Here is a 72,089-nt window from a genome sequence, read left to right on the forward strand (position 1 = left end):
AATTCGGTTAACTTTATGATGATATCAAGAAACGGCTGAGCGCACTGGATACAGTAATGGCTATGGGCCCTGACAACATCACAGCTGTAGTGCTGAAGATTTTGGCTCCAGAACTAGCTCTAGCCAAGCTGTTCCAGTACAGCTAGAACACTGGCATCTATCCGACAATGTGGAAAACTGCCCAGATATGTCCTGTCCACAAAACGCATGACAAATCCAATCCGGCCAATTACCACCCCATCAGACTGTTCGTAATCAGCAAAGTGATGGAAGGTGCCATCAACAGTGCTATTAAGCAGCACTTACTCACCAATAACCTGCTCACCGATGCTCAGCTTGGGTTCCGTAAGGATCACACGGCTCCAGACCTAATTACAGTCTTAGTCCAAACATGGACAAAAGAGCTGGAGGTAAGAGTGACTGCCCTTGGCATTTGATCAAGGAGCCCTAGTAAAATTGAAGTCAATGGGAGTCAGGATGAAAAGTGTCCACTGGCTGGAGTCATACGTAACACAAAGGAAGATGGTTGTGGTTGCTGGAGGCTAATCATCTCAGCCCCAGGACATCACTGCAGGAGTTCCTCAGGGCAGTGTGCTAGGCCCAACCATCTTCAGTTGCTTCATCAATAACGTCCCTCCATCATAAGGTCAGAAGTAGGGATGTTCAGTGATGAACAGGGTTCAGTTCCATTCACAACTCCTCATATAATGAAGCAGTCCATGTCTGCATGCAGCAAGACCTGGACAATATTCAGGCTTGTGCTGAATAGTGGCACATAAACATTCGCACCACACAAGTGTCAGGCAATGACCATCTTCAATAAGAGAATGTCTAATCATCTCCCCTTCATATTCAATGCCATTACCATTGTTGAATCCCCCACCATCAACATCCTGGGGGCTCACAGTTGACCAGAAACTTAACTGGACCAACCACATAAATATTGTGGCTACAAGAGCAGGTCAGATGCTGGGTATTCTGTGGTGAGTGTCTCACCTCCCGACTCCCCAAAGCCTTTTCACCATCTACAAGGCATAAGTCAGGAGTGTGATGGAATACTCTCCAGTTGCCTGGATGAGTGCAGCTCCAGCGACACTCAAGAAGCACGGCTTCATCCAGAACAAAGCAGCCTGCTGGATTGGTAAACCATTCTCCACCTTAAACATCCCACCACTACTGGCGCACCGTGGCTGCAGTATGTACGATCTACAAGATGCACTGCAGCAACTCGCCAAGGCTTCTTCGACAGTACCTCCAAAACCCGCAACCTTTACCACCTCGAAGGACAAGGGCAGCAGGCGCATGGGAACACCATCACCTCCAAGTTCCCCTCCAAGTCACACACCATCCTGACTTGGAAATATATCGTTGTTCCTTCATCGTCGCTAGCTCAAAATCCTGGAACTCCCTCCCTAACAGCACTGTTGGAATATCTTCACCACAAGGACTGCAGCGGTTCAAGAAGGTGGCTCACATCCTGTGAATGAGTAAAATAAAATCTTATGTGTTGCTTAGAGAATTAGAGATTACCTGTTAATAAGCTAGACATGCTAATTAATGATTGTGTTGTTATTGCCCAATATTTTAACACGATACATTATACTTCACAGTAATTTGTTATTGTGTTCTATCAATTACTTTAAAATTAAATCGAGGATAGTAATAATAGCAGAAAACAACTTAAATGTAACATTATGCAACAGAAAAGTACAACTGGGAAACAGTGGCAGAGGAATGTTGTGGAAACACTGGACAATTACTTAAATGCTAATTTATATAAATGTTCTGTTATATAGCAATTATTAGTAAATTATTTGAGAATCTATTATAACTTGCAAACAAGGTAAATGTAACTTTATATAGCAGTATGTCCAGGAAACAGTATAAAGGAGAGAGATGAAAAGGGAATCATATGAAATTGTTGCTGGGTGTTGTGTTAAAGGTGGATAGAAGTTGCACTATATTGTTTCTATGAGTGAAATGAGTTGCACTCAGAGATGGAAAAACTATTCTGATGCATCACGGTCTTCTGAACGAAAACACTGAGGTCTAAAAGTACTTTCATTTAACCATGATAATGTAGAAATGAGGATTCGGAATTTGTGACCTCTTGGCGGGGCCACCAAATTTGGAGCAGAACCCATTTTTTGGAATCCAGGTTTCTGGCATTCCTAGCCACAAGAGAAATTCTAACTGAGTGGATGTGTTTCTTCCATCCTGCCCACCCCCAGTCGTGATGTCACTTTTGGGCTCCCCTAGAATTCCGTCAGTTCCAGCCAGCGTTGAGTACGCCTGTATTAAGAAAGCATAATTGCACTACAAATTGGCAAAAGGAGCAAAGATCGTTGCCTTTGGATGTGAAGTCAAAAAAACAATTAGGAAGGTAAACAGAATCTACAAAATTAAATTATCAAGGAATATAAAAGAATGTAAAGTATTCTACAGATACATAAATAACAAAAGAAAAATCAGGACAGGGATAGGGCCAGTAAGGGATACACAATGATAAACTCACAGGTAATGACAAAAAAATGGCAGAACTATTAAATAATACATAGCCTTGGCATTAACCAGGAAGATTAACATGGTGGACACGAAATTAGAAAAGATCATAAAGATATTTAAGATAGAATGGGGAGAGGTAATTATAAACTAATCAAACTTAGAGAGGATAAAACCTCCTGGTCCGGATGGATTGCATCCGCGCATACTAAAAGTTAGGAAAGAAATAGCAAAGGCACTATTACATATATATAAAAATTCATTAGAAAACGGAATAGTGCCAAAAAATGGCAAACAGCTAATATGATTTCTATATAAAAACAGGAGATAGAACAAGTCCAGGGAACTATAGATCAATTAGCTTAACGTTGGCAGAAGAAAAGATAATGGAATCCTTACACATAGTTGTAATAGAAAAACACTTTGGGCTCAATTTTCCGCTTTGCCGATTTTTGGTGCCCAGGAGGATTAACGGCCAATTTTTTTGTGCCCGAATGTGCCGAAAAAAAAGGTGGAACTTTCGCCAAAATAAAATTTCATTTTGGTGCTTCGATACCCGAAGTTAAATCTGGGGGTGGAGCTTCAAGTCTTTAAAAGCTGAGATTGCCAGGGTAACGAGAGACACACTGAGGGCTGAAGCTCCAACTACCTGCGAGTTGAAGTTTCACAGCCAGGGTTTGTAGCGGCAGGAGGGGGGGGCATGGAGAGGATGGGGGGATGGGGGGAATTGCCTGGATTGCAGCAGGACTGAGAGGGGGGAAGGTGGGCATTTGGCCCGGGATTGAAGTGGGGCCAGGAGCGGGGGGCCATTGGCCCGGGTTTGAAGCGGGGCCAGGAGTGGAGGCCTTTTGGCTTGGGATTGAACTGGGGGGAGGGGGTGGGGCTATTTGGCCCGGGATTGAAGCGGGGTGAGGCCATTTGGCCCAGGATTGAAGCGGGGCCGGGAACGGGGGGCCATTCGGCCCGGGATTGAAGTGGGGCCAGGAGCGGAGGCCTTTTGGCCTGGGATTGAATTGGGGGGAGGGGGTGGGGTTATTTGGCCTGGGATTGAAGCGGGGGGGAGGCATTTGGCCAGGGATTGAAGTGGGGCCGAGAGCGGGGAGCCATTTGGTCCTGGATTGAAGTGGGGGGGAAGGGCATTCAGCCTGGATCGAAGTGGGGTCGGGAGCGGGGTCCATTCAGCCCTGGATTGAAGTGGGGTTGGGAGCAGGGGGTGCCATTTGGCCTGGGATTGCAATGGGACCGGGAGCGGGTGCCAAACATCAGAACAAGTAAGTAATCTTAAATATAAAGAGATGCAAGGAACGTACCAAACATGAATTATAAACTATCTTTATGAACAAGACTAAACTGCAAAGAAACATCTCCAATACTGACCTGAGCGCCGATTTCCTTAAGTTAACGTTTCTGATTGATACTTAAGACCACACTGCGCCGTCCTTAAAAAAATCGGTGTTGGGGAAAATCGCTTAAATGGCCAAAAATGGCCAAAAACGGCACGGAAATCAGTTTTCAACCTGCACCAAAAAATCCGCCATACAAAAAATCCGGTGCTGACAGTTGCAGGCGGCATACAAACATTGAGGAAAGTTGCAAAATCAAGATTGCTCAAAAAGAATCAGCAGACACCAAAAAAACAGCGCCCACTGGTGGTGAAAACTGAGCCCGATAAACTGAAAATAGAATAAAGATCAGTCAGCACCGATTCCCAAAGGGAAGGTCATACTTGACCGATCTTATTGAATTCTTTGAAGAAGCAACAGAAAGGGCAGATAAGGGTAATGCAGTAGCTATAATGGCCCATAATTTGCGGTCAGCAGCGAAGCAAAGGCGTTCGCCGCTGGTCCTGAAGAAAGCTGCCACAGAGTTCTGGCAAACACTGTGACAAGAAGTTTGGCTTTTTCGACGTGCAATTAAGATCAGCGCAGTGTAGTGGGTATTCCATAGCAGGCAATCACAATGCAGAATTCTCACAGACAGAGAACCAGGAAGTGATTTTATTCTGATGTTTTAAAAAATGTTACAGAGAACAAAACAAAGATTGGGGCTCTCACATGGGGAAAAGGTAAAGCTGAAATAAATATGAACCAACTTAAAAAAAAAAAAATTTTTTTGAGTTTCTTCAAAATTGTTATTTTTATTGTAATGGAGAAATTTGACACTGCACAACATTAAAACTAGTTTTTCAGGGCCATAACATTTAGCAGTCAATATGCTGTTAAAGTCCCAGTTAAACCTAATCCAACAAGCCCAGGGGGGAGAAATTTGGTTGAATTGCGCCCCTCGCGAGTCGCAAAGGCACTAAAGGGTTTATAGCCATTAGCGCCGCTCGGCAAAATCAATATGCCAGTACTGGCGGCGCTGAGGAGTATTGCCTGGGAGCATAGTGCCGGTGTGCAACGTCCCCGGTATTGACACAGATGTAAAATTTGGTTTGTGCTGCGGCCATAGCGCCTCGTAGTGTCATCGCCAGAGAAAGCTGGCATGTAGAGCTGTCCCGGGGCGTTAAGGTAAAATATGACTGCATGAGGTAAGTGTGAGTATTACATGTTTTCGCAATTTATCTTTATTTGGAATGAGCAATGTATCAGGAATGATTTATGTGCTTTTTGTTCCGATTCTTTTTTTTTGCAGGAAGGCCTCTCTTAGGGTGTTATGAAGCTGGCTCTTTAGCATGAGATTTTCAGTTGTTTACCCGGCCTAGTGCCCTAAGAGAAGTGTGGACTGCTTCTCTTATTGCGCCGGTCCACTGTCAGGGCGCAACAACTGAATTTTGTGGCTCCCGTCACTAACCATTTTCCAGTGCTCAATTTAGTAACTGTCCGAAATTATCACCTTAAAAACCCTCCAACCAAAATTCTAGCCCCTAATATTTAATGGAGTATTTAACAGTGATATTACCGCGGAAAAGCACATGTTTTCATCAGTTTCACTTATTACACTGATTGCCAGCTATGGGGCGAGGGGTCCACAGTGCTGCCTGTGTCGGACCAGTGATTGACTGACCGCAACAACTTTGGAATTTCCACTTTTAGATACACATGCACTAATTCCTGAAACATAGAAACATAGAAACATAGAAAATAGGTGCAGGAGTAGGCCATTTGGCCCTTCGAGCCTGCACCGCCATTCAATGAGTTCATGGCTGAACATGCAACTCCAGTACCCCATTCCTGCTTTCTCACCATATCCCTCGATCCCCCTAGTAGTAAGGACTACATCGAATTCCTTTTTAAATATATTTAGTGAATTAGCCTCAACAACTTTCTGTGCTAGAGAATTCCACAGGTTCACCACTCTCTGGGTGAAGAAGTTTCTGCTCATCTCGGTCCTAAATGGCTTACCCCTTATCCTTCGACTGTGACTCCTGGTTCTGGACTTCCCCAACTCTGGGAACACTCTTCCTGCATCTAACCTGTCTAAACCCGTCAGAATTTTAAACGTTTCTATGAGATCCCCTCTCATTCTTCTAAACTCCAGTGAATACAAGCCCAGTTGATCCAGTCTTTCTTGATATGTCAGTCCCGCCATCCCGGGAATCAGTCTGGTGAACCTTTGCTGCACTCCCTCAATAGCAAGAATGTCCTTCCTCAAGTTAGGAGACCAAAACTGTACACAATACTCCAGGTGTGGCCTGACCAAGGCCCTGTACAACTGTAGTAACACCTCCCTGCCCCTGTACTCAAATCCCCTCACTATGAAGGCCAACATGCCATTTGCTTTCTTAACCGCCTGCTGTACCTGCATGCCAACCTTCAATGACTGATGTACCATGACACCCAGGTCTCGTTGCACCTCCCCTTTTCCTAATCTGTCACCATTCAAATAATAGTCTGTCTCTCTTTTTACCACCAAAGTGGATAACCTCACATTTATCCACATTATACTTCATCTGCCATGCATTTGCCCACTCTCCTAACCTATCCAAGTCAATCTGCACCTCATAGCATCCTCCTCGCAGCTCACACTGCCACCCAATTTAGTGTCATCCGCAAATTTGGAGATATTACATTTAATCGTCTAAATCATTAATGTACAATGTAAACAGCTGGGGCCCCAGCACAGAACCTTGCGGTACCCCACTAGTCACTGCCTGCCATTCTGAAAAGTACCCATTTACTCCTACTCTTTGCTTCCTGTCTGCCAACCAGTTCTCAATCCACATCAGCACACTATCCTCAATCCCATGTGCTTTAACTTTGCACATTAATCTCTTTTGTGGGACCTTTTCAAAAGCCTTTTGAAAGTCCAAATACACCACATCAACTGCTTCCCCCTTGTCCACTCTACTGGAAACATCCTCAAAAAATTCCAGAAGATTTGTCAAGCATGATTTCCCTTTCACAAATCCATGCTGACTTGGACCTATCATGTCACCTCTTTCCAAATGTGCTGCTATGACATCCTTAATAATTGATTCCATCATTTTACCCACTACCGATGTCAGGTTGACCGGTCTATAATTCCCTGTTTTCTCTCTCCCTCCTTTTTTAAAAAGTAGGGTTACATTGGCTACCCTCCACTCCATAGGAACTGATCCAGAGTCTATGGAATGTTGGAAAATAACCGTCAATGCATCCGCTATTTCCAAGGCCACCTCCTTAAGTACTCTGGGATGCAGTCCATCAGGCCCTGGGGGTTTATCGGCCTTCAATCCCATCAATTTCCCCAACACAATTTCCTGACTAATAAGGATTTCCCTCAGTTCCTCCTTCTTACTAGACCCTCTGACCCCTTTTATATCCGGAAGGTTGTTTGTGTCCTCCTTAGTGAATACTGAACCAAAGTACTTGTTCAATTGGTCTGCCATTTCTTTGTTCCCAGTTATGACTTCCCCTGATTCTGACTGCAGGGAACCTATGTTTGTCTTTACTAACCTTTTTCTCTTTGCATATCTATAGAAGCTTTTGCAGTCCATTTTAATGTTCCCTGCAAGCTTCCTCTCGTACTCTATTTTCCCTGCCCTAATCAAACCCTTTGTCCTCCTCTGCTGAGTTCTAAATTTCTCCCAGTCCCCAGCTTAGCTACTATTTCTGGCCAATTTGTATGCCACTTCCTTGGCTTTAATACTATCCCTGATTCCCTTGATAGCCACGGTTGAGCCACCTTCCCTTTTTTATTTTTACGCCAGACAAGGATGTACAATTGTTGTAGTTCATCCATGCAGTCTCTAAATGTCTGCCATTGCCCATCCACTGTCAACCCCTTAAGTATCATTTGCCAATCTATCCGAGCCAATTCACGCCTCATACCTTCAAAGTTACCCTTCTTTAAGTTCTGGACCATGGTCTCTGAATTCACTGTTTCATTCTCCATCCTAATGCAGAATTCCACCATATTATGGTCACTCTTCCCCAAGGGGCCTCGCACAACGAGATTGCTAATTAATCCTCTCTCATTACACAACACCCAGTCTAAGATGGCCTCCCCCCTAGTTGGTTCCTCGACATCTTGGTCTCGAAAACCATCTCTTATGCGCTCCAGGAAATCCTCCTCCACCGTATTGTTTCCAGTTTGGTTAGCCCAATCTATGTGCATATTAAAGTCACCCATGATAACTGCTGCACCTTTATTGCATGCACCCCTAATTTCCTGTTTAATGCCCTCCCAACATCACTACTACTGTTTGGAGGTCTGTACACAACGTCCACTAGTGTTTTCTGCTCTTTGGTATTCCGTAGCTCCACCCATACCAATTCCACATCATCCAAGCTAATGTCTTTCCTTACAATTGCATTCATTTCCTCTTTAACCTGCAACGCCACTCCTTTTCCTTTCTGTCTATCTTTCCTAAATGTTGAATACCCTTGGATGTTGAGTTCCCAGCCTTGGTCACCCTGGAGCCATGTATCCGTGATGCCAACCACATCGTATCCGTTAACTGCTATCTACACAGTTAATTCGTCCACCTTATTCCGAATACTCCTCGCATTGAGGCACAGAGCATTTAGGCTTGTCTTTTTAACACACTTTGACCCTTTAGAATTTTGCTGCAAAGTGGCCCTTTTTGTTTTTTGCCTTGGGTTTCTCTGCCCTCCACTTTTACTCATCTCCTTTCTGTCTTTTGCTTCTGTCTCCATTTTGTTTCACTTTGTCTCCCTACATTGGTTCCCATTCCCCTGCCATATTAGTTTAACTCCTCCCCAACAACACTAGCAACCACTCCTCCTAGGACATTGGTTCCGGTCCTGCCTAGGTGCAGACCGTCCGGTTTGTACTGGTCCCACCTCCCCCAGAACCGGTTCCAATGCCCCAGGAATTTGAATCCCTCCCTTCTGCACCACTCCTTAAGCCACATATTCATGTGAGCTATCCTGCGATTCCTACTCTGATTAGCACGTGGTACTGGCCGACCAAGAGCTATCCAGTCTAATCTCACTTTCCAGCTCTTGGTCTGTAGCCCTGTAGGTTACGGCACTTTAAGTGCACATCCAAGTATTTATAAAATGTGGTGAGGGTTTCTGCCTCTACCACCCTTTCAGGCAGTGAGTTCCAGACCCCCACCACCCTCTGATGAAGAAATTTCCCCTCATATCTCCTCTCAACCTCCCCCAATTACTTTAAATCTATACCCCCCTGGTTGTTGACCCTTCTGCCAAGGGAAACAGGTCATAAGAACATAAGAAATATGAACAGGAGTAGGCCATATGGCCCCTCGAGACTGCTCCACCATTCAATAAGATCATGGCTGATCTGATTATGGATTCAGCTCCACTTCCCCACCCGCTCCTTCCTATCCACTCTATCCAGGCCCCTCATAATGTTATACACCTCAATAAAGTCTTCACTCGGCATCCTCTGTTCCAAAGAAAACAGACCCAGCATCTCCAATCTTTCCTCATAGTCAAAATTCTCCAGTCCAGGCAACATTCTTGTAAATCTCCTCTGCATCCTTTCCAGTGCAATCACACCTTTCCTGTAATGTGGTGACCAGAACTGCACACAGTACTCCAGCTGCGGCCTAACCAGTGTTTTATACAAGTTCAAGCATAACCTCCTTGCTCTTGTATTCCATGCCTCGACTAATAAAGGCAAGTATTCTATATGCCTTCTTAACCACCTTATCTACCTGGCCTGCTACCTTCAAGGATCTGTGGACCTGCACTCCAAGGTCCCTTTGTTCCTTTACACTTTTCAGTGTCGTAACACTTAATGTGTATCCCTTGCCTTGTTAGACTTCCCCAAATGCATTACCTCACATTTATCCGGATTGAATTCTATTTGCCACTGTTCTGCCCACCTGTCAAGTACAGTGATAGCTTCCTGCAGTCCGCAGCTTTCTTCTTCATTATCAACCACATAGCCTATTTTAGTGTCATGTGCAAACTTCTTAATCATATTCCCAATATCTAGCGCCTATTAGGTAGAAAAATGCCCCAATTAGATATTCGGACAGGTGTCCAAAAGCTTGGTCAAAGATGTAGGTTTTAAGGAGTGTTTTAAAGGAGGAGAGGGAAATTCAGGTGCATAGGGGTTTAAAGATGGAATTATTTCTCCAATTGAATATTGTTAAGACCAAAGCCATTGTTTTCGGTCCACGCCACAAACTCCGTTCCCTAGCCATTGACTCCATCCCTCTCCCCAACTTCTGTCTGAGACTGGACCAATCGGTTTGCAACCTTGGTGTCATATTTGACCCTGAAATTAGCTTTCGACCACATATCGGGAGCATAAATACTGTGGCAACAAGAACAGGTCAGAGGCTGGGTATTCTGCGGCGAGTGTCTCACCTCCTGACTCTCCAAAGCTTCTCCACCATCTACAAGGCACAAATCAGGAGTGTGATGGAATACTCTTCACTTGCCTGGATGAGTGCAGCTCCAACAACACTCAAGAAGCTCAACACCATCCAGGACAAAGCAGCCCACTTGATTGGCACCCCATCCACCACCTTAAACATCCATTCCCTCCACCATCAGCGTACCGTGGCTGCAGGGTGTACCATCTCCAAGTTGCACTGCAACAACTCGCCAAGGCTTCTTCGGCAGCACCTCCCAAATCCGCGACCTCTACAACGTAGAAGGACAAGGGCAGCAAGCACATGGGAACAGCACTACCTTGACTTTCACCTCCAAGTCACACATCATCCTGACTTCGAAATATATCACCGTTCCTTCAGCATCGCTGAGTCAAAATCCTGGAACTCCCTCCCTAACAGCACTGTGGGAGTACCATCATCACATGGCCTGCAGCGTTTCAAAAAGATAGCTCACCACCATCTCTCGAGGGCAATTAGGTATGGGCAATAAATGCTGACCTTGCCAGCAGCGCCCACATCCTGTGAACGAATAAAAAAAAAATATTTAGCTTAATAAATAGGGACATGGGGCTAGATTTTACACTTTTGTGCAGATCGCCCATAAATGGGCGTTATTTCCGGCATGGGCGGTAAATATGGGTTTTCAGATCGCCGGCTTGTCGCCCACTTTCAAACCCTCTAGTTTCCATTTTATAAAATGCGCGTTACCGCGAGCGATCTGAAATGGGCGTTAGCGTTAAATCTGACTTTCTGCCGTAAAGTATCGCTGTCCTTATCAACAGCATGGCAACGCTCGATTCCCGCGATTCAGGGTTGAGGGTCATCATTACATGCGCATAAGAGGAGACAGAGAGAGAGGGAGCTGAGAGGGAGTGAAGGCATGTGTGGGTGTGGTGTGGTTGCTTTGGGAAGAAGGAGGGAAAGTTTCGAGCTTTATAGCAAATTGTGCCAAAAAACATAGCTGTTACCAGCCAGATATTTTCCTGAATTTGATGTCTAGAATGGAAGGAGTGGAGGAGGCGACACAGCGCACTGTGGAATCTGATGCTGGAGAGAGCAATAAGGTGGGAGAGGAGCACATTGGAGGATGCAAAAGAGCCAGGAGGTTCTCGGACTGCTAATGCCTTCCTCCTGCAGGAGGTTGAGTCACGCTGGTGGGATTTGACACAGTGAGGGTGTGGGAAGCCCACCCTAATGGCCTACCAGAGGATATGGGTCTAGATAGCAGAGGTGGTCTTGTCGGCGACCAACGAGGTGCCTGAGGGCAACGAATGCCGAAAACGTTGGAACGACCTTGTTGGATCCGCAAGAGCAAGTATTACATTTATTTACATGTACTTATGTATTTATATAATTTGATTTGTAAGAGTCATGAGTGACTATCATCAGATGTGAGGTCTTGCACTTTTACCGGGAATGTTGTACTCAAAGACTGCGGTCATGGTGTACGTCTTTAGGTAACGAATGATAATTACCATAATAATCATGATTACATCTGTCGGTTATGTGTTGTATCAGTCTCTGTGACAGTACCTAGCAATGATATCACGCAATTATCTCATGCCTTGTCATCCTGTTACCTTTTACAGAAGAAGCTATCGAGGAATAGTTCTGAGCAGAGGCAAACGGGTGGGGGGCCACCAGTCATCAGTGACATCACTGAGATGGAAGAGCGTATGCTCGTACTAGTGGGTAGCAACCCCCGGACGGCCACGCAGGCAGCTGCAGACCCTGAAATGATGCCACGTGAGTAAAGTATACATCATTACATGATGTAAAGCCAATAGATGCCACACCCACTCATATCCAAACAATAATATATGATAGATGATTTCTAAAAGTGTACTATAAATAATGCTGGCCTCATGAGAATCATTGCAGTGCAGAATGTGTTGCTGGTCATGAAATGTGATGTCTGTGATGATTTTGATAGCAGTGGTGCATTTGTTGTGCATATGCTGTGTGTAGCGCTGGACTCACCTTGTGACCCTAGCACCCCTTTCTTCTCTAATAACCTCATTTGTGTCTTGCAGCTCAGCCAGCAGCGCGGCCCCAGGCAAGACCACAGAGGCCAGAAGGTGGGGGCGCGGGGCCGGACTCGGCGGACGATCCTACATCTGGTGCTGAGGAGCTGCATTCTCGCCCGTCAATCAGCTGTGTCCGTTCTCCACGGATGAGAGTGCTGTCTTTGAGGAGCCTGCAAGGCCATCTAGTGCTACTCCAGTCATTCCCACCTCCCCCCTGGAGGTACCGCACCCAAGCACATCGCCACAGGGCTCCCTAGGTGTCCCCAGGACGGTGCCGACCCCGCGGAGGTTTCGTGGACATGGCAGGTCTGCTCCACGAGAGATGGTACATTTGTACACAAGGACTGTAGACATTGGTGACCAGCTCCTCGATGCATTGGGGGGCATATCCTGACAGCTGGCCGCCATGACTGAGTACGTACCGAAGATGGCGGAGGCTCTGGAGGCAATATTCAGGAACACTGGTGGCACAGGCCTCCCAGTGTCGCAGAGGGTGGCACTCCACCCCTAGGCTCTGTACCCCCAATGCCAATGACATATGAGAGGCAGGAGCAAGATCCTGCTTCTACATCTGATAATGTTGCCACCTCGTTAACCCCCGATCCCGTATCCGTGCGACCACCGGATCTTCCTTCATCCCCCCCCAATGAGGCACCGCCTGAGGAGCTTCTTGGCTAGGCGGCGTGGAGCGAGGAGGGGAAGGGGTAGAGGTGGGGAGAAGAAGGGGAGGGGAGAAGGAAAGTGAGGTGCATGTCTGCAGGTGATGGCTGTGTTATATCTCCATTTCGGTGTATGCAATTTGTTGTAATGTATGGGGGGTGGGGGCCACTCTGTTGGTTTGCATTTGTATTCTGTGTTGCTGAACATGTTGACCATTTGATTGATGTCAATGTTCGAAAAAGTAGGGTGGTGGTGGGGTGTTTTTGCCCATGATACTTATGATTTTAGATCAATGGTCGTATTAAATGTTTTTTATTCAATATAACCTTGTTGCGCATTGTCTCAGATAGCTGGACCGTTACACACTGGTGATTCCTTAACATGAAATGGTATAATTACACTTAACTTGAATCAAATTAAACTTTAAGTGGCACCAAGGTGATGCCCACCATTGATGTCTGAGCTGCACAAACAGCAGTGTGTCAGCATTGTCAATAACAGCAACGTTCTTTCAGGCAAATCGCTCATTTATGAGCTGCTGACGTAAGAGTCTTGCAGCTATGTAGCCACCACCAGCCCTTTCCTGCGGTCTGGATTGTGGGTGTGGGCATGGTTGCATAGTCAGCCTGATTGTCTGGCCCTAGGTCAGCGTCCAGTCCCTCGTCCTCCTCTTCCTCTCTCTTCTGAGGTGGAGAATCAGTCCCTTTTGGCAATTCTTGTCCCCTCCTGATAGCCAAGTTGTGCAGCATGGAGCACACAACCACGAATTGAGCTACCTGATCAGGGATGTATTGTAGCGCCCCTCCTGAGTGCTCCAGGCATCTAAAGTGCTGCTTAAGCACACTAATAGTTTTCCGGACCACATTGCGTGTGGCTCTGTGGCTCGTATCTCTTCTCGGCCTCGGTGTGGGTGTCACACAGGGGGTTCATCAGCCAGATAGCTAGGCCATATCCTTTGTCACCAAGCATCCAGCATTGACCTTGTGGCTGACTGGTAAACATATCAGATACAGCGCTCTCACGCAGGATGTGAGCCTCATCGAAGCTGCCCGGATATTTGGCATTCACTGCCATTATTATCTGGTTGTGGTCGACAACTAGTTGGACCTTTAGGGAGTGAAATCCTTCTCTGGGTCCTGAGAAGGAGGCTGCATGGTGATGTGCGTACAGTGTATTGCTCCCTACACCTTGGGGAACTTAGCAATTCAGTAGAATGCTCCACCCCTGTCAGTCTGAGCCTCCGTAGTCATAGGGAAGCTGATAAAATCCATCCTACGCGCGTACAGGGCCTCCGTGACCTGTCTAATGCAGCAATGTGTGGCAAGCTGAGACAAAGGGGAAATGTCGACCGTGGAGGCCTGAAAGGAACTGGATGTGTAGAATGAAAGTGCCATGGTGACCTTGACCTCGACGGACAGTGATGTCCTGAATGTGCTGGCATGCTGCAGATCTGTCCTGATGAGCTGGCATATCTCACTGATAGCCACTTTGTGGAAGTGCAGTCTCCGAAGGCAGGTGTTCTTGGATAAGTCGTGGTAGGTCCGCTTCTCCCTGTAAGTGTGGGGGGTGTATGGTCTGGATCTCCTCATCAGTCTGGCACGTCTTAGATTGGGCATGTAATGCTGTGGATTAGACGTTGTGCCATTTGCATTCTGCAGCATCTGCGTTGTAATTGATGCAGGCTGAGAAATGGCTGGCCCTATTCCAATAAAAGTATAATGCTGATTGTTCACAAGCAATAAATTTCCACACTAAGAGATCTACAGTAAAACCCAATCATCCACAGTATGAAAATATGCCTGTTCAGATGGTCATATCACCTGAGAAGAACTCCAGAGTAAATCCAAACTCCCTCGAAGTTGAAGCAGCCTTTTCAATGAAGCAACCTGCTATTTACAAAATGACGTCCACACCACTGTGATTAGTTCAGAACAGTTCAACTTTTTCAGAGCTGTGTTTTCGGCGAGTGATATTGTGGGCGAGATGTATGCGAGGTGGTGAAAGTGACACTGGGCAATATACTGGGCGTGAGTTTCAGCAAATGTGATCTTAACAACAAAAAAAAGTGCGCGGTCAGTATTATTGCATCTCGGCGTTGACTACGTGCCGAAAGTTATGCTGGCGATATTATGGGCGTTGGGTTCGCCCATTCTGATGATTGCGCCCCAAAAAAGTGAGCGGGCGCTATTATTTTTTCTCGGCGTTACGTACATGGCGAAAGTAACGCTCAGCGATAAACATCTGAGAAATGGGCGCCAGTTTCCATTTTGTGGTTAAATGGGCGATATCTAGGTGTTATACCTCATTTCAGCGTTAAAATGGACGTTAAGTGGGCGTTATGCATGAAAAAATAATGGAAAATCTAGCCCAGAGAGTACAAAAGCAAAGAAGTTGTGATGAAACTTTTGAAAACAGTGGTTTGACCTCAACTGGAGTATTGTGTCCAATTCTGGGCATCGCACTTTAGGAAGGCTGTGAAGGCCTTAGAGAGGGTGCAGAAAATATTCACGACAATGATTCCAGGGATGAGGGATTTCAGTTACGTGGATAAACTAGAGAAGCTGAGGTTGTTCTCCTTAGAGCAGAGAAGGTTGAGCGGAGATTTGGTAGAGGTATTGAAAATCAGAAGTGGTCTAGAAGAGTAGATACAGGTACGACCCCCCAAATTCGGAAACCTCAGGACAGAGGCCATTCCGGATTTCGGGTATCTCTGGATTTCGGAACATATTTTTGACATCCCAAATCCAGAAATGCCTGGGCTGAGGTTCGGGTATTTCCGGATTTCAGAGACAAAATCCAACCAATGGGAACAGTTTCTTTCTACAGGTACAATCTCCCAAATCCGGAGTTCCAAAATCCAGAACGTTCTGAAATCTAGACCTCACGCAAGTGGTGGAGGGTCCGTCCGAATTCCGGAAACTGATTTGGCTCAGCGGTGACCCGTAGTTAGTAAGAAAAAAACTGCCCGGGAATAACCTGCGTTGCAGCCCTTGGGACAGTGGTAGGTATGAAGACCTGAAAAAAATCTAAGTTAAAGTTTATTTTAAATTCTTTTGCAGTGATTTGATAGTTAAGTGTCTTGTGAATGTTTTGTGATTTTTCATTTTTCAATTTTTGCAATTTTTTTTGGTGTGTGTTTGTGGGGGGGGGGGGGTGGCGAGGGGGTGGGGAGGGGGATTATTTATTGTTGTGAAAAAAATGTCTGGATTTTGAAATTTTTTTACGGATTTCGGACGACTACTCCACCAATTGCGCGATGTCCGGATTTCAGAACATTCCGGATTATGGAACTCCAGATTTAGGAAGTCGTACCTGTACAAAGAAACTGTTCCCATTGGTGGAAGGGTCGAGAACCAGAAGACACAGATTCAAGGTGATTGGCAAAACAACCATGGCAACATGAGGAAAACGTTTTTTACGGAGCGAGTGGTTAGGATCTGTAATGCATTGCCTCAAATGGTGGTGGAGGCAGACTCAATCGTGGCTTTCAAAAGGGAATTGGAAGACAAAAAAAATTGCAGGGCTACGAAGAAAGGGCAGAGGCGTGGGAATAGCTTAAGTGCTCTTACAGAGAGACGTCACAGGCTCGACGGGCCGAATAGCCTCCTTTTGTGATGTAACCATTCTATGATTCTATGATACTGTGATCCAGGTCTGGATGTTGAACATGCATGCTGACAACACAGAGACAGTGGAATGGTGGTGAAGAGGTAGAGCTGGGTTATGTTTGTGTACATGTGGAACTCCACACCATGTCTTCGGATGATGATGTAACAAGCAGGGTGTATCAGGGGAACCAGTGGATGTGGTGCATTTGGATTTCAAGAAGGCATTCGATAAGGTGCCACCTAAAAGGTTACTGCACAAGATAAGAGCTCATGGGGTTGGGGGTAATATATTAGCATGGATAGAGGATTGGCTAAATAACCAAAAACAGAGAAATGGGATAAATAGGTCCTTTTTCGGTTGACAAACGGTAACTAGTGGGGTGCCTTCTTCTTCTTCTTATGCAGTCCCTTAGACTCGAGGATGATTTGTTTCCACACTAATATGAGTTCTTAGGTGATTGATGAGAGCAATGTGGGATCCACAGTCTCTGTCACAGGTGAGGCAGGTGGTGGTTGAAGGGATGGGTGAGTAGGGTGCTTCAGTTATCGAGCGCTCCTTCCGCTGTTTGCGCTTGGCTTTCACATGCTCCCGGCGAGGAGTCTCAATGTGTTCGGCGCCATCCCGGATGCTTCTCCTCCACTTTGAGCGGTCTAGGGCAAGTGATTCCCAGGTGTCACGGGGATCAGTGCTGGGGCCTCAACTATTTAAAATCTATATTAATGACTTCGATGAGGGACCGCGTGTAATATAGCCAAGTTTGCCGATGATACAAAGATGGGTGGGAAAGCAAGTTGTGAGAAGGACATAAAGAATCCGAAAAGGGATATAGACAGGCTAAGTGAGTGGCCAAACATTTGGCAGATGGAGTATAATGTGGGAAAGTGTGAGATTATCAACTTTGGCATTAAAATTAAAGAGCAAATAATAATTTAAATGGAGAGAGATTACAAAATGCTGCAGTACAGAGGGACCTGGGGGTCCTTGCGCATGAAACACAAAAAGTTAGTATGCAGATACAGCAAGTAATCAGGAAGGTAAATGGAATCTTGGCCTTTATTGCAAGGGGGATAGAGTATAAAAGCAGAGAAGTCCTGCTACAACTGTACAGGGTATTGGTGAGACCACACCTAGAGTACTGCATATAGTTTTGGTCTCCTTATTTAAGGAGGGATATACTTGCATTGGAGGCAGTTCAGAGAAGGTTCACCAGGTTAATTCCTGAGATGACGGGGTTGACTTTAGAAGCAAAGTTGATCAGGTTGAGCCTATACTCATTAGAGTTTAGAAGAATGAAAGGTGATCTTACTGAAATATATAAAATTCTGAGGAGGCTCGACAAGGTGGATGCAGAGAGGATGTTTCCACTTGTGGGGAAATCTAGAATTGGGGGCATAGTTTAGGAATAAGGGGTCACCCATTTAGAACTGCGATGAGACATTTCTTCTCTAGGAGGGTCATAAATCTGTGGAATTCTTTGCCCCAGGGAGCTGTGGAGGCTGGGTCATTAAATATCTATAAGGTGGAGATAAACAGATTTTTGAATGATAAAGGAGTGAAGGGTTATAGGGAACGGGCAGGGAAGTGGAGCTGAGCCCAAGATCAGATCAGCCATCATCATCATCATCATCATCATCATCATCATCATCATCAGAGGCAGTCCCTCGGAGTCAAGCATGACTTGCTTCCACTCTAAAACAGAGAAACTTAGAAAATTTGTGCAGGTGTTGGCCATTCAGCCCTTCGAGCCTGCACCACCATTCAATAAGATCATGGCTAATCATTCCCTCAGTACCCCTTTCTTGCTTTCTCTCCATACACCTTGATCCCTTTAGCCGTAAGGGCCATATCTAACTCCCTCTTGAATATATCCAATGAACTGGCATCAACAACTCTCTGCAGTAGGGAATTCCACAGGTTAACACCTTCTGAGTGAAGAAGTTTCTCCTCATCTCAGTCCTAAATGGCATACCCCTTATCCTTAGACTGTGTCCCCTGGTTCTGGATTTCTCCAACATCGGGAACATTCCCATCAGAATCTTATATGTTTCTATGAAATCCCCTCTCATCCTTCTATACTCCAGTGTATAAAGGCCCAGTTGATCAAATCTCTCCTCATATGTCAGTCCAGCCTTCCCGGGAATCAGTCTGGTGAACCTTCGCTGCACTCCCTCAATAGCAAGAAGGTCCTTCCTCAGATTAGGAGATCAAAACTGAACACAATATTCCAGGTGAGGCCTCACCAAGGCCCTGTACAGCTGCAGTAAGACCTCCCTGCTCCTATACTCAAATTCCCTAGCTATGAAGGCCAACATACCATTTGCCTTCTTCACCGCCTGCTGTACCTGCATGCCAACTTTCAATGACTGATGAACCATGACACCCAGGTCTCGTTGCACCTCCCCTTTTCCTAATCTGCCGCCATTCAGATAATATTCTGCCTTCGTGTTTTTGCCCCCAAAGTGGATAACCTCACATTTATCCGTGTTATACTGCATCTGCCATGCATTTGCCCACTCACCTAACCTGTCCAAGTCACCCTGCAGCCTCTTAGCGTCCTCCTCACAGCTCACACCGCCACCCAGTTTAATGTCATCTGCAAACTTGGAGATATTACACAATTCCTTCATCTAAATCATTGATGTATTTTGTAAAGAGCTGGGGTCCCAGCACTGAGCCCTGCAGCACCCCACTAGTCACTGCCTGCCATTCTGAAAATGACCTGTTTATCCTGACTCTCTGCTTCCTGTCTGCCAACCAGTTCTCTATCCATGTCAGTATATTACACCCAATACCATGTGCTTTGATGTTGCACACCAATCTCTTCTGTGGGACCTTGTCAAAAGCCTTCTGAAAGTCCAAATATACCACATCCACTCGTTGTCCCCTGTCCACTCTACTAGTTACATTCTCAAAAAATTCCAGAAGATTTGTGAAGCATGAATTTTCATAAATCCATGCTGACATGGACCGATCCTGTCACTGCTTTCCAAATGCGCTGCTATTTCATCTTTAATAATTGATTCCAACCTTTTCCCCACTACTGATGTCAGACTAACGGGTCTATAATTACCCGTTTTCTCTCTCCCTCCTTTTTTAAAAAGTGGTGTTACATTAGCTACCCTCCAGTCCATAGGAACTGATCCAGAGTCGATAGACTGTTGGAAAATGATCACCAATGCATCCACTATTTCTATGGCCACTTCCTTAAGTACTCTCGGATGCAGACTATCAGGCCCCAGGGATTTATCGGCCTTCAATCCCATCAATTTCCCTAACACAATTTCCCGCCTAATAAGGATATCCTTCAGTTCCTCCTTCTCACTAAACTCTTGGTCCCCTAGTACTTCCAGAAGGTTATTTGTGTCTTCCTTCGTGAAGACAGAACCAAAGTATTTGTTCAGCTGGTCTGCCATTTCTTTGTTCCCCATTATAGATTCATCTGAATCTGACTGCAAGGGACCTACGTTTGTCTTCACTAATAGTGAGTTCTCAGGTAACTGAGGAGTCCAATGCAGGACCTGCATTCTCTGTCACAGGTGGGGCAGACAGTGATTGAAGGAAAGGGTGGTCGGGGAATCTATGTTGACGCACATTCCTACTGCTGTCTACGCTTGGTTTCTGCTTGTTCTCGGTGATGGGAGTCAAGGTGCTCAATGCCCTCCCGGATGCTCATCCTCCACTTTGGGCAGTCATGGGCCAGAGATTCCCATGAGTCGGTAGCTATGCTGCACTTTGTCAAGGAGGCATTGTGGGTGTCCTTGAAGCATTTCCTCTGCCCACTGGGGGCTCGTTTGCCGTGTCGAAGCTCCACGTAGAGCGCTTGATTTGGGTGTCTCGTGTTGGGAATGCAGATGATGTGGCCCACCCAATGGAGCTGATCAAGTGTGATCAGTGTTTCGATGCTGGGGATGTTGGCCAGAGTGAGAACACTGACGTTGGTGTGTCTGTCCTGCCAATGGATTTGCAGAATCTTGCGGAGTCAGCACTGGTGGTACTTCTGCAGCGCTTTGAGGTGTCTGCTGTATATAGTCCACATCTCTGAGCCATATAGGAGGGCAGGTATCACTACTGCCCTGTAGACCATGAGTTTGGTGCCAGGTTTGAGGTCCTGGTCTTCAAAGTCTCTTTCTCAGGTGACTGAAGGCTGCACTGGTGCACTGAAGGTTTTGTTGGACCTCGTCACCCGAGGTATGGAAATTGGTGCACATTGTCCAAGGCCTCATCATGGATTTTGATAATCAGGGGGCAGTGCTGTGTGGCAGGATCAGGTTCATGGAGGACCTTTGTATTACAGATGTTTAGCATATGGCCCATGCTCTGATACGCCTCGGTGAAGGTGTTGATGACGCAAGCATCATCTACGTACTGTAGTTCAATGACAGAGGATGGGATGACCTTGGATCTGGCCTGGAGGCAGCAGAGGTTGAACAGATTCCCATCTGCTCTAAAATTTAACCCCACTCCGGCGGGGAGCTTGGTAAGGGTGAGATGTAGCATTGCAGCAAGGAAAAGCGAAAAGAGTGTTGGTGCGATGATGCAGCCCTGCTTGACCCCGATCCGGACATGGATTGGGTCTGTGGTGGATCCGTTGGTCAGGATGGTGGCTTGCATGTTATCGTGGAGCAGATGGAGGATGGTGACAAACTTTTGAGCGTAGCCGAAATGGAGGAGGACGCTCCATAATCCCTCATGGTTGACATTGTCAAAGGCCTTTGTGAGGTCAAAGAAGACCATGTACAAGGTTTGGTGCTTTTCTCTACATTTTTCTTGTAGTTTTTGTTCCCCCACTGGATGTGGCCAACTCAGCTGCTCCACTTGATCCCCAATGACACCCGGTGAGCCGCCAATCAGCTCCGACCACAGGTTTGGGCCCTACCCTCTCTCTCCGCCCTCATTCTCGATCCCAGCGGTGTTCTGGACTGTACCCTCTCTCTCTGCTCTTGCACCCAGCTCCGTCAGCACTTCAGCTCTGCCCGCTCTCTTCACACCCAACTCCAGCGACATTCTGGCCCCCCACCGGTTGCTGGTCCCACTCAACTGTAGAGCCCCTGTTCAGCACGTGGCGACGGCCACTCTGACCTCTCTGACCTCTTCCCCTCCTATGAAGTGGATCTCTGGCCATCCCAATGCCTGCCCTCAGCCAGGAGCTAATACCTGGGAGAGGGAAGCATTGCCTCAAATTTCTCACCCGCACTCTCCATGCCTCAGATCTCTCACCATCTCACCAAAAGGCGCAGCTCAGCACTGAGCTTACAGCTCACACCCCACTGTAAGCAATTAGGCCCATACAGTAGAGTCGTCTTGCCATTGGGCCTAATTGCTTACGGTGGGATGTGAGCCGTAAGCTCGGTGCTGAGCAGCCCCTTTTGGTGAGATGGTGAGAGATCCGAGGCGTGGAGAGTGCAGGTGAGAGATTTGATGCAATGCTTCCCTCTCCCAGATATTAGCTCCTGGCTGAGGGCAGGAATTGGGATGACCAGAGATCCATTTCATAGGAGGAGCAGAGGTCAGAGAGGTCAGAGTGGCCGTCGCCACATGCTGAACAGGGGCTCTACAGTTGAGTGGGACCAGCGGCTGGAGGGAGGCCAGAATGTCGCTGGAGTCGGGTGTGAAGAGAGCGGGCAGAGTCGAAGCACCGACGGAGCTGGGTGCAAGAGCAGAGAGAGAGGGTACAGTCCAGAACACTGCTGGGATTGAGAATGAGGCCGGAGAGAGAGAGTAGGGCCCAAACGGCCCTATCCCATATTAAAAGAACTCACACACAGGCATCTTCCACCCTTCAAAATGAGGTTTGGAACCTGGAACATCAGGACCCTCATGGCATCATCATCATTATCATAGGCAGTCCCTTGGAATCGAGGAAGACTTGCTTCCACTCTTAGCATGAGTTCTTAGGTGGCTGAACAGTCCAATATGAGGGCCACAGTCTCTGTCACAGGTGGGATAGACAGTGATTGAAGGAAAGGGTAGGTGAGAGTCTGGTTTGTCGCACACTCCTTCCACTGCCTGCGCTTGCTTTCTGCATGCTCTCGGCGACAAGACTCGAGGAGCTCTTGCCCTCCCGGATGCACTTCCTCCACTTAGGACGAACTTTGGCCAGGGTCTCCCAGGTGTCAGTGGGGATGTCGCACTTATCAGGGAGGCTTTGATGGTGTCCTTGTAATGTTTCCACTGCCCACCTTTGGCTTGTTTGCCGAGTTCAGAGTAGAGCGCTTGCTTTGGGAGTCTCATGTCTGGCATGTGAACTATGTGGCCTACCCAGCGGAGCTGATCAAGGTCTACAGGGCCGTAGTAATACCCGCTCTCTTCTATGGCTCAGAGACGTGGACCAAGTACAGTAGACACCTCAAGTCGCTGGAGAAATACCACCAACGATGTCTCCGCAAGATCCTACAAATCCACATGGGAGGACAGACGCACCCTCATGGAAAACCCCAACAGCAACAGACTGGAATGCCGCACTGCTATCGTTTGCCCGGGAGCTCAGACACTTCGACGTTGACATTGCCGCTTTAAGTGAGACCCGGCGGGCAGGGGAAAGCCAGCTCAAAGAGCAAGGTGGTGGTTACACCTTCTTCTGGAAAGGCAAATCTGAAGAAGAACGACGCCTCCACAGAGTGGGCTTTGCCATCAAGAATGAGCTGATGGGCTGTTTCAAAGACTCCCCTTGCAGGATAAGTGAACGTCTCATGACTCTTCGACTCACTCTAGCCCGGAACCAGTGCGCTACGGTCATCAATGCGTCCGCCCCCAACACTGGATGCTACAGATGAGACCAAAGAGGAATTCTGCTCCAGCTTCGAACAAACCCTGTCCCGACTCCCAACGGCCGACAAGCTGATCCTTTTGGCAATTTCAAAGCCAGAGTTGGAAATAACACAGAGCTTTGGGGAGGTGTGATTGGCAGAGAGGGGTTAGGGAAAACCAACTCCAGCGGTACCCTACTCCTGACGAAATACATGCCTTGTCATTGCCAACACCTTGTTTCATCAGAGGGACAAGTACAAGGCATTATGGCAGCACTGGCATCTGCTCCAAGATTCCAGGATGACCTCCGGGATGGCAGCTCCCTTGGGAGTTCTCCCTGAACAAATTTACCCCTGGCCATCCATTGTTATCCTTCACTCTTTGTCCCCCAATCTCTTCCCCCCCCCACCCATCCCCGTCACACACACACACACACAACACACTAATTATGCATCCCCTGGCCCTAATAGTGAGTGCATTCCTTACCCCTAAAATCTGTGCTGCAAGGGCCTGAGCCCACTCCCCCAACCATGCCTGCTCCTTACCTCCATCTGTGAGCGCCGGATTTATCACCCAGATCGAACTTCCTGCTGCAAAGACTTTCCACCTGGACCTTCCTGCTGCCAAGATCAGATCAGCCATGATCTTATTGAAAGGTGGAGCAGGCTCGAGGAGTCAAATGGCCTACTCCTGTTCCTATTTCTTTGATCTTTTGTTCTTATGTTCAAAGTGGAAGCACATAACTGGGAAAGATGAGGAGACCAAGGATAGTTCCTTGGGGGACTTCAGTGGTGACAATGTGGGAATGGGAAGAAACATCATTTTTGGAGCTGGTCTGGCTACAATTGGATAGGTAAGATTGGAGCCAATTGAATGCCATTTCATTAAGTTGGGTGGAGGAGAGGAGTTGGAGGAGGATGGTGTGGTCGCTCGCGTTAAAAGGTTGAAGAGAGATCGAGGAGGATGAGGAGAGATAATGCATCCTGGTCACAGTCACAGAAGACGCCATTTGTAAATGTGATTACGACCATTTCAGTGCTATGGTGGGGTGAATGAGCTCAGAAAGCAGAGGTGAGGAGAAACTGGAGAAGATCGTGGGAAAAGACTAGGGCTTAATCCTGCTGTTTGCCAGATATGCTCAAATCTCCATGTCTTAGACTTGATAGAGCAACAATGGGGGCTTTTCCAAGGGGTTGGCCCACATCTATTACTTGATTCAATATTTATTATAATAATACATTACTCCATTTCACCACATACAATCTCATCCATTCCAATCTCATCAAAGAAAGCAATGTACATCTGGTCTCTCCAGGGAAAATAGAATAAGTTGTAAGACCTTGACTGTAAGTAATGGTGATCAACATAGATTGCAGATGCAAGCTTTTAATTATGGTGATGAGATCAAACTCATTCAGCTGGAATATTTCTTGAAGTGTGTGATGTGTGCAGGAATTGAACCAAAAATATATTTTTTTCGTCTACTAAAAGTTGCATAGGATTTGTCTTCTTGTGACACTGTATCCGTCTTAATACATGACTGGAAGCACACTACACAGTACAATGCGGCTTTTCAGGTGATCGAGGGACCTTGGTCTTGGACTTTCTGAGCCCATATTAATTTCTCACCTGCAGGTATTGTTACTTAATACAGAGGAACTATTATTCTGTTGTATTAATCTTTTCAGAGTCCCTTTTTTCAGCTGAATGTGTCATTGCACATATCACCATTGGGAATTTATATTAAATATGTTTGTTTTCAATGATACGCAAAAGTATGTTACATCAATAGTGCTCCTTTATATTTTAAGAATATCATATTCATTTATAAGATGTCTCTAAACTGTAACAATTACTAATGAAGATAATCAGCTTATAGCACATACAATTGATCATAGAAACAAGTTAATAGCTAGAGTAACTGGAGATTGCTATTATGAGGCTAACTGATAATGACAAACAGAGCCCTTGAGATTAAGACTAATGACTTATCTGGTTTTCAGAGATGAAATGTGCACTCACTTTTCACAGCATGCTTCGTTTGAGAAAGCAGCAACTCACTTCCGCTCTTCACACTGTCACAGGGAAAAAAAGACTGCAAATACAGAGCATACTACAGGCCCGTTTCTTCATTCCACAATAGGGGCTCTGTTTTCCTGTTATAGTCTGGCACACTGTCATGGTTCGGCTCTGTTTCCAAGCCCCATGCCTTCCAGCTTTTTGACTGGATGCCAGAAACAATTAATCAGGTACATTTTACAGCTGAACAATAATCAAACAAAAGCTGTTGAGATACAGATCACCCAGATTGAAGTTTTTCACAAGTAGAAAACAAAGTCAACAGCAGATTCCAGTATGATTAATGATCTCTGATAACATAAACCCAGTTACATTATTATGTTTTAAAAGTAACCCCTGTACTCAATAACTGGTGCACTGACAGTGAACCTTTTAAGAAGGCTACCAAATACTTTTGTCAATCATTTTTCATAACCAACCTATTGAAACACATTTGGCACAGTACCTTAGTACTTAAATAAGCATTTTTATTCTATTAATTGAATGATTGATTGACTGTAACTGATAGCACCCAATGCTTTTACTGCATTGACACTTTTGTTTTTTGTAAGATCAGTTAACATTTTACAATTAGGGTTTTATCTTTTCCATATTTACACATGTACTGAATTTAGCGATGTTACATTGATTTTCTGGTAGCTATAATGTTAGAGCATCAGACCCTTGATTTAGAAACAAAATTGCAATTCCAGTCTCATCTGTTACTCATCTTTGGACTTCCCCTAAGGGTTAGCTTTCAGTTTAATTTCAGTTAGGATGAGGGAAGGAAAATTGACAATGGACCTTCTCGCAAAATGAAGGTCTTCTGGCAAAGTAAATAACAAGCAGTATAAATGAAGCGTTTATGGCTGGACTATTCCGTCATCTTAATGGAGGAAAATAACATGAAGTTGGGAAAGGCTAACATTAGGAAATAATGGGAAAAATTATAGAAATATATGTTGGTAAAACATAGGCCTCAATTTTAACCCGGGGCAATTTTAATCAGTGTGAGTGGGGGGCCAGGGCAAGCAGCAAACTCTCATGTAGAGGCTCGAAGACATTTAACTCCCAGTTTCCATATTCAAGCTCCAACTCCAGCTTGAACCCAGCAGAAATTACTACCTGGCCGACGGGTAGGAGGCCACAGCAGGGGATGCGTGGGAACAGTCCCTGGCAGTCAGGTAAGTGAGGAGTTCATACATGCACTCGGCATCCTTTGTCTCATCAAGTAACTCTGGCATTCTTCGCCTCCAAACCAGTTAAACTGCTTCTTCCACTGCCCTCCCATTCAATCTGGTCTTCTTCCCACCAATTTCTTATTTAATGCATGCTGGCAATTTTACCTCCCTCACAGTTAATGAGGCTCCCTCCCTCCCCACTCCCTCACAGTTACTGCTGGCTCTCTCCCTCCCCACTCTCGCACAGTTAATGAGGCTCTCTCCCTCCCCATTCCCTCACAGTTAATGAGGCTCCTTCCCTCCTCACTCCCTCACAGTTACAGCTGACTCTCTCCCAACCCACTCCCTCACAGTTAATAAGGCTCCTCTGCCTCCCCACTCTCTCACAGTTACTGCTGGCTCTCTCCCTCCCCACTCTCTCACAGTTAATGAGGCTCCCTCTGTTGTGTATGCAATAACTGTTAGACTGAGTACTGTTTAACTCCAATAGGTATGATCTTGGCTCTGCTTTATTAAGGCCCAAAGTGATTAATATACAAAATGGCTGGCCTTTTATACTTGGGCTGCACACAAGTGCGTGCAGCCCAATGGCCTCCAACAGTGATGCCATCGAGTGGCTAGTCATACCAAAAGTACATACATGACAATACCCCACTCTAAGATATTAACACAGCCTTTTACAAATTGAGACGGACCGGTATTTTACGCTCCTGGGTTGACCGTCTCAGTTCAACTCCAGCCTTCGGTAAGTGTTCAAAGTCTGTTGTGACTGGTGGCTGGGTGGCTGACCTGGTGGGAGTGGCAATGGCCATGTCAGGGATTGAAAGTCCATTTTCATTGAACATGTCAGTGATTGAAAGTCCCGATTCACTGATGACCACTGAGTCCTCTGATGACTAGGGGTAGGTTGGTTGGTCGTCGATTGTCTCTTCCGCCGACTGTTCCAGTTCGTCTGTGTGCCGCAGCTTTGTCTGATCCATATGTTTCCTGCATGTTTGCCCATTTTTGAGCTTGACAATAAATACTCTATTGCCCTCCTTGGCCATGACCATTTGGGATCCTGACCATAATTCAGAACATATACAGGATCATTTACAGAAATATCGCATGACACCCCATGCTGACTTTGTCTTCTATATTCAACATGATTATTCAAGTCAGGGTGTACCTCTCTTCATCATTAGTTCAGTAGGCGAGACCCTGGTAAGCGTGTGTGGGTGTGGTCATGTCCTGTAGCTAAGCAGTATGCATGACAGGCGGGTCTGCAGTGACCCTTGGGTTATTCACTTCATACTCTGCTTTATGATTTGGACAGCACATTCTGCTTGCCCATTGGATGCAGGTTTAAACGGTGCTGACCTTATATGTTTGATACCATTGAGTCTCATGATCTCTTGAAATTCTTGATTGGTGAAGTACGATCCATTGTCGCTAACAACGATATCAGATAAACCATGTTTCACGAAAATGACACTGAGATTCTCAATGGTACTGTGAATATGCTGGATGACATGATTATGCACTCTATCCACTTCGAATATGCATCCACCACAACTAAAAACATCTTCCCCAGGAAGTCTATGTGGATCCTGGACCATGGTTTGGATGGCCACGACCACAGACTCAGCGGCGATTCTGCTGGTGCTTTGCTGAGCTGCATGCAAGTGTTGCACTGATACACACATGATTCCAGCTCAGAATCAATTCCTGGCCACCATACATGAGACCTGGCGATGGCTTTCATCATTACAATGTTGGGATGTGTGCTGTGTAGCTCATGTACAAATTTCTCTCTCCCTTTCTTGGGCATAACAACACGATTGCCCCACATTATACAATCCAACTGAATAGACAGTTTGTCTTTGCGACAAATGTAAGGTTTGGTCTCCTCGCACATTTGCTTGGGTATGGCAGACCAACCACCACCGATAAAATCCGATCCTGGCTGATCCAGGTCTTAACTTGTTGAGCTGTGACAGGGGTTCCTTCACTCAGAAAAGCATCCATAACTAACAATAGGTCCGCCGGTTGTGGCGTTTCCATCTCCGGTGTGGGCAACGGCAGACGGCTCAAAGCATCGGCACAATTCTTGGTGCCAGGTCTATGGCGAATGAGACAATCATAAGTGGATGTCAGCGCCCACCTCTGGATGCGGGATGAAGCATTGGTATTGATACCTTTGTTTTCAGAGAACAGTGAAATGAGCTGCTTGTGATCTGTCTGCAGTTCAAACCGAAGACCAAGTAGGTAATGAGGCATCTTTTTAACCCCATGCACACAGGCTAGTGCTTCTTTCTCAACCATGTTGTAGGCTCTTTCCGCTTTAGACAAACTTTTTGAAGCATATGTGACTGGTTGTAGTTTACCCAACTCATTAGCATATGCAACCAATTCCATATGACGAAGCATCACAGGCCAATACTAAACATTTACATGGATCATAATGTACCAGCAGCTGGTTAGAGCAAAGCAGATTAGTGGCTTTCTCTTGAAATGCACCCCACACCCAGTTGTCGCCTTTTCTTAGCAGCATGTGCAATGGTTCTAATAAGGTGCTCAATTTAGGTAGGAAGTTACCAAAGTAGTTGAGTAGACCCAGGAACGAATGCAGCTCTGTCACATTCTGCAGCTTGGGTGCATTCTTGATGGCCGTGGTTTCCGCGTCCGTGGGCTTGATGCCGTCAGCAGCAATTTTCCTTCCCAGGAATTCGACATCTGGTGCCATGAAGATGCACTTCGAGCATTTCAGTCTGAGTCCCACTTTTTCCAGACAATGTAGAACCTCTTCCAGGTTGTTCAGATGTTCCTCGGAGTCACAACCTGTGATCAGGATGTCATCTTGGAACACGACGGTTCTGGGAATGGACTTCAGTAGACTCTCCATGTTCCTCTGAAATATTGCTGTAGCCGAGCGAATTCCAAAAGGGCACCTGTGATAAATAAACAGTCCTTTATGTGTGTTAATACACGTAAGTCTCTTCGATGTCTCGATCAGCTCCTGTATCATGTAGGTCGATGTCAAGTCCAGTTTGGTGAATGACTTCCCTCTGGCTAACTTTGCAAACAAGTCAACAGCCTTCGGTAACGGGTACTGATCCTGTTTTGAAACTGTCATGTATGTAACCTCTATGTAACACCACTGCAATACTGTATATATTTAAACAATGCACACCCTTGACCACAGGGTGAACTTGTGGGAGACACTCCTTACCTGGTCATCCAGGTATATAAAGGGAGGTCCCAAACAGGGTCATCACTTCTTGGTCCTGTGAATAAAGGTTCAGGTCATAGAGTGACCTTGTCCATAGAATATACCTCGTGTGGGTTTTGTGCCATTGAGTAAGGACATTACATTGGCGATGAGAAACGGGAATCAACGACCCACGAGAATGGCCACCGGTAGCACAGAGGAACAGTACTGTGTTGGTGAGGACTGGGATGATTTCATTGAGAGGCTCCAGCAAAGCTTTGTCATGAAAAAATGGCTGGGAGATGCAGCGGCCGACAAGCGAAGGGCCCATCTGCTGACCAACATAAGAACATAAGAACATAAGAATTAGGAACAGGAGTAGGCCATCTAGCCCCTCGAGCCTGCTCCGCCATTCAACAAGATCATGGCTGATCTGGCCGTGGACTCAGCTCCACTTACCCGCCTGCTCCCCGTAACCCTTAATTCCCTTATTGGTTAAAAATCTATCTATCTGTGACTTGAATACATTCAATGAGCTAGCCTCAACTGCTTCCTTGGGCAGAGAATTCCACAGATTCACAACCCTCTGCGAGAAGAAATTCCTTCTCAACTCGGTTTTAAATTGGCTCCCCCGTATTTTGAGGCTGTGCCCCCTAGTTCTAGTCTCCCCAAACAGTGGAAACAATCTTTCTGCCTCTATCTTGTCTGTCCCTTTCATTATTTTAAATGTTTCTAGAAGATCATCCCTCATCCTTCTGAACTCCAACGAGTAAAGACCCAGTCTACTCAATCTATCATCATAAGGTAACCCACTCATCTCCGGAATCAGCCGAGTGAATCGTCTCTGTACCCCCTCCAAAGCTAATATATCCTTCCTTAAGTAAGGTGACCAAAACTGCAAGCAGTACTCAAGGTGCGGCCTCACCAATACCCTATACAGTTGCAGCAGGACCTCCCTGCTTTTATACTCCATCCCTCTCGCAATGAAGGCCAACATTCCATTCACCTTCCTGATTACCTGCTGCACCTGCAGACTAACTTTTTGGGATTCACGCACAAGGACCCCCAGGTCCCTCTGCACCGCAGCATGTTGTAATTTCTCCCGATTCAAATAATATTCCCTTTTACTGTTTTTTTTCCCAAGGTGGATGACCTCACATTTTCCGACATTGTATTCCATCTGCCAAACCTTAGCCCATTCGCTCAACTTATCTAAATCTTTTTGCAGCCTCTGTGTGTCGTCTACACAACCCGCTTTCCCACTAATCTGCAAATTTTGTTACACTACACTCTCTCCCCTCTTCCAGGTCATTTATGGATATTGTAAACAGTTGTGGTCCCAGCACCGATCCCTGTGGCACACCACTAACCACCGATTTCCAACCCGAAAAGGACCCATTTATCCCGACTCTCTGCTTTCTGTTAGCCAGCCAATTCTCTATCCATGCTAATACATTTCCTCTGACTCTGCGTACCTTTATCTTCTGCAGTAACCTTTTGTGTGGCACCTTATCGAATGCCTTTTGGAAATCTAAAATCACCACATCCATCGGTACACCTCTATCCACCATGCTCGTTATATCCTCAAAAAATTCCAGTAAATTAGTTAAACATGATTTCGCCTTCATGAATCCATGTTGCGTCTGCTTGATTGCACTATTCCTATCTAGATGTCCCGCTATTTCTTCCTTCATGATAGTTTCAAGCATTTTCCCCATGACAGATGTTAAACTAACCGGCCTATAGTTACCTACCTTTTGTCTGCCCCCTTTTTTAAACAGAGGCGTTATATTAGCTGCTTTCCAATCCGCTGGTACCTCTCCAGAGTCCAGAGAATTTTGGTAGATTATAACGAATGCATCTGCTATAACTTCCGCCATCTCTTTTAATACCCTGGGATGCATTTCATCAGGACCAGGGGACTTGTTTACCTTGAGTCCCATTAGCCTGTCCAGCACTACCCCCATAGTGATAGTGATTGTCTCAAGGTCCTCCCTTCCCACATTCCTGTGACCAGCAATTTTTGGCATGGTTTTTGTGTCTTCCACTGTGAAGACCGAAGCAAAATAATTATTTAACGTCTCAGCCATTTCCACATTTCCCATTATTAAATCCCCCTTCTCATCTTCTAAGGGACCTTCATTTACTTTGGTCACTCTTTTCCATTTTATATATCTGTAAAAGCTTTTACTATCTGTTTTTATGTTTTGCACAAGTTTACCTTCGTAATCTATCTTTCCTTTCTTTATTACTTTCTTACTCATTCTTTGCTGTTGTTTAAAATTTTCCCAATCTTCTAGTTTCCCACTAACCTTGGCCACCTTATACGCATTGGTTTTTAATTTGATACTCTCCTTTATTTCCTTGGTTATCCACGGCTGGTTATCCCTTCTCTTACCGCCCTTCTTTTTCACTGGAATATATTTTTGTTGAGCACTGTGAAAGAGCTCCTTAAAAGTCCTCCACTGTTCCTCAATTGTGCCATCGTTTAGTCTGTGTTTCCAGTCTACTTTAGCCAACTCTGCCCTCATCCCACTGTAGTCCCCTTTGTTTAAGCATAGTACGCACGTTTGAGACACTACTTCCTCACCCTCAATCTGTATTACAAATTCAACCATACTGTGATGACTCATTCCGAGAGGATCTTTTACTCGGAGATCATTTATTATTCCTGTCTCATTACACAGGACCAGATCTAAGATAGCTTGCTCCCTTGTAGGTTCTGTAACATACTGTTCTAAGAAACAATCCCGTATGCATTTTATGAATTCCTCCTCCAGGCTACCCCATGCGATTTGATTTGACCAATCGATATGTAGGTTAAAATCTCCCATGATTACTGCCGTTCCTTTTTCACATGCCTACATTATTCCCTTGATTATTGCCCGCCCCATCGTGAAGTTATTAAGTTATTATTTGGGGGCCTATAAACTACGCCCACCAGTGACTTTTTCCCCTTACTATCTCTAATCTCCACCACAATGATTCAACATTTAGCTGCGGTCCTAAGACGTACGCGCTCATGAAGGACCTACTAGCACCCGAAAAGCCGACGGACAAAACCTTTGAAGAGCTTAGCAAACTAATCGGTGAGCACCTCAAACCGCAAGCAGCATACACATGGGCCGACACAGGTTCTATACCCACTGACGTCATCAAGGACAGAGCATACCAGACTTCGTTGCGGATCTCCGGCGTTTGGCCAGCCTCTGTAAGTTCACAGACGCCTGCAGGGGGGAGATGTCAAGGGACTTCTTTATTGAGGGCATCGGTCATGCGGGGATTTTCTGAAAATTAATTGGGACCAAAGACTTGACTTTGGAAGTGGCGGCGTTGATGGCTCAGACTTTCATGGCGAGGGAGGAGGAAACCAAAATAATATACATGCGCAATTCTGCCTCCAACGTAGCGGTGGATCAAGGAGTCAATATCATAAATGCGACTCAAAGCCCCGCAGGCAGGCAGGGGCAGTCCGACACACCCCAGGCAGCAATAGACCCCAGAGTAAGTTTTCAACAGAGACAATGGCAGGCTGAACGGAAATTTATGCCATCACAATGGACAATGCGGTCTGGGATGGGGCTATTGACACCCACTAAGAGGGTACTCAAGAGCAGTCAAAGGGACAATCAGCGAGGAATGCCGGATGATAGCTCCTTTGTTCACAACAATGGGAATCGCAGCTCATGCTGGAGGTGTGGGGGCAAACACTCTGCCAGGACTTGCAGGTTTCAACAATTTGGCTGCAGAAATTGCAACCTCAGTGGCCATTTAGCTCAAATGTGCAGAAAGCCTGTAACCAGGCTAATTTATGAGGCGGATGGACCAGAAGAGGGTTCTGTGAGGCAGGATCGCTTTTGGGGCAAATCAATGGATGCTGAAGTTCAGCGGGTTCATGTGGCAAACATTCACAGCTCATATACCAAAACGCCACCAATGATGATGAAGGTTTTATTAAACGACAGGGAGGCATTCATCAGGGAACTCCACAGCGAGCATCCAGGCATCGTGCTGATGAAAGCCATTGCCCAGTCACATGTTTGATGGCCGGAAATTGATTCAGAGCTAGAACATTGTGTTCGCAGGTGCACGACATGTGTCCAGCTGGATAATGCCCCCAGTGAGGCCCCGCTCAGCCCGTGGTTCTGGCCCACCAGGCCATGGTCACGTATTCACGTAGACTACGTGGGTCCATTCATGGGAAAAATGTTTCTCATTGTGGTAGATGCGTACTCGAAATGAATCGAGTGCATCATTTTGAATTCGTGCACAACATCCACCACTGTGAAGAGTCTATGTGCGGTCTTTGCAACCCACGGCTTGCCGGATTGTGATGGCCCTGTTCAAATCCAACATCTCCACCGCTGGTACTTTACGCAGGATCACCTCATAGTTGATGTCAATTACAAAGAAGTCCTGCAGCATGTCTGCCAACATAGCCCGGAACTTACATGGTCCCGCTAGACGTCTGAGGTCGGCAACGAATTCCACTGCATTCTGGCCCTCTGAGCGAATGTGCGTGTAAAATCTGTATCTTGAGATGATGATGCTTTCGTCTGGCTTAAGGTGATCCTGTACCAGTGTACACAATTCTTCATACGTCTTCTCTGTTGCACTCACAGGCAGGAGTAGATTCTTTATCAGACCATAAATTTTTGGACCGCAAACCGTGAGGAATACCGCCCGGCGCCGATCTGCGTCGCCGACCTCCCCCATTTTGTTGGCCATGAAAAACTGGCTCAAACGGCTCACAAAGTCTGTCCAATCTTCTCCTTCCACAAATCGCTCCAACAATCCAATTGTGCTCATTTTTGTATGCAAAGGTTTTTGTTGCCCGGACACCAAATGTTGTGTATGTAATAACTGTTAGACTGAGTACTGTTTAATTCCAAGAAGTATGACCTTGGCTTTGCTTTATTAAGGCCCAAAGTGACTAATATACTAAATGGCTGGTCTTTTGTACTTGGGCTGCACAACAGTGACGCCATCTAGTGGCTAGTGATCCCAAAAGTATATGCATGACACCCTCCCTCTTCACTCCCTCAACAGTTACTGCTAGCTCTCTCCCTCCCCACTCGCTCACAGTTACTGCTGGCCCTCTCCCTCCCCACTCCCTCACAGTTACAGTTGGCTCTCTCCCTCCCCACTCTCTCAGAGTTAATGAGGCTTCCTCCCTCCCCACTCCCACAGTTATTGTTGACTCTCACCCTCCCTCCCCCTCAGTTAATGCTAGCTCTCTCCCTCCCTACTCCCTCAGTTAATGCTGGCTCTCTCCCTCCCTACTCCCTCAGTTACTGCTGACTTTCTCCCTCCTCACTCCCTCACAGTTACTGCTGGCTCTCTCCCTCCCCACTTCCTCAGTTAGTGCTGGCTCTCTCCCTCCCCACTCCCTCACAGTTAATGAGGCTCCCTCCCTCCCCATTCTCACACAGTTACTGTTGGCTCTCACCCTCCCTACTCCCTCAGTTAATGCTGGCTCTCTCCCTCCCTACCCCCTCAGTTACTGCTTGCACTCTCCTTCCCTACTCACAGATAATGGTGGTTTCTTCCTCCTTCCCACCACAAACCATTTCTCAGAACTTCGCCCCAGTTTCTGCTCCATTTCCTCTTCTCTTCGTCATCATCTATTTCCTATTTTCGTTACCATCCACTTTGCTCCCTTGTTCACTGCAATCCACTCAAACCCCTCTATCATTGCCAGCCACTGAACTCCCTCAATCATTACCATCAACTCAGACTCCTATTCATTACCACCTACTCGGACCCCTCTTTTCTTGCCATCCACACTTCCCTTATCTATTCTTCCACTCTCTCCTTGCAAGAGTTTCGGTTTATAGTATACAGAAGCAGAAACCCTCATCAACGCTGGCAGCACTCTGAGAGGAAGAGGAGGACTAGTCTGGTGCATAAGCCAATGGACCTGGGAGGAACAGGGTTGGGGACAATGGAGCATCTCAATGCTTATTCTTATCAGCAAATTTTGACATGCTGATTAGACCCCCAAAACAATGAACATTGATGGCTGCCATGTATAATTTTGTTGAAGAGCAATGTTTCAGCTCTTGGACATTACCTCTTATTTAATTTTTATTGAACATTACATAGACAGAAATGAGATAATTCTGCCAACTAAACCATTGTAGCATTAACATACTAATCAGCTATTAAATGAGAGAAATTAAAACAGAAAATGTCAGAAATACACAACAGGTCAGTCACAATATGAAAATAGGACAGGCACGTTAATATTTTGACTGTAGCACGTTCTGTTTTAATTTTAGATTTCCAGGATTTGCAAGGTTTTTTTCACTTTTATTTCCTCAGAGAGTTGCTCATTCTATAAATGACCTACTGCAACTCACCTTTAACAGGAAGGGCTGGATTTTTGGGGCGTTAATGGCGGCGGGGCGGTCCTGATAACGCCTGGAAAAAATTTGCATCCTCGTCTGCAATATTCGTCATAAAATGAGGTTCTGTGTTTGGGGGTGCAAAATCAAGCATTACACAAGGAAGTTTTTGCTCCCCAGCCGAAAATCACGGCATTGAATAAGTCAGAATAATGTACAGGACAAGGGTGTGCAGCACAAGGGTGTGCAGGTGCCCTGATTTTTGTTGATAACGCTTGTAAATAGTTTCTTTGATTTAATGCATTTCATTGTTATTCAGTGCCCTGCAACATAATGTTGTCTACTGAATGGTTTTCTTTTGGTGGGGGGAGTTTTTGTTACTTTGTTGCAGTAAAATGCCTGTTTGATCCTTTACAATTGGTGTCTTGTGTATCATTCCAATGTTCACCGGAGATGTGCCGTTATGGGGGCACATAACATGTCCAGTATTAGCTCCATCCCTCAGCTTCCTCCATTCAGGAGAACCGGTCCATTATAACTGGCGACGTGCGACTCTTGGTCCAGCACCATCTCCATGTTGCCTCCCCCGTGGATGGGGTGGTTACCCAACGGGGGCCTCGCCAGGCTCCTCTTCATCATCCTCCTCCTCCTGACGTGGGCCTGCAATCCCCACTGGCAATGCCTGGCCCCTCATGATGGCTGAGCTGTGCAACATACACACTGATACGTCCATACTATACAGTATAAATGCACACGAGGCCCATGCTTGAGAGAAGGTCAGTCTGTGACCTGTCCTTTATTCCTTAGCACTCAAGTGATGAAGGTGGGCGGGGCTTCCCCTTTTCTACCCGAAGGTCCAGGTTAGGACTGTCTCCCACAAGTTCACCACCTAGTGGTCAGTGTACAACTTAAGTCAGATTATACATGGGTTACAATGCTGGTTGAGTACATGACATCACCTCCACCCCCAAAGTCTTATTGGGATCACAGGTTGAGTCTCTCTGGTGGTTTACGCTCTCTTGTAGAGCGCCTGAGTTGGGGCTCCGGTTGTTGGGCGCTGGCCTGAGTGTCTGCTGTTTGCAGTGCCTCAGGCCTATCCAGACTGCCCACAGTGACTGGGCTCTCCTCCCTTTGATTCCGGTGTTCGGTCACCTGTGGTGGAGTGAACTCAATGTCGTGTTCTTCCTCTGCTTCTTCTACGGGGTTGCTGAACCTCCTTTTTGTTTGATCCACATGTTTGCGGCAGATTTGTCCATTGGTAAGTTTAACTACCAGAATCCTATTTCCCTCTTTGGCAATCACAGTGCCTGCGAGCCATTTGGGCCCTGCAGCATAGTTGAGGACAAAAACAGGGTCATTTACATCAATACATTGCGCCCTCGCATTCTTGTCATGGTAGTCATATTGTGACTGGCGCCTGCTCTTGACAATTTCTTTCATGGTGGGGTGTATAAGGGATAACCTGGTTTTGAGTGTCCTTTTCATTAGCAGCTCTGCGGGTGGAACCCCTGTGAGCAAGTGTGGTCGGGATCTGTAGGCCAACAAGAGGCGTGATAAGCGCCTTTGGAGGGAACCCCCTTGGATTCTGAGCATCCCCTATTTGATTATCTGCACTGCTTGTTCTGCCTGGCCGTTTGAGGCCGGCTTGAACGGTGCCGTTCTGACATGGTTAATTCCATTGCCTACCATGAAGTCCTGGAATTCAATGCTTGTAAAGCACGGGCCATTGACATTGACCAAGACGTCCGGTAGACTGTTGGTGGTGAACATTGCCCGTAGACTTTCTACCGTGGCAGAGGATGTGCTTGAATTAAAAATTTCACACTCGATCCATTTGGAGTAGGCGTCTACTGCAACCACAAACATTTTTCTCATGAAAGGACCTGCGTCGTCCACATGGATGCGTGACCAAGGCTTGGCGGGCCAGGACCTGAGCCTAAGGGGGGCTTCCCTGGGTGCGTTGCCCAGCTGGGCACACGTGTTGCACCTGCGAACACAAAGTTCCTGATCTGCGTCTATCCCTGGCCACCAAACGTGTGACCTGGCATTTGCCTTCATCATGACAATGCCTGGGTGCTCATTGTGGAGTTCTCTGATGAACACCTCTCTGCCCATCTGGGGCATGACTACTCGGTTTCCCCACAGTAGGCAATCGGCCTGAATCGAGAGTTCATCCCTGCGCCTGTGAAATGGTTTAAATTCCTCAGGGCTTGCCCTGTACGTGGCTGCCCAGTCCCCATTCAGGACACATTTCTTGAATAGAGACAATAGCGGGTCTCTATTTGTCCAGACTTTAATCTGACGGGCTGTCAGGGGTGAGCCTTCATTTCCGAAAGCTTCAACAGCCATGACCATCTCAGCAGCATGCTCAGTAGCCCCCTCAGTGGTGGCTAGTGGAAGCCTGCTGAGTGCATCGGCGCAGTTTTTGGTGCCCGGTCTGTGCCGAATTGTATAGTCATAGGCGGCTAACGTGACTGCCCATCTCTGTATGCGGGCCGATGCGTTTGCATTTATGGCCTTGTTGTCGGCCAAAAGGGACGTTAGGCGTTTGAGATCTGTTTCCAGCTCAAATTTCGTGCCAAACAGGTACTGGTGCATTTTCTTTACCGCATATACACATGCGAGCGCCTCCTTTTCTACCATCCCGTAGCCTCTTTCTGCCTGGGACAGACTCCTGGAGGCATAAGCTACCGGCTGTAATTGACCCTTGACATTGACATGCTGAAACACACACCCGACACCATAGGACGACGCATCGCACGTTAACACAAGTTTCTTACATGAGTCATATAGCGTTAACAGATTGTTGGAACATAACAAATTGCGTGCTTTATTAAAAGCCCTTTCCTGGCTTTCCCCCCAGACCCTTTCGCGACCTTGCGTAGGAGCACGTATAGCGGCTCTAGCAGCGTGCTCAATTTGGGAAGAAAGTTACCAAAATAGTTCAAGAGCCCCAGGAACGAACGCAGCTCCGTCGTGTTACGGGGTCTGGGTGCTCTCTGGATCGCTTCCGTCTTGGACGCAGTAGGGCTGATCCCGTCTGCTGCTACCCTCATCCCCAGGAATTCTACCTCTGGAGCTTGGAAGACGCACTTCGCCTTTTTCAGTCGCAGCCCTACCCGGTCCAGTCTGCGTAGCATCTCCTCCAGGTTGTGGAGGTGTTCTTCCGTATCATAACCCGTGATGAGGATGTCGTCCTGAAAAACCACCGTCCCTGGAATCGACTTGAGGAGGCTTTCCATATTTCGTTGGAAGATCGCGCCGGCCGAGCGAATCCCGACGGACATCTGTTGTACTCAAACAACCCCTTGTGTGTCGTGATGGTAGTCAGTTTCTTCGACTCACTCGCCAGCTCCTGGGTCATGTAAGCTGAGGTCAGGTCCAATTTTGAAAAAAGTTTGCCACTGGATAGCGTCGCAAAGAGGTCCTCCGCTCTCGGTAGTGCGTACTGGTCTTGGAGTGACACCCGATTGATGGTGGCCTTGTAATCACCACATATCCTGACCGACTCATCCGCCTTCAGCACCGGCACGATCGGGCTCGCCCAGTCACTGAATTCGACTGGCGAGATGATGCCTTCCCTCAGCAGGTGGTCCAATTCGCCTTCTATCTTTTCCCGCATCATGTACGGCATCGCTCTGGCCTTGTGGTGTACTGGCCTGGGGTCCGGGTTTATGTGAATCACTACCTTGGCCCCCATGAAAGTGCCAATGCCGGGTTGAAATAATGAGTCAAATTTGTCCAGGATCTGTGAGTATGATACTCGCTCCACAGAGGAAATTGCATTGACATCGCCCCATTTCCAGTTCATGACAGCAAGCCAAATCCTCCCCAGTAGTGCAGGACCGTCCCTGGGGACAACCCAGAGGGGCAACCTGTTCTACGAATCTTTGTGGGTCATGACTACCGTGGCGCTGCCTAGCACCGGAATGATCTCCTTTTGTATATCCGTAGCTGTGCGTCAATCAGCGATAATTTTGGCCTCCTGGCCTTGGACGCCCACAACTTTTTGAACTGTTTGATACCCATCAGGGACTGGCTGGCCCCTGTGTCTAGCTCCATTGATACTGGGATGCCATTGAGGAGCACTTTCATCATTATCAGTGGCGTCCTTGTGTATGAACTGTATACGTGCTCCACATGAACTCGCTGAACTTCAGCTTCCAGCGATTTCCCCCAGCGTTCATTTCTGCAATTTCTGCAAGTATTTTGCTCATCTCTGCAAACTCCGGCTGAGTGTGTGCCTCCACACCTCCAACATGAGCTGCTGTTGGAAACAAAAGGTCCCTTGCCAGTCGATCGTCCCTGACTGCCCCTGTTATTGTCCTTGAGTGCGCCATTAACAGGGTTGATGGCCCCATTACTGGCCGCATTGTCCCTTGCAATGGTGTGAACCACCGTTTAGCTTGCCATTGTCTCTGTCGAACTCCCCCTCTGGGTTCGACTACATGTTGGGGCATGCCCGATTGCCCTTGTCTGCCTGGAGAACTGTGTGCTGCTTTAACAATGTTGAATCTCTGTCCCAACCATTCCTTAACACAGTACCTCTCATCTGTTCTGCTAGTGGCCATGCTCGCGTGGTTTAAATCCCAGTTTCTCGTCGCCATTGATACATCCTTACTATACACTATAAATGCACACAAGGCCCATGCTTGAGAGAAGGTCAGTCTTAGCACTCAAAGTGATAAGGTGGGTGGAGCTTCCCCTTTTGTACCTGAAGGCCCAGCTTAGGAGTGTCGCCCACCTCGTGGTCATTGTTCTCACAGTGTACAACTTAGATCAGATTATACATGGGTTACATTGCTGGTTGAATACATGACATCCATGATTGCACAGAATGGGCATGAAATTGTGCAAAACAGGTAATAGTGAATTGGCAGCCCATTTTACACCACACACAATGTTCTTTTCCATTGAAGCCTGTTTCACATGATCGCCAAAGACAATTTCACCCTCAATGTCCTACAATATAGACCTACAGTTCAGTCAATGGATGGTAATTACAATCTGCTATGAATTAACGACACATACGGCAGTGGATAGAGTTGTCCTGGCTGCAGTAATATTAGTACATATATAGAATGATTATTTGGACAAAATCCTTTACTTTTGGTGCAATCACTGCAAATTTATTAATTTCCACACTGAGTTAAACACAGCTACAATATATTAGTGTACAATGATTGAGACATAATTTATAAGAAAGGAACAGAACTGTCTAAAATAAACCAAACTGAAATTTTCCTCATCAAATACTAGCATACTCACACATGTCTGCTATAAATTATACCTCTGAAGTAGGATGAAATATTATTTGCACATCAAAACTCACTTAGTCACATTAGTGAGTAGCATTGCGGGTGATTAAAATCGTCTTGGCTCTTACCTGTCCGAAAGCCGCCATGATCGTAGCATCTGCAATTTTTAACCTTCTCTCCTGAGCAGACAGCAAGGGCACATGCCCGGAGCCAACAGGGTCCTTCTTTACATATGCATGTTACGGCCCAATGACATCATTAAGACTCGGCTGTAATTTTAACTCAGGACTATATTCAATGACATTCAGTGATTCAGTCATGTGAGTTTCAGGTATGGAATAACCAGAGATAATATTCTGGATGCATTACTAAGCTGATTACGTTTATAAATTGGAAAGTAATTTCCATTAGTTAGTAATCACAGATCAGCCTTTTGGGAGCTGCTTGAACATAATGGTAATGCCTCTGGATGCCAATGTGTGGGTCTCATGCAGTAGCTGCAACACCCAAGATCAACTTGCCAGCTTTGCCGAGGCCAGTGGCAGGGAAAACCCAGTTAAATAAACGTCTACTTGACTGCCAGCTTTAGCAAATCTGGCAAGTTTACCTTTGTCATTGGCTTCGCAACCTGTGCATTGGGAGCCAACAGCACAAGCACAATGTAAAAATAGCTACAGGTTTCCTGATTTTTTTCCTGCAAGACCATCGTTTCCCGTTATGTTTTCCTCTATGATTTCCTGTATTAAGATATGAAAAACTAAAGTTGCGCATTCTATCAGCTCTGATGCCTTTTGAATTTTTTTTTTCTAAAAGGAGTATTTTCCACCATTATTTGATCATTAATAACAAATGTTGCCTTTGGGTCCAAATGAATTGAAACTACATTTGTAATGAGAAGCGTATAATTATGATTGCTGTTGGTGAGATTGATGCTATTCAAGGTATAATATTGGGCTAGAATTTCCTATCAGCCCACCAGTGCCCGATTGCCGCCCAAAAGACTGGGAAGATTATCGCCGGCGAAACCCATTCTGGGTGAAAAAGTGCAATTTAGGGCCTATTGGGCAGTTCCAAAGCAAAATGATCGATAAATTTAAAAAATCAATAAAAATTTACCCCAAGGCTGCGGGTTGGGCCTAACGGCAGAAAAACAATAAAAATAATTTTTCAAAAAACATCACCTAAAAAATCAAATAAACATTCCAAGACACTTTTAAGCTAAATAACCACAACAGATTTTTACAATAATTAGTGAAAAAACAATCACTCACCTTTGTCTTGGAGAGCTAATCACCTGCCACCCAGCTCCGCTGATCCTCGTGGGCGTTTTTTTTAAAACTCAGCTACAGGTCACCCTGACCCAAATATCACACCAAGGCAATCTCAGGACGGTGCACTTTGGCGGTCCGCTCCCCAGCGGTACCTCAAACTCCGGTAAGGATTTTCTCACTTACCTCTTACCATCCACAATGGCCAATACCAACCAGAAACTGGGTGATAAGCCATTGGAAATTCCAGCCCATTGACTCTATTCGCTCCGAATGGCCCTCGCATTCAGTAAGACTGACACCATCTTAAATAATATCTTCTTCATGTAGGAGTCAGTTTAAAATTGAATTGAATGTACTAAGCTCCATAAATTTGCTCGTTGTGCTTTTACAGCAAAAACAAATTCATATATGCTTTTCCTGTACAACACAGTTGTTATTCATAAGTAATCAATTTCTTTAAAACACTGTGAATACTTTCAGGCTGACATCCCTAATATCCTTGTTGAAATCATATTGAATATTCGTTAATTTAGATTTCCAAGAGCAAGCAAGGATGATTTATTACTAGACTGTTGTGTAGCAGCAGAGGGAAGTTCGCTGCAAGATGTTTCAGCCTCCAATTCATGACTTCAGTGCATTTTGGTGGTGCTCTCAGAAGCACAATCCAAAATAAATGTCAGTTTATATTATTGCTTCAATCAGGGAATCGGCGCTGTGTGTTGGGGCTCGGCTGCTCTTCTTTATCCCCGCTGCTCCTCCGGTGGTGTTCCCTCCTAGGTCGGGGGTCGGGTGTAGGGGATCTCAGAGATGCGGTAATTGTGACCACCTTCAAGAAAGGAAACAAGTCGATTGCGGTAACTACAGAAGAGTTTCCATGTTGTCTGCCACAAAGAAAGTCATTGCAAGAATCCTCCTCAATCGCTTTTTCCCAGTGGCTGAAGAGTCGCAATGCAGATTCTGCCAACTAAGGGGCACAATGGACATGATCTTCAGCGTGCGGCAAATTCAAGAGAAATACAGGGAACAGCACCAACCCGTGTACATGGCCGACTTTGACCTCACAAAGACCTTCGACACGATCAACCAGGAGGGATTATGGAGCATCCTCCTCAAATTCCTTGCCCCCAAAAGTTTGTCACCATCTTCCGCCTGCTTCACGATGACATGCAAGCCGTGATCCTAACCAATGGATCCACCACAGACCCAATTCACGTTTGGACTGGGGTCAAGCAAGGCTGTTTCATTGCACCAACGCTCTTCTTGATCTTCCTTGCTGCAATGCTCCATCTCACCCTCAGTTAGCTCCCCACTGGAGTGGAGCTAATCTGCAGAACTAACGGCAAACTGTACAACCTCCGCTACCTCCTGGCCAGATCCAAGGTAGTCCCATCCTCTGTCATTGAATTACAGAAGGCTGCATCTGCGCATAATTGGAGGCCAAACTTCAAACCATCATCAACACCTTCACTGAAGTGTATGAGAGCATGGGCCTTACATTAAACATTCGTAAGACAAAGGTCCTCTACCAACCTGCTCCCGCCACACAGCACTGCTTCCCAATTATCAAAATCCATGATAAGGCCTTGGACAATGTGGACCACTTTCCATACCTTGGCAGCCTACTGTCAACAAGGGCTGATGTCGATGACGAAGTCCTACACTGCCTTCAGTATGACAGTGCAGTCTTCGGTCGCCTGCGGAAGAGAGTGTTTGAAGACCAGGACCTTAAACCCGGCATCAAACTCATGGTCTAAAGAGCAGTAGTGATTCCTGCCCTCCTATATGTCTCAGAGACATGGACTATATACAGCAGACACCTCAAAGCGCTGCAGAAGTACCATCAGCGCTGCCTTCGCAAGATCGTGCAAATCCATTGGCAGGACAGACACACCAACGTCAGTGTTCTCGCTCAGGCCAATATCCCCAACATCGAAACACTGACCACGCTTGATCAGCTCTGTTCGGCGGGCCACATCGTTTGCATTCCCGACACAAGACTCCCAAATCAAACGGTCTACATGGTGCTTTGACATGGCGAGCCTCCGCTGGGCAGAGGAAATGCTTCAAGGATACTCTCAATGCCTCCTTGACAAAGTGCAGCATCGCCACTGACTCATGGGAATCTCTGGCCCATGACTGCCCAAAGTGGAGGAAGAGCATCCGGGAGGGCATTGAGCATCTTGACTCCCATTGCCGAGAACAAGCAGAAACCAAGCGTAGACAGCGGAAGGAACATGCGTCAATATAGACTCCCCGACCACCCTTTCCTTCAACCACTGTCTGCCCCACCTGTGACAGAGACTGCAGGTCCCGCATTGGACTCCTCAGTCACCTGAGAACTCACTTTTAGAGTGGAAGCAAGTCATCCTTGACTCCAAGGTTCTGCCTATGATGATGATGATGATGATGATGATGGTGGCTGATCTGATCTTGGGCTCAGCTCCACTTCCCTGCCCATTCCCTATAACCCTTCACTCCCTTATCGTTCAAAAATCTGTCTATCTCCATCTTATATATATTTAATGACCCAACCTCCATAGCTCCCTGGGGCAAAGAATTCCACAGACTTATGACCCTCCAAGAGAAGAAGTGTCTCATCGCAGTTCTAAATGGGCGACCCCTTATTCTTAAACTATGCTCCCTAGTTCTAGATTTCCCCACAAGTGGAAACATCCTCTCTGCATCTACCTTGTCGAGCCTCCTCAGTATTTTATATATTTCCATAAGATCACCTCTCATTCTTCTAAACTCTAATGAGTATAGGCCCAACCTGCTCAACCTTCCTTCATAAGTCAACCCCGTCATCTCAGGAATCAATCTAGTGTACCTTCTCTGAACTGCCTCCAATGCAAGTATATCCCTCCTTAAATAAGGAGACCAAAACTATATGCAGTACTCTAGGTGTGGCCTCACCAATACCCTGTAAAGTTGTAGCAGGACTTCTCTGCTTTTATACTCTATCCCCCTTGCAATAAAGGCCAACATTCCATTTGCCTTCCTGATTACTTGCTGTACCTGCATGCTAACGTTTTGTGTTTCATGCACAAGGACCCCCAGGTCCCTCTGTACTGCAGCATTTTGTAATTCTCTCCATTTAAATTATAATTTGCTTTTTTATTTTTCCTGTCAAAGTCGATAACCTCACACTTTCCCACATTATAGTCCATCTGCCAAATGTTTGGCCACTCACTTAGCCCATCTATATCCCTTTGCAGATTCTTTATGTCCTCCTCACAACTTGCTTTCCCACCCATCTTTGTATCATCAGCAAACTTGGCTATATTACACTTGGTCCCGTCATCCAAGTCATTAATATAGATTTTAAATAGTTGAGTCCCCAGCACTGATCCCCGTGGCACCTGGGAATCACATGCCCTAGACCGCTCAAAGTGGAGGAGAAGCATCTGGGATGGCGCTGAACACATTGAGACTCCTCGCCGGGAGCATGTGAAAGCCAAGCGCAAACAGCGGAAGGAGCGCTCGATAACTGAAGAAGCCCACCCACCCATCCCTTCAACCACCACCTGCCTCACCTGTGACAGTGACTGTAGATCCCACATTGCTCTCATCAATCACCTGAGAATGCATATTAGTGTGGAAACAAATCATCCTCGAGTCCAAGGGGCTGCCTAAGAAGAAGAAGGTACCCCACTAGTTACCGTTTGCCAACCGAAAAAGGACCTATTTATCCCAAATCTCTGTTTTGGGTTATTTAGCCAATCCTCTATCCATGCTGATATATTACCCCTAACCCCATGAGCTCTTATCCTGTGCAGTAAGTTTTTAGGTGGCATCTTATCGAATGCCTTCTTGAAACCCAAATGCACCACATCCACTGGTTCCCCTGATACACCCTGCTTGTTACATCATCAGCCGAAGACATAGTGTGGAGTTCCACATGTACACGAACATAACCCATTTCTACCTCTTCACCACCACTCCACTGTCTCTGTGTTGTCAGCATGCATGTTCAACATCCAGTCCTGGATCATAGTATCATAGAATCATAGAATGGTTCGGTAGTGTCCTTACGCCTTACTATAGAATAACACGAGGCATATACTGTAGACAGTCACTACGTGACCTGAACCTTTATTCCCAGGACCAAGATGTGCTGACCCTGCGTGGGACCTCCCTTTATATACCTGGATGACCAGGTGAAGAGTGTTTCCCACAAGTTCACCCCCTGTGGTCAAGGTGTGCATTACTCAGGTGTATACAATGTACAGTCATATTGTTACATAAAGGTTACAGTTATGTGAAGGTTACAAATATGACATCACCTCCCCCCAACGTCTTTGGGTCAAAGATTGAGTCTTTCAGGCGGTCGACGCTCGCTCTTGGAGTGCTGCAGTTGGTGCTCTGGTGGTTGAGCCTTGGCATGCGTCTCTATCGCCTGAGGTGATTCCAGCCTGTCCGGGCTGGCCGCAGGGGCTGTGCATGCTGGTGAATGTCCTTGTTGCTTGTTCACTGGCAGTGATGTGGGTGACATCTCATGATCTTCCTCAGGTTCCTCAGTGTCAATGCTGAGCCTTTTCTTTGCTTGGTCCAGATGTTTGCGGCATGTCTGCCCATTGTTAAGTCTGACCACTATGATCCTATTTCCCTCTTTGCCAATTACAGTACCCTCAAGCCACATGGGTCCCACAGCATGATTGAGAACGAATACAGGGTCATTGATTTCTATCCATCTCCCCACTGAGTTGCGATCATGGTACTCGATTTGGGACTGGTGCTTGCTCTCAACAATGTCTGACAGGGCTGGGTGAATGAGGGACAGCCACGTTTTAAGTGTGCATTTCATGAGTAGTTCCGCGGGCGGGACTCCCGTGAGTGATTGCGGACAGGACCTACAGGCCAGCAGGAGGAGCAATAGGCGGTACTGAAGGGAGGGTCCTTGAATCCGCAGCATGCCCTGTTTTATGATTTGAACCTCACGTTCCGCCTGGCCATTGGAAGCCGGCTTGAATGGTGCTGTCCTGACGTGTTTGATACCATTACCCGACATAAACTCCTGGAATTCATAGCTAGTGAAACACGGGCCGTTGTCGCTAACCAGGATGTCCGGCAAGCCGTGGGTCGCAAAGTCCATACGCAGACGCTCCACGGTGGTGGATGTCGTGCATGAATTCAATGTGATGCCCTCGATCCATTTCGAGTATGCATCGACAACAATCAGGAACATTTTTCCCATGAACGGGCCTGTGTAGTCTATGTGAATACGTGACCATGGACTGGTGGGCCAGTGCCACGGTCTGAGTGGGGTCTCCCTGGGGGCATTTCCCAGCTGGGCACATGTCGTGCACCTGCGAACCCAGTGTTCCAGGTCTGAGTCAATTCCTGGCCACCATACATGTGACCGGGCAATGGTCTTCATGAGCACGATGCCGGGTGCTCGCTGTGGAGTTTCCTGATGAATGCTTCCCTTCCTTTCTGGGGCATGACTACCCGGCTGCCCCATAGCAGGCAGTCGGCTTGGATGGAGAGCTCGTTCATCCGTCTGTGAAACGGCCTGACCTCCTCGGGGCACGCTCCGTGTGCGGGCGCCCAATCCCCGTTCAGGACACATTTCTTTATCCAGGGACAGGAGGAGATCTCTGTTGGTCCAAATTTTGATCTGGCGGGCTGTGATGGAGGAGCCTGCGGTTTCGAAAGCCTCAACGGCCATGACCATCTCCGCGCTTTGCTCCGACGCCCCCTCGGTGGTCGCCAGTGGGAGCCTGCTGAGCGCCGTATGGTGTAGTCATACGCAGGCAGCGTGAGAGCCCATCGCTGTATGCGAGCTGATGCATTGGCATTGACAGCCTTGCTGTTGGACAACAGGGATGTTAACGGTTTGTGGTCCGTTTCTAACTCGAACCTTCTGCCAAAAAGATACTGGCGCATCTTTTTCACCCCGTAGACACATGCGAGTGCTTCCTTTTCAATCATCCCATATCTCCGTTCTGCCTGGGAGAGTGACCTGGAGGCATAAGCCACAGGTTGGAGTTGGCCCTCAACATTACTCTGCTGCAACACGCACGCAACCCCATAGGATGATGCATCACACGTTAAAACCAGTTTCTTACAGGGGTTGTACAAAGTCAACAGCTTGTTAGAACAAAGCAGATTCCACGCCCGATTGAAAGCCCGTTCTTGACAGTCCCCCCAAAACCATTCACAACCCTTACGCAGGAGCACATGCAGTGGCTCCAACAATGTGCTTAAGTTCGGCAGAAAGTTCCCGAAGTAGTTCAATAGTCCCAGGAATTACCGCAACTCTGATGTGTTGCCGGGCCTGGGTGCACGACGGATCGCCTCTGTTTTGGATTCGGTAGGCCGGATCCCGTCTGCGGCAATCCTCCTGCCCAAAAACTCGACCCCTGCGGCCAAAAATGCACACTTGGACTTCTTTAGTCGCAAGCCTACCTGGTCCAGTCGGCTTAGCACCTCCTCCAGGTTGTGGAGGTGTTCCTCTGTGTCTCGACCCGTGATTAGGATGTCATCTTGCAATACGATTGTTCCAGGGATGGATTTAAGCAAGCTTTCCATGTTCCTCTGGAAGATAGCAACCACTGAGCGAATGCCAAATGGACACCTGTTGTAAATGAATAGCCTCTTGTGCGTAGTCATGTGGTCAGAAGCTTGGATTCTTCAGCCAGTTCCTGAGTCATGTAGGCTGAAGTGAGGTCCAACTTGGTGAACAGCTTGCCACCTACCAGCGTGGCAAATAGATCCTCCGCTCTCATAAGCGGGTATTGGTCCTGTAGTGACACTCGCCTTGTAGTCGCCACAAATCCTGACCGAGTCATCCGCTTTAAGAACAGGAACAATGGGACTTGCCCAGTCACTGAATTCACCAGGCGAAATTATGCCCTCTCGTAGCAGCCTGTCCAACTCACTCTCAATTTTCTCACGCATCACATACGGCACGTCTCTGGCTTTGTGGTGCACTGATCTGGTGTCCGAGGTGATGCGTATCACTACTTTGGTGCCCTTAAAAGTCCCAACACCTGGTTGAAAAAGTGGCTTGAATTTCTGTAGGACCTGTGAGCATGAACTTCGCTCCACAGATGAAATGGCGTGCACATCCCCCCATTTCCAGTTCATCTCGGCTAACCAGCTCCTCCCCAGGACAATCCAGAGTGGCAGCCGGTTCTCCGATCCATTGTGTGTGAACACCAAGTTTGCACTGCCTAGTACTGGGATGATCTCCCTGGTGTACATCCATAACTGTGTGTCAATGTGTTCCAGTTTGGGCCTGTTAGCTTTGAGTGGCCATAGTTTTTCAAATTGTTGGGCACTCATAAGTGACTGGCTGGCTCCTATGTTCAGCTCCATGCGTACCAGGATGCCATTTAATAGAACTCTCATCATCCTAGGTGGCTTTTTGGTATACGAGCAGTGGACATCTGCCACATGAACCCGCTGGACTTCAGCTTCCATGGCTTTGCCTCAAGCATCACTCTGCCTTGCAGACCCCTCGTCTGGTTCCTCTGCCTCGTAAACTAGCCTTGCTACAGGCTTTCTGCACATTCTGGCCAGATGTCCACTGAAATTACAGTTTCTGCAGATAAATTGCAGAATGTTTGCCACCACACCTCCAGCATGAGCTGAGATTGTTGTGAACAAAGGAACTGTTACCAGGCATTCCTCTCTGATTGTCTCTTTGATTACTCCTGAGCACTCTGTTGCTGATTGTCAATGGTCCCAATCCCGAGACGCATTGTCCCTTGTGATGGTGTGAATTGCCGATCCCCCTTCCATTGTCTCTGTTGCTGGCCCACCCTAGACCCTGTTGCTGCCTGGGTAGTGTCGAATTGTCCTTGCCTGCGGGGTTCTGAATCTCTTTACAATGTTAACTCCCTGGTCCATCGCCACGTTGCGACCAGGGCTGTGCGCGTAAATTATCTTGGTCTCCTCTTCCCCTGCCATGAAGATCTGAGTTATCAACGTTGCCCTTTCCAAATTCAAGTCCTTGGTCTCAATAAGCTTCCTGAAAATCCCGGCATGACCAATGCCCCCAATTAAGAAATCCCTTAACATCTCCCCCCTGCAGGCATCTGTGAACTTACAGATGCTGGCCTAACGCCGAAGGTCCGCAACAAGGTCCGATATGCTTTGTCCCTCCCGTCGCCGGTGTGTGTAGAACCGGTGCCGGGCCATGTGTATACTGCTCACCGGTTTGAGGTGCTCAACGATCAGAGTGCTGAGCTCTTCAAAAGACTTGTCCGCCGGCTTCTCGGGTGCGAGCAGGTCTTTCATCAGCGCATACGTCTTGAATCCACAACTGGTCAGTAGATGCGCCCGCCGCTTGCCAGCCACTTCCTCTCCCAGCCAGTCCTTCATGACAAAGCTCTGCTGGAGCCTCTCAACGAAATCGTCCCAGTCCTCACCAACACAGTACCGTTCCTCTGTGCTACTGGTGGCCATCTTCGTGGGTTGTTGATTCCCGTTTCTCGTCGCCAAATGTGGTGTCCTTACATCTTACTATAGAATCACACGAGGCATGTACTGCAGACAAAGCCACTACGTGACCTGAACCTTTATTCCCAGGACCAAGGAGTGCTGACCCTGCGTGGGACCTCCCTTTATATACCTGGATGACCAGGTGAGGAGTGTCTCCCACAAGTTCACCCCCTGTGGTCAAGATATGCATTACTCAGGTGTATACAGTGTACAGTGTTGTTACATAAAGGTTACAGTTATGTGAAGGTTACAAACACGACAGGTTACATCACAGAAGGATGCCATTCAGCCCGTTGAGCCTGTGCCGTCTGTCTGTAAGAGCCCTGAAGCTATTCCCATGTCTCTGCCCTTTCTCCGTAGCCCTGCAAATTCTTTTCTTTCGTCCAATTCCCTTTTGAAAGCCATGATTGAGTTCCCTCCACCGCCATTTGAGGCAGTGCATTACAGATCCTAACCACTCGCTCCTGTAAAAAACGTTTTCCTCATGTTGCCATGGTTGTTTTGCCAATTGCCTTGAATCTGTGTCTTCTGATTCTCGACACTTCCACCAATGGGAACAGTTTCTTTCTACAGGTACGCCCTCCCAAATCTGGAGTTCCAAAACCCAGAATGTTCTAAAATCCGGATGGATCTACCACAGACTAAATTCACGTTCGGACTGGGGTCTCGCAAGGCTGTTTCATTGCACCAACGATCTTCTCGATCTTCCTTGCTGCAATGCTCCATCTCACCCTCAGTGAGCTCCCCTTCTGGAGTGGAGCTAATCTACAGAACAAACGGCAAACTGTTCAACCTCTGCTGCCTCCTGGCCAGATCCAAGGTAGTCCCATCCTCTGTCATTGAATTACAGATGCCTGCATCTGCACATACTTGGAGGCCAAACTCCAAGCCATCATCAACACCTTCACTGAAGCGTACGAGAGCATGGGCCTTGCACTAAACATTCGTAAGACAAAGGTCCTCTACCAACCTGCTCCCATCACACAGCACTGCTCCCCAATTATCAAAATCCATGATAAGGCCTTGGACAATGTGGACCACTTTCCATACCTTGGGAGCCTCCTGTCAACAAGGGCTAACTTTGTCGATGACGAAGTCCAACACTGCCTTCAGTGTGACAGTGCAGTCTTCGGTCGCCTGCAGAAGAGAGTGTTTGAAGACCAGGACCTCAAACTTGGCATCAAGCTCATGGTCTACAGAGCAATAGTGATTCCCGCCCTCCTATATGCCTCAGAGACATGGATTACGTACAGCAGGCACCTCAAAGCACTGGAGAAGTACCACCAATGCTGCCTCCGCAAGATCCTGCAAATCCATTGGCAGGATAAGCACACCAATGTCAGCGTTCTCGCTCAGGCCAACATCCCCAGCATCGAAGCACTGATCATGCTCGCTCAGCTCTGTTGGGCGGGCCACGTCGTCCGCATGCCCGATACGAGCCTCCTATAAACAAGTGCCCTACTCAGTGCTCCGACACGGCAAACGAGTCCCAGGTGGGCAGAGGAAATGCTTCAAGGACACCCTCAAAGTCTTCTTGCAAAACTGCACCATCCCCACTCACACCTGGGAATCCCTGGCTGAAGACCACACAAAGTGGAGGAAAAACGTCCGGGAAGGCGCCAAACTCCTTGAGTTTCTACACCGAGAGCAAGCTGAAACCCATCCCATTCCTTCAACCACCATCTGCCTCATCTGTGACAGTCTGTAGGTCCTGCATAGGACTGATTAGTCACATGAGAACTCATTTTTAGTGTGGAAGCAAGTCATCCTCGATTCCGAGGGACTGCCTAAGAAGAAGACATTTTGTTGATGCTCTCAGAATCACGATCCAAAATAATTGACAGTTTATATTATTGCTTCAATCTCTTCATAAAGCTGCTTCTTTTCCAGGAAGACACATATTTTCAATTAGTATTTGAACATTTTCTTTCTTCAACTGTTTTAAGGTTTCTTTGGCTTCAACACAAGCCTTTGCTTTTGTCAACCACTAGCAGGTGGATGACAGTGGGTGAAGGGGTGGGGGAGGGTGAGGAGGAGACATGACCAAAATTCAGGGACCCTATCAGGCCTGTTCCCGCCGTTTTGCGGTGGCTATGTGGTGGAATTGAGTGGCCGTTGTGTTGCAGTCCAATGGCCGCCCCGACCCAAATTCAGGTTGGAGATTTTTTGGTCTGAACCCACCTTGCCCCGCTGCTGATGACTGCTACAAGTGCGTCATCAAAACGTGCACCGCCGCTCTCCCGTACCTCCAGAAGACTCTGACTCATATTTACCAAAAACAATCGTTACCCCACCGTGCCCTGCCACCGACAGCTTTCTCTGTCGGTGCACCTTATTCTGAGTGTGTGTGGCCCGGCAGCGCAGCCGCCCTTCAAGGGGAGCATCCACTACCGCGGCCGCCATGTTGTTAGTTTTGCTGGCCGACTTCCTGATCGGCCGGCAAAATTTTGCCCCCAGGTTCGGCTGGGCCTCCAATAAGCAGCCTGGCACCCCCTCTTGGGTGCCCGATTCTCTCCCCTTTAATGGAGGGGAGAGAGCGTGGTGACGCACATGCACTGTGCCATCACCACCGCTCCATTGCTGGGTGACAGCGGCGGAGAATCGATCCTGCCCCAACTTCTGCCCCTCAGCCTGACTTACCGCTGCACTTCCGCCCCCAATATGACCGACTTCCAGTCTGACGATGTAAAGGCCACCTCAACGCTCCCGGCAGGAAAAATACTTGGAAAAAAGGTAGGTGCAGCAGATTTCTGGCGGCCCTGAATTTCGGCCCCATTGACTCCAACTTACCCTTTTTATGTGTCTTGCCTTTCTTGCTACTTTCCCAGATAATGCAGGTAAGCATAAACCATCCACTATTCTCTGCTGCAGTGTATTAATATAGCCAATAAAATATGTTACTTGGCTAGTGTTCAAAAGAACACAGTTAATCCTCTTTTTTGTAGCATCCTTCTTCTCATATTCAGAACTAAAAATGTAGGCCAGTTATGTTAATTAATCATTTTGCATTTAATGTGAATGAAGACCCTATAGTTTTAGTGTTTATAATTTCAGACAGGGGAGTACTGGTTTAAGGACTCTGTTTATTCAGAGTGAACACATTCTGTAACAGGAGGTGATCTCACTGAAGTGCTATAATTTCAGTGTCTCAATGTTTATGGTTTGCACTTGTATTGTAGATACAAAAGTTCAATGCCTATTTTCCCACTGGGCATCATAATGAGGAGCATGTTGACATCTAAACATCTTGCGCTCCAATCTCATATGACTCAAGGGTAAGTATAAAGATGAATGCATGCTATATGCTCCATTCCCACCACTCTGCAGTTTCCCTCTACTGACCCCCACTCTGCCCTTTCAAGCTCATTTCCATGAAACTCACCTCCTGCTGCCTTGATTCACTCCTCAGTCCACTCCTAACCGCTCAGCTACCCGTCCTGGCTCTGATTCTAGCTGACATTGTCAATAATTCACTTTCATCAGGCACCGACCAATCTGCTCCCTTTTAAATTTGAGGTCATAACCTCTCTCCACCCTTGATCCACCCATCCTCTCTAACTACCACCTATCTCTAACTTCCCTTTTCCCTTTTAGGTCCTTGACCATGGAGTCATCTCCCAGCTTCATACCTACCTCTCCCAAAACTTTCTGTTGGAATCCCTTCATTCTGGCTTCTATCCTTCTCATAATATTGAAACTGCCCTAGCCAAAGTTGTGAAGACTGTGATCATCACCTCGCTCCTCAAAAACCAACCCTTGAGCGCTCCGTCCTTGCAAACTATCACCCCATCTCCAATGTGCCTTTCCTCTCCAAAGCCCTTGAACATGTTGTCGCCTCCAAAATCCATGCCCACCTTTCCCAGAACTCCACTCAGGCTTCCACTCCTGCTACAGTACCAGAATGGCTCTTACCAAGGTCACAAATGACATCCTAATTGACTGCGACAAAGGTAATCTATCCTTTTTCATCCTTCTTGACCTGTCTGCAGCCTTTGACATGGTTGACCATAAAATTCTGCTCCAACATCTCTCCACCATCGTCCAGCCGAGCAGGATTACACTCGCCTGGTTCCATTCCGATCTTTCCAGCCGTAGCCATAGAATCACCTGCTTCTCTTCTCTTCCCGCTTCCGCACCATCACCTCTGGTGTCCCCCAAGGATCTAGCATTGGCCCCCCTCCTTTTTCTCATCGACATGCTGCCCCTTTGTGACATCATCCAGCAACACAGCATTAATTTTCACATGTACGCTAATGATACCCAGCTCTACCTCATTTCCACCTCTCTCGAACCATCCACCGTCTCTGTACTGCCAGACTGCTTGTCCAACATTCAGCACTGGATGAGTAGAAATTTCCTCCAATTAAATATCGGGAAGTCCAAAGCCTTTGGCTGGAATTTTCCCCTAAAGAAAGGGGTGGATTTGGAGTGTGGAAGCAGTTAAAGTGTTAAAAATGGGATTCCTGACCTGATCCCGCCTCCATCTTGCCATCCACTTCTGGTTTTACCGGAGGCAGGATGGGGGCAGGCGACCGACCCGCTGCCAGGGGGCGTTACCTCAATTGAAATATTGTAATGAGGTTGGAATGCTCTTCTTTTCCCTCCATTTTGATTTTAACTGCATGGGGATGGCAGTTAAACAGAGGCGGGGACTGCTGCATCCAGGAGGTAAATGGCTTTATACCTACCTCCTAGATCCAGGATCCCAACCATATCTACGCGACATGATCAGAGACCACCCCCGTGGCCTCCAATCACCTTTCCAGGCCTCCCTCCCCAACCGCCCCCAACAAGAACTCCGTCTGCAATGATGATGATGAGGCCGGCCACAATCCTCCGGTGTCCTCTCTCTCCCTGCCGATTCCCGACTGACCTCCTCCCCAAATTCGTGGCCGATGCCCCCCCCCCACCCCCCGCCCCGCGATCCCCAGCTGAATCCCTCCTGATCCCTGGCTGACTCCTGCCCCGCAATCCACAACCCCTGCCGATGCTTTCTCCCCCAACCCTATCCCCGACCCCTGCCAATTGCCAATAAATTGGTCTCCCATGTTTCCTGCCCGACTCGGAGGCTCCCTGTCCCCGACCCGCCTACCTGGGGAAAATTCCTGCCATTGCCTTTGGTTCATGCCACAAACTCCGTTCCCTTGACAACGATTCGATCCCTCTCCCTGGCAACTGCCTGAGGCTGACAAAGTCTGACCAAGACCTTGGTGTCATATTGGATCATAAATTGAGCTCCCTACCTCATATCCATTCCATCACTAAGACCACCCATTTCGATTCACTGGCGGGGATGAAGGCAGATGCGATCATTGCACGGGTACAGGAGTGAGGGGTACCGAGGGGGCAACATTCTCTGATGCAGAAGCAGGATCTTGGTCCTTGTTCTCATCTGTCGTTGGCAGTGGTGGTGCGTGTTATACTTGTAATAAATGGTTAGACTGACTACTGTGTGTAATGAGCAATTATGACCTTAGCTCCTTTATTAAAGTTCCAGAGTGCAGGTACCTCGTAGGTGACCCGCTTATATACTGTGCTCCCAAAGGATGCTGGGATCCCTTGGGACTCCAACAGGTGGGCCCTCTGGTGGTCAGGTGTGATGCAGGTTACAAAGAGTTAATTACATAACATCACTCCCCCGTGAAGTCAACAGTACGCTTATTTACAAGTTGAGACGATCTGGGGCTTTGCGCTCCCTTGTCGATCGTCTCGGTACAAATGCTGGTGTGGGTGGGTTGGTCAGTTCTTCACTGGGCTGTTGGGCAGCCGGCCTTGCCAGGCTGCTGAGGATGATGAGTTCAGTTTCATGGTCAACCATGATGTCAGTTGCCACTTGTGTGTGTGTTGGAGGGTCAAAGTTGGTGGTGTCCTTTTCGGGTTGTTCGTAGCTGTTGGTGAACCGCAATTTGATTTGGTCGAAATGTTTTCTGTGCGTTTGTCTATTGGTCAGTTTGACCTGAAACACCCTACTCCCCTCTTTGGCTGTGATCGTGCAGATGAGCCATTTAGGACCATGTCCATAATTGAGCAGAAATACAGGATGATTGATCTCAATATCGCGTGACAAATTTGCATGGTCATGGTACATATTTTGTTGATGCTGCTTGCCCTCCAGGTGATATGGAGATCATGGTGGACAAGAGAGAGTCTTGTAATAAACACCCTTTTCATGAGCAGCTCAGCTGGAGGAATCCCGGTGAGTGAGTGGGGTCTGGTGCAGTAGCTGAACAGCACTCGGGACAACTGGGTCTGCAGGGAGCCTTCCGATACGCGTTTCAAGCTTTGCTTGATGGTCTGAACTGCCCGTTCTGCCTGGCCATTGGATGCGGGTTTAAACGGGGCAGATGTAACATGTTTGATCCCGTTGCGGGTCATGAATTCCTTGAATTCAGCACTGGTGAAGCACGGCCCATTGTCGCTGACCAGGACATCAGGCAAGCCGTGCGTGGGAAACATGGCTCATAGGCGTTCAATAGTGGCTGTGGACGTGCTTACAGATATTATTGCACATTCAATCCATTTTGAGTAAGCGTCTACGACAACCAAAAACATTTTGCCGAGGAATTGGCCCGCATAGTCTACATGGATCCTCGACCACGGTTTGGATGGCCATGATCACAAACTTAGCGGTGTTTCTCTGGGTGCATTGCTCAACTGAGAGCAAGTGTTGCACTGGCACATGCATGCCTCTAAATCTGAATTGATGCCAGGGCACCATACATGGGATCTGGCTATGGTTTTCATCATTACGATGCCTGGGTGGGTGTTGTGCAGTTCACAAATAAATATGTCTCTGCCTTTCTTGGGCAAGACCACGCGATTGCCTCACAAAAGACAGTCTGCCTGCAGGGACAACTCGTCTTTGCATCTGTGGAACGGCTTAATCGCTTCCTGCATCTCCACTGGGACACTGGACCAGCTCCCATGGAGGATACAGTTTTTTTTACCAAGGACAGTAAAGGATCCTGGCTGGTCCAGGTCCTGATCTGACAGGCCGTAACGGAGACTTCTTGTTCTCAAATACCTCCATGCACATGAGCAAGTCTGCTGGCTGTGCCATTTCCACCCCGGTGGTGGGCAATGGTAGCCGACTGAGAGCATCAGCGCAGTTCTCTGTGCCTGATCTGTGGCGGATTACATAGTTGTATGCCGACAGTGTGAGCGCCCATCTTTGGATGTGGGCAGAGGCACTGGTATTAATCCCTTTGCTCTCAGAGAACAGCGATATGAGTGGCTTGTGGTCAGTTTCAAGCTTGAACTTGAGGCCAAATAAGTGCTGGTGCATTTTTATTACCCCGTAAACGCACGCCAGAGCCTCGTGTTCAACCATGCTGTTGGCCCTTTCAGCCATGGACAAACTCCTGGATGCATACGCAGTCGGTTGCAAAATCCCCGAATCATTAGCCTGTTGTAACACAGACCCGATCCCATATGACGATGCATCGCAAGCTAACATTAATCGTTTACATGGATTATACAGGACAACCAGTTTGTTAGAACACAATAAATTTCTGGCTTTCTTAAAGGCAGCGTCTTGTGAATTACCCCATACCCAGTCGTCTCCCTTGCGCAGTAGCTCATGTAGGTTTCTTGCAGGGTGCTTAACCCAGGTAGGAAATTACCGAACTAGTTAAGGAGTCCCAGGAACGACCGCAGCTCCATCACGTTCTGTGGTCGCGGCACGTTATTGATGGCCTCGGTCTTGTCGTCGGTGGATCTGATGCTGTCTGCTGCGATTCTCCTTCCTAAGAATTCGACGTCCTGTGCCAGGAAAACACACTTCGAGCGTTTCAATCTGAGCCCCACGTGATCCAACCGACTAAGAACCTCCTCCAGATTCTTCAAGTGCTCCATGGTGTCCTGACCTGTAACCAATATGTCGTCCTGGAAGACCACTGTGCAAGGAACTGACTTTAGCAGGCTCTCCATGTTCCGCAGGAAGATCACCGTGGCCGACCGAATCCCGAATGGGCACCGGATGTAGATAAACAGACCTTTGTGCGTGTTGATGCAGGTGAGGCCTTTTGAAGACTCCTCCAGCTCCTGCGTCATGTTGGCCGAGGTCAAGTACAGCTTGGTGAATGTCTTCCCTCCAGCCAGGGCCACAAATAGGTCGTCTGCATTGGGTAGCGGGTACTTGTCCTGCAGCGAAAAACAATTAATCATTACTTTATAGTCTCCGCAAATTCTAACCGTACCGTCCTCCTTGAGTACTGGGACAATCGGACTGGCCCAGTCGTTGAATTCCACCGGCGCGATGATGCCTTCACATTGCAGCCTGTCCAGCTCAATTTCCACTTTTTCACGCATCATGTGCGGTACCGCCTGAGCCTTGTGGTGGATGGGTCGCGTATCGGGAAACAAATGGATCTGCATTTTTGCCCCTGAGAAGCTTTCAATGCCTGGCTCGAATAACGATGGGAACTTGCTTAGAACTTGTTCATGAGGCATCATCGACGGACGAAAGCGCTCGGATGTCGTCCCAGTTCCAACAGATTTCCCAGCCAGCTTCTGCCAAACAATGTGGGGCCATCCCCTGGCACAATCCACAGTGGGAATTCGTGTACTGCTCCATCATAGGAGACTTTGACTTCTGCACTGCCAATTACAGGGATAAGTTCCTTGGTGTAAGTCCTTAGTTTAGTGTGAATGAGGCTGAGCTTGGGCCTGTGTGCCTTCTTTCTCCACAGCCTGTTGAAGGCCTTTTTACTCATTATGGACTGACTTGCCCCCGTGTCCAGCTCCATAGATACTAGAATGCCGTTCAGTTCAACTGTCAACATTATTGGTGGGCATTTCGTCGTGAACGTGTGTACCCTACACTTCTGCCTCCTCCGTATGAGTTTCCAATTCAGTCTGATCCACTGTGGATCGATCTTCCTCTGCAACGTGGTGGTTTGCAGGGTTTGCAGGGTTTGCAGCTTGCCTGCACATTCGTTGGAGGTGTCCCATTGTTCTGCAACCAATGCATGCATAGTGCTTAAAGCGGCATTGATGGGGCCGATGATCACCTTCACAGCGCCAACAGGGTGTTAACTGCCTCGCATTAACAGATGATGGCGGACTCTGGGTCAATTGAGGTCGGGCCACAGCAGCCGGCGTGTACGTTCTGCCCTGTACGTTTCTGCTCAAAACCGACGTTACTTTATGCACAGTACTGGCAGAAACTTCTTTGTTCTGCGAAATCTGCTTGGTGTTGTCGCTGGTGGACATAAATGCCTGGGTTATCGTTATGCCTTTACTCAGATTTGGAGTTTCTACAGTCAACAGTTTGCGAAGGATTGTCTCATGTCCGATGCCCAGTACAAAAAAGTCTCTGAGCATTTGTTCTAGGAATCCTTCAAACTCACAATGTCCTGCGAGGAGCCTTAGTTCGGCGACGTAGCTCGCCACTTCCTGGCCCTCCGATCGTTGACACGTGTAGAAGCAATATCTCACCATCAAAACGCTTTCCTTAGGATTTAGGTGCTCCCGGACCAGCGTACACAGTTCTTCATAGGATTTCTCTGTTGGTTTTGCCGGGGCCAGGAGGTTCTTCATGAGGCCATAGGTTGTTGCTCCATAGACAGTTAGGAGGATCACCCTTCGTTTGGTGGCATTCTCGTCCCCTGCCGCTTGTTGGCCACAAACTATTGGTCAAGACTCTCCACGAAGTCCTCCCAATCATCCCCTTCTGAGAACTTCTCCAGGATGCCGACTGTTCTTTGCTGAGATTCCTTGGGACGCCAACAGGTGGGCCCTCTGGTGGTCAGGTGTAATGCAAGTTAGAAAGGGTTAAATACATAACAGTGCGGAACCTAGGGGTAGAGTGATGTGCTCGGGGACCACTGGGAGGCCTGTGCCAGCAGTGTTCCTGGCTATCGCATCCAGGGCCTCCGCCATCCGTGGAATGTACTCGGTCACAGTGGCCAGCTGTCGGGATATGCCCCCCAATGCTTCGATGAGCTGGTCGCCAATGTCTAGAGTTCTCCTGGACAATTGTACCATCTCTCTGCTCTCATGTGGTGCTCGTGGAACAGACCTGCCGCGTCCACGAAACCTCTGCGGGATCGGCGCCGTTCTGGGGACAAATGGGGTGCCCTGTGGCGAGGTGCTTGGGGCCGGTACCTCCAGAGTGGAGGCGGGAATGACCGGAGTACCTCTAGATGCCTTGGGGTGGAATGGCTTCTGCAGCGTGGCGATGCAGGTTCCTTGAAGTCCGCGCTCTCATCCGTGGAGAACAGACCCAGTGGATTGACGGGCGAGAATTGGAGCTCCTCAGCACCAGATGTTGGATTGTCTGGAGAGTCCAGCCCCGCACCCAAACCTTCTGGCCTCTGTGGTCTTGCCTTGGGACGTGCTGCTGGCTGAGCTGTAAAACACAAATTAGGTTATTCGAAGAGAAGCGGGTGCTAGGGTTAATAGGTGAGTCCAGTGCCACACACAGCATATGCATGACAAAAGTGTCAACTCTCTCAAAATCATCGCAGACATCACATTTCATGACCATCAACACATTTGCGTTGCAATGATTTTCATTAGGCCATCATTATTTCTATGACAATTTTAGAAATCATCTATCCTGTATGATTGTTCGGATAAGAGTGGGTGTGGCATCTATTGACTTCACATCACGCGATGGTGTAAGCTTTACTCACGTGGCATCACTTCAGGGTCTGCAGATGCATCCGTGGCTGTCTGGGTGTGCTTCCCCACGAGTGAGAGCACCCGCTCCTCCGTCTCAGTGATGTCGCTGGGGACTGGTGGCCCCCCACCCGTTTGCCTCTGCACTGACCTCATCGTCGATAGCTTCTTCTGTAAAAGGTGACAGGACGACATGGCATGAGATCATTGCGTGATATCATTGCAAGGTACTGTCACAGAGACTGATACAACACATAACCGACAGATGTAATCATGATTATTATGATAATTATCATTCTTTATCTAAAGACGTGCACCGTGACCGCAGACTTTGAGTAAAACATTCCCAGTAAAAGTGAAAGACCTCACATCTGCTGATTGTCACTCATGACTGTTCCAACTCAAATTATATAAATACATAAGTACATGTAAATCAATGTAATACTTACTCTTGCGGATTCCACAAGGTTATTCCATTGTTTGCGGCATTGGTTGCTCTCACGAATCTTGTTGGTCGCCAACGAGACCACCTCTGCTAGCTCGGTTCATATCTTCTGGTTAGACCTTTGGGGTGGGCTTCCCACGCCCTCCCAATGTCAAATCACCCCAGTGTAACTCGACCTCCTGCAGGAGTGAGGCATTTGCCTTGTCCGAGAACCTCCTGGCTCTTCTGCGACCTCCAATGTGCTCCTCTCCCAACTCACTGCTCTCTCCAGCGGCAGTCTCCACAGCATGCTGTGATGCCTCCTCTCTCTCTATTATAGGCCAAATTCGGGCAAATATGTGGCTGGTAACAGCTAATTTTTGTTTCCCTACTTGCTGTGAAGTTCTAAAGTCTCCCTCCTTGTTCCCAAAGCAGCCACACCACACCCAGACACGCCTTCAGTCTCTCTGAGCTCCCTCTCTCTCTCTGTCTCCTCTTCTGCACATGTCATGATGACCCTTGACCTCCGGAATCGCGGGAATCGAGCGTTGCCATACCATTGCTAAGGACAGCCACACGTTATGGCAGAAGGTAAAAAAAATGTAACACTACCGCCCATTTCATATCGCTCACGGTAACGCCCATTTTCAAAAATGGAGACTAGGTGTTTTGAGAATGGCCGAGAAGCCGGCGATCTGAAAATCCTTTTTTACCACCCACGCCGGAAATTATGCCCATTTTGGGGCAATAAGCACAAAAGTGTAAAATCTAGCCCCATAAAGGTAATCTGTGTGTGGAGGCTGAAGACGTGAGTATGGTTCTTGATGAATACTTTGCATTTGTTTTCCTAAAAGAGAGGGGCGATGCAGACATTGCAATCAGGGAGGAGGAGTGTGAAAAATTAGATGAAATAAACAGTCAGAGAGGAAGTATTAAGGGGATTAGCAGCTTTGAAAGTGGATAAATCCCCAGGCCCAGGTGAAATGTATCCCAGGCTATTAAGAGAAGCAAACGAGGAAATGGCAGAGGCTCTGACCATCATTTTCCACTGCTCTCTGGCTACAGGTGTGATGCTGGAGGATTGGAGGAATGATAATGTTGTACCTTTGTTTAAAAAGGGAGAAAGGATAGACCGAGTAATTACACGCCAGTCAGTCTAATCTCGGTGACGGGAAAATTATTGGACAAAATTCTGAGTGACAGGATAAATCCTCCTTTATATAGACACAGATTAATCAAGGACAGTCAGCATGGATTTGTTAAGACAAGTTCGTGTCTGACTAACTTGATTGAATTTTTTGACAAGGTGTCAAGGAGGGTCAATGAAGGTAGTGCGTTTGATGTAGTGTATATCGATTTTAGCAAGGCTTTTGATAAGGTCCCACATGGCATACTGGTCTCGGAAGCAAAAGCCCATATGATCTAGGGCAAAGTGGCAAGTTGTATCCAAAATTGGCTCAGAGGCAGGAAGCATAGGGTAATGGTTGATGGGTGTTTTTGTGACTGGAAGTCTGTTTCCAGTGGGGTTCTGCAGGGCACAGTACTAGGTCCCTTGCTTTTTGTGGTATATATCAATGATTTAGACTTGAATGAAAGGGGTATGATTAAGAAGTTTGCAGATGATACTAAGATCGGCTGTGTAGTTGATAATGAAGAAGAAAGCTGTAGACTGCAGGAAGGTATCAATGAATTGGTCAGGTGAGCAGAATTGGTCAGTGGCAAATGGAATTCAATCCAGAGAAGTGTGTGGTAATGCATTTGGGGATGGCTAACAAGGCAACGGCATACACATTGGGCCCAACTTTGGTGGACCGCCCAATCTCAGCGGTCTCGCGGTGGTCAGTCAAACTTCACCGCCCAGTACCACTGGGGCGGAGTGCTAGCAACGTTGGTCTGGTCAGTCCTGAGTGGTGCGTCAGCGGAGTGCGATGGACGACCTGTTCCAGCAGTGCAGGGTAAGTTGTCTGGGACTCGAGACTCTTCGGGTCCCGAGTTCCGCGCATGCGCGCTCTTCCATTGGCCTCCGTTCCCCCCCTCACACCGAGGAGAGCAGTCCGGAGGCTCGAGACTGCCAACGTCAGATCGCAGCTAAGTATCTCCAGGTAAGTTTAGATTTTTAATTGTTTTGTGCAGTGTTTATGATTTATTTATAATACTTACATTGTCGTTTATTTATTTATTTATTTTCACGTTTTTCTGGCGGGGAGGGGGTGGAATAGATCTCTGGGAGTGCGATTAGATCTCTGGGGGGATTCGATCTCTCTGGGGGGGGATTAGATCGCTCTGGGGGGATTAGATCTCTGGGGGGGATTAGATCTCTGGGGGAGGATTAGATCTCTGGAGGAGGGATTAGATCTCTCGGGGGGGATTAGATATCTGGGGGGTGGGTGGATTAGGTCTCTGTGGGTGCGATTGGATCTCTGGGGGGATTAGATCTCCTGGGGGGGATTAGACCTCTGGGAGGATTAGATCTCTGGGGGGATTAGATCTCTCTTACATAGAAACATAGAAACATAGAAAATAGGTGCAGGAGTAGGCCATTCGGCCCTTTGAGCCTGCACCACCATTCAATAAGATCACGGCTAATCATTCACCTCAGTACCCCTTTCCTGCTTGCTCCATACCCCTTGATCCCTTTAGCCATCAGGGCCATATCTAACTCCCTCTTGAATATATCCAACGAACTAGCATCAACAACTCTCTACGGTAGAGAATTCCACAGGTTAACAACTCTCTGAGTGAAGAAGTTTCTCCTCATCTTGGTCTTAAATGGCTTACCCCTTATCCTTAGACTGTGTCCCCTGGTTCTGGACTTCCCCAACATCGGGAACATTCTTCCTGCATCTAACCTGTCCAGTCCCGTCAGAATTTTATATGTTTCTGTGAGATCTCCTTTCATCCTTCTAAACTCCAATGAATACAGGCCCAGTCGATCCAGTCGCTCCTCATATGTCAGTCCTGCCATTCCGGGAATCAGTTTGGTGAACCTCCGCTGCACTCCCTCAATAGCAAGAATGTCCTTGGAGGGATTAGATATCTGTGGGAGAGGACTAGATTGCTGGGATAATTAGATCTCTCTGGGGGGAATTAGATCTCTGGGGGGAAGACTGGATTTCTGGGGGGATTAGATTTTCCTGCGGGATTAGATCCCTGTGGGGGAGGACTAGATCACTGAGGGGATTAGATCTCTCTGGAGGGAGAAATTAGATCTCGAAGAGGGGGAGGACTAGATCGCTGGGGGGGGGGGGGGGCGGGGGGCGCGGCGGCAGACAGTATTCAGCTCCGGTGGTATGTCGGAGGTCCGCTGGTGGTATGCGGCAGTATTTCCACCAATTTCAGCCCCATTAAGTATTACGACACTGAGAAGTGTAGGGGAATAAAGGGACCTTGCTGTGCATGTCCACAGATTCCTGAAGGTAGCAGGCCAGGTCGATAAGGTGGTTAAGAAGTCATATGGAATACTTGCCTTTATTAGTCGAGGCATGGAATACAAGAGCAAGGAGGTTAAATTTGAACAGTATAAAACACTAGTTAGGCCACAGCTGGAGTACTGCGTGCAGTTCTGGTCACCACATTACAGGAAAGATGTGATTGCACTAGAGACTGTACAGAGGAGATTTACGCGGATGTTGCCTGGACTGGAGAATTTTAGCTATGAGGAAAGATTGGATAGGTTGTGTCTGTTTTCTTTGGAACAGAGGAGGCTGAGGAGAGACCTTATCGAGGTGTATAAAATTATGAGGGGCCTGGATAGAGTGAATAGGAAGGACTTATTTCCTTTAGCAGAGGCGTAAACAACCAGGGGGCATAGATTTAAAGTAATTGATAGGAGGTTTAGAGGAGATTTATGGGGAAATTTCTTCACCCTGAAGATGGTGGGGGTCTGGAACTCACTGCCTGAAAGGGTGGTTGAGGCAGAAACCCTCACCTCATTTGAAAAGTATTTGGATGTGCACTTAAAGTGCCGTAACCTACAAGGCTATGGACCAAGAGCTGGAAAGTGAGATTAGGCTAGATAGCCGTTTGTTGGCTGGCGCAGACACGATGGGCCGAAATGGCCTCTTTCTGTGCTGTAAATTTCTATGATTCTATGATTGCACTTTCCTGCCCAATCCCCATATCTCTTGATTTCCCCTAGATTCCAAAAATCTATCTATCTCAGCATTGAATATTGTCAATGATCAGCATCCACAACCCTTTGAGGTAGATAATTCCAAATATCCGCAACCCTTTGAGTGAAGACATTCCTCCTCATCTCAGTCTTAAGTGACCGACCCCTTATCCTGAGACTATGCCCCCTAGTTCTAGACTTTCCAGCCAGGGGAAACAACCTCTCAGCATCTGTCAGTCCCCCTCAGAATCTTATATGTTTCAATGTAAACACCTCTCATTCCTCTAAACTCCTGCTGATTGATGTCAGGCTAACTGGCCTGTAGTTCTCTGTTTTCTCTCCCCCTCTTTTCATGGGGTTACATTTGCTACTTTCCAATTGCTGGGATTGTTTTAGAATCTCGGGAATTTTGGAAGATCACAACCAATCTCTATCTCTGCAGCCATCTCTTTTAGATCCCTCGGAGGTAGCCCATCAGGTCCAGGGGATTTGTCGGCTTTTAGTCCTATTTGTTTCCCTAGTAATTTTTCTCTACTGACATTAATTATTTTAAGTTCCTCACTCTCATTAGCCCCTATGTTCCCCACTATTTTTGCTATGCTTTTTGTGTCCTCTACTGTGAAGATAGATACAAAATATTTGTTTAACATCTCTGCCATTTCCTTATTTCCCATTATAATTTCTCCTGTCTCAGGCTCGAAGGTTTACTTTTGCTACTGTCGAAATCTCGACTCACAATATAAGATTCTGACACCTTCAGCTCCGGCAGATGTTCTTTTAATTTTTACTTGCAGCAAGGGAAGAGTCTCAATCAGTCAAAGGCTAAGTGAAGACTTCCAATATGGTACAGTTTTCACGAGGTATTTATACAGTAAAAACAAGTTATGGTCCCATCCTGTGTATTGGCTCTGTCTTTGCAGTCAGTGAATACAGATAAAGAGTTAAGTACCACATCCTTGTCTTGACATGGTTTCAAAATGTCTCCTTTGTCAAGGGTATTAGTGGGCCAGTCAGCCATTACTCGATTAGAGTGTGATAATGTGCTATTACCAGCCTTGCATTGTGTCAGGAATTGTCCAGTTTCCTGGTCAGTTATTTGGGCCCATGATTCCCATAGTGGTTGATTGGGTACTTATCTTTTTGATTAACATGGATGAGTTCTGTACAAGAGATAGTGACTGGTAGTTTGAGTATCTCTTAGAGGATGTATTGGTAATACAGGGGAGCACAATGGGTGGTACTTATCTCAGCAAGACAGTTTAATGTTGTCTGGTAGCTATTACTCAGCCCTCAGCAGTTCCAGTCAGGGTTAGCATTTGTTATGTTTCTGGAAGGACCAGGACTCCATTTTGTTTTATGTCAAAAAGGGTACAAAAACAATGTAATGCAGCTTATAAAAATACATTTCCACACTACTCTCTTCCTTTTTACATACTTGTCGAAGCTCTTACAGTCTGTTTTTATATTTCTTGCTGGCTTATTCTCATTCTATTTTCTCCCTTTTTATCAATTTTTTGGTCACCCTTTGCTGGTTTCTAAAGCTATCCCAATCCTTAGGCTTATTACTATTCTTCACAACATTATAAGCCTCTTCTTTTAATCTAATTCTATTCTTAACTTCTCCAGTTAGCCACGGATGGATAATTTTTTCCATGGAATTTTTATTTTTCAATAGAATGTATATTTGTTGAGAATTTGGAAATATTTCTTTAAATGTTGGCTACTGTTTATACTTTTTGATCTATTTTCCAAATCTACCTTAGCCAACTCTTCCCCACATACCTATGTAATTGGCTTGATTTAAGTTTGAGACTTTAATTTTGGATTTAAGTATGTCACTCTTAAACTTAATGTGAAATTCTATCAAATTGGCCCTTAAATTCCGATTGAGCTCTTCCCGCAGGCAAACGACAGAAAAAGAGAAAAAAGATGCGCACTTACCTGTTGCTGATGCGCCCGTTGGAACTTCCGAGCCTGAGGCCTCTCGTAACTGCGCGTTACAGTGCATGCACGTGGGGACGTGCGCAGGCCGGGAGCTGGAAACAGCAGCCAATCAAATGTCGTATAGATTCTCATTCATAGTAATAGGAGTTCCGTAAGTCTGGAACTCCTATTACTATGAATGAGAAACCCCCCACAAATACCCAAAACACAATAAAAAATAGGAAATAAACTACATATTTAACATTCATTTAAATTAAAGTTGTTATAAAAAAATATATTTTCCCGACTTTTTAAAAAGTTTTTTTAATTAAGCCTTAAAATAAATTTACCGTAGTGGGGAGGGTTTTTAACAATAAAATGTGTTTTTATAACTTTATTACTTTATTTTAAAATGTTTTTGTGTATTTTTAAACACTTGCACCTGTAAAAGTAGGCTACATGCCTGCTTTTTCAGGCGCAAGATTTTAAAGGACATTTGCAGGGCAGGATATCTCTGGTTGGTTCCATGATGTACTGTTCTAGGAAACTATCTTGAATGCATTCCATGAACTCGTTTTTGAATATATTTAAGGTGGAGATAGTCAGATTTTTGAATGATAAGTGAGTCAAGGGTTATGGGGAACGGGCGAGGAAGTGGAGTTGAGGCCAGGATCAGATCAGCCATGTTCTTATTGAATGGCGGAGCAGGCTCGAGGGGCCAAATGGCCTACTCCTGCTCCTATTTCTTATGTTCTTATGTTCTTATGTTATCCAGACGACCTTTGCCAATTTGATTTGTCCAGTCTATATGGAGATTAAAATCCTTCATGATTTAATAACATAATCTTCAGGCATGGGGCCTGCTTTATGATTCAGAACATTCTACAATCAAACATTGGGAAGATCAAATGCCATTATTTTCAGCTGCCATCATAAACGTCTCACTCTTGCCACTGATTCTATGGTCGAGATTTTGCTGACCTCGGTGGGTCTGGGGCGATGTCGGTGGTGGGTCCCGATTCCCCTGCTGGCTCCATCACTTTGTTTAAAACAAATTTACGTTGATAAGGCTTGTTAAGCCTGCCCAGTGTGATGGCCGGTCCAATTAGAGGAAGCAGGTCTGGTGACTTCATTCATGACACGTCATCAGACGATTTTCTTAAAGGGACCATGGCCAACTTTATTTTGACATTTGCATTGTCAGTGTTCTACAGCATTGAAGTGCTTTAAACACTGATAGTGACTGCACTGAGGTGCAGGGCTGCACGCAGGCTCTCCCATGGCTCCCTCCATATGCTTATGGAGGGAATCAGAGCATTCATTCTAATGGGTGGAAGAGACCTCCCCAGGTGAACCAAACAACCTGGTTGCACATTGTAGAGGAGGTCATAAGCAGGGATGTTGTCAGGAAGACCTGAGTGCAGTGGTGCAAACCTTTTAATGGTCTCATTAGATCATGAAACGTTACTACAAAGCCACATTCACCTTCATCCTGTTGTGCCTCTCATCACATTCCCATCACTTTGCCTTCCCTACCCAACATTGCACATCCTTACTCACATCCAACTTACCTTGCAGCTCCACCCATCCCTCTCTCTATCTATATTATCACATCCATATCTCACTAGCCACCCATTATACTCATCCTCATTCTAGTGCAATCATACCAACTAACAACACACAGGAGTAGCCACTTGGGTATTTTATCCAATGTTTATGTAAAGCTTTGATTAATGTGCTGTCAAACATTGAAACCTTTATTTTCAATACTCTGTTCTTGGACATATTTGTGTGCACCTTTGGAAGTGGCTTAGTGAGTTGCAGTGAATGGTGAGAAATAATGGTACCTCCAGCAAAGGTGGTGAGTGTGAAAGGAATGGCTTGGACATTGTATGGATGCATTATGGTGTTGGCGAGGGGTGGTGCCATCCTGGTGCATCATGTGGCAGCCAGGATGTGCAGCATCAAGTGAAGTAAATCTGATCATGGTGAGGCCATCCCTGATCTCCCGGGCAGCAATGTGCTCGGTTGTTGATGCCCTGTGTCCTGTGCATCATCAGGTGATTGTGGAGATGCTTGGTGTTTTTGTTGATGCTGCTGGTGTTGGGGTTGATTATGGTTGTATTCTGAGGACCAAGGTGAGACAGTATAAAGGGCACCCATGTTGATGGAATAGATGGCAGGTGAAGTAGAGATGACAGAAGCAGAGAGTTCTTCCAATGAGGTGAATGGCGAGTGGAACATGGAAAGCCTACAGAATCTGTACTGGAAATGGACTGTGAAACAGCTTGTGGCTGAGCAAAGTCATGATCTGTCAGGTGGGAGCTTCTACTGTACATTTGTAGCTGTCAAGTAATCAGCTGGAACAATTGCCACTGAACTCCTGCCTCAGGCTGACAGATGTGGTCCCGAGCAGCGAGATTCTTGTAGCCATGAAGTTAAAGTGAAAAGTTAAGTTAAAAAAGTCTGTCAATGATCTGTCAACTCGATGCTAATGAGTTTAATTTTGTCACCCACCACTGCCTGTCGGGTCTGCTCAGCGCTGACAGACTCAACATTAGGAAAGGCACATGAGGGTGGGTTGACAGTGGGGTCCTGACCTTCTTTCAAAAAAGAAAAATTTCCAACACGACACACCACTGATCTTGCCCGCTGACTCCTCCCACCCTGCAAAAGTCTGTCCTATGGTTCTCCCAGACCACTTGTTCAGACTGAAGCAAATCATACAAAGCCTTGGCATTTGTTGACCTAGCTCTTGTCATTGTGGTCTATGTTAGGTGCAACAACATAGGGAAGAGTAGGCAAGAGATCCTGTTTGGAGAGTACCAAGAACTTGGAGCCTAATTAAATAGCAGGACCTCAAGGATTATAATCTCTGGATTATTACCTGAGCCATGTGCAAATTGGCGTTTGTAATGTATGTAAGCTTGAAATGTTTGTAGCTCCACACTGTGGATATGGACGTATTGTGTACTGCAACTACAGAGTTAATAATTAAACAGAACCAGGCATGTTCCGGTGGCTTCTGACAGAGCTAACTGCCATGTTAGAAGCTGTGTGTGCTGTGCTCTGTGAATATATCCCATTTGGCGGCGAGATGGGATTTTTCGGATGATTTAAAGCTGAAATTTTGTTGGTGAAGGATTCAGCCAGCCAACAGAGAGACTTTGGAAGCTTCTATCTTTGGAAAAAGCTACAAAATCCGAGGTAAAATATAGCACACTGTGTGAACAGCTAGAAATTAAAATGGCAGCACCCACAGGTGTAATGGGACATTTGGGTGAATATAGACATGATCGGGAATGTTTTAAAGCATATGTGGATTGGCTAGAAAAGTATTTCACTGCAAATAACATAATCGAAGTTCGAGACAATGCAGTCCAGAGTCAGGCGATATTGGAACGCAAGAGAGCGATCTTCTTATCGGAGGCGGGACCGGCATTGTATGAAACGCTGATAAATCTGCTTGTACCTGACGAGCCAAAGATCACAACGCTTAAAGAGATTTTAATGAAGCTGGAGCAGCACTATAATCCCAAACCATTAGAAATTGCTGAAAGCTAACGTTTCGGGATTTGGAATCAAAAGACTGATGGAATTATCAGTGATTACATTGTAGTATTAAAAAATCTATCGATTCACTGTAATTTCGGAAACTTTCAAAACTGAGCATTGCGGGATTGTTTTGTTTGTGGGGTGAAAAATGATGCGATCAGAAGAAAGTTATTGACAACGGATGACTTGACTTTTGAGATTGCTTGTCAGACAGCGAGGTCGATGGGCATGGCTGATCAATATTCCCGAGAATTAAATAATATATACCATTGTCCGTCAACCGAGGTGAATCGTCTGCAGGTTCAAAGTAAAAGACGGTGGGGGCCCAAAATCTCAGAAACTGGAAATTCTATCAGAGCATCAAAGTCGTGTTATTGGTGCCTGGAACAACATATT

The sequence above is a fragment of the Pristiophorus japonicus genome, chromosome 2 (assembly GCF_044704955.1).
Source record: "Pristiophorus japonicus isolate sPriJap1 chromosome 2, sPriJap1.hap1, whole genome shotgun sequence".
In the NCBI taxonomy this organism is placed as follows: domain Eukaryota; kingdom Metazoa; phylum Chordata; class Chondrichthyes; family Pristiophoridae; genus Pristiophorus; species Pristiophorus japonicus.